Raw genomic sequence first — 72089 nt, 5'->3', positions numbered from 1 at the left:
ACGAGGGGAGGGCACGGCTTATAAAAACATTGTGATTCTAACAGTGTAAGACAGTGTTTACTTGATAATCAGGATTGTTTCTGATGTTTAACACTTCCAAAATCCATGAACTTGGAGAGGTCAAGAGTCGACGTAATTGCCAGAAACATAAAGATGTACAAAAGTCTGCACATAGTGATGCAGCAGTGTTGCAACAACCAAGACAGAATGCACCAAGAACATGTTGAAAAAATAGGAATAAATAAATACATTTGTGGTTTTGGTTCTTTCCTTTAGTTCCGCGTCAGATGAACCACGATAATATCGGATATCCTTTCCTGCACAGCCTCAGATAACCTCAAGTGCTTGGAGCGCAAGCATTTTTGAGGTATGCATGTTGACTGTGTCTGTGCATCCAAGCAATGATATTTATACATATCTTCGCTGACATGACAGCTTATTTATACGTGTAATGATTAAATACAGATGCGTGAGATGGAAGAATGACAACACTAATGTAAATACTTATATCTTGTAAATGTGATGTCAAACAGCAGAGTAAACGAGGACCAATTAAATTGTTTTTTAAGTCAGATTTAAGCTGAGTTGGGAGACATTGATCAGCCACATGATGCATCGAATTCAAATGTTTTTTTGAGCGCAAAGGTGACGAGTTCATCTATCAGAGATGCAAAGTATTTTTACCTTCAGTCTGTGCTACCTTATTAAAGTTTAGCTTCCCATATCATTTGTATTAATTGAAGGCAAAGACAGCTAACCTGATTGGGATTAGAGTTTTAGCTTGTAATCAGCTAAAAAATCCTTTCACTAATCATCTTCTTTGGAAATAATGTCATTTTATAGTCAATAGTCAACCTATGAGCAATACAGATTCTCAGCTGAAGGATTACGTTATGCCACTGAACAAAGCTGTGCAGTTACAGCACAGCAAACTGTATGGATCTCACTGCCATGGGAAAGTTCTTGGACTCAGTTGGCGATGAGGAAAATCCAAGCAAGAATAGGCCTACTGTTAAATATTATTTGCCTCGCTCTGTTGAACTTGCTTCGTGGTACACCCCTCATTTTCTGGTAAAACCACTTGCCTGGAGGCGATATAGTTTGTTTGTGATTTTAGAAAATCAGGAATCTAACTTTTACTCTCTTGTTGCTGATATTTCAGATATTAACAAGCTCCATTTCCGAGAAGCTACATTTATATGGAACTAAAGTGTTTTCCCAGCCGTGTTGTGGTGACAAACGTGCTACATTTAGCTGCCACTGGAGTGACGGGGAGATGGTCGGGGGGGGGATGATAGACGTACAAACAGCAGGACTTTGACACCAGAAAACAGAGTTTATATCCTGAGTCCCATCTGTGGTTAGATTTAGGCAACAAAGGACTTTGGTTAAGGTCAAGAAAAGATCGTGGTTTTGGTTAAATGTCGATAATCATGTTGTGTTACGTGATTTGAATCCCTGCAGACATTTTCTGTATTAAACCAAAACCACAATCTGTCCCTAAACTCAACCATGTGTTGGCATCGCCTAAACATAACCATAAAAGCTTTAATAATGCTGTAGTCACTGTTAATGGATTGTGCACTACTAGATCAAATATTTGTGTGGGAAACAAATGAAATATGTTGTCAATGAACATTTCAACATTTTTGCGACGTACCAGATACAGTAGCGCTGCCAAGAGGTGGCCAGAGGGGGGCAGGGCCACCCTGATATGTCTGTTGCCCCCCAAATAATTGAGAATATTTGGAGCCCTCTGTGTGGTGTCTTTTAACTTGAGTACGCTTGTTTCCAGTGTATGTTTTTTTCCTTACAATCAATGTACTCCTTCAAATTTAAGCTGTATATTCATCTATTTTAAAAAAAGGACAACCTGACTGCTTGAAGAACAATAACTCATCTAACACATGTATATGCATAACACATTAAACCAAAAACATTGCTACAAGCAAGTTGTTTAAAAAAAAAAGAGCTGTGAAATCAAGGATTTTAAGGCCACAGCAATCCCTAAAAAAGGCCAAGAAATCCTGGAGGGACTTTTATATCAGTATGTGGTTCCTTTACTCTCATATTGACATAGACGTAACCTAGCCCAGTGGTTCCCAACTGGTGGGTCGGGGTCCAAAAGTGGGTCGCGGTTCCATTCTGAATGGACCGCAAGTGACTCGGGAACATGTTGAGTTTGTAGAGTGAGTGAATGACAGACAGCTACTTCACAGAGACAGCAAACTAGCTCAACAACCTGACACTGAATATATTAAACTGTGTTGACCTTGAACTAATGACTGAGAAGAAATCTGGACCCCGTGGCTGGACCAGTTGGAAACCACTGATCTAACACGTGGACTACAACAGTATAATATTCAGTTACAGCTTTTGGTTTTGGTGTGCCACCCCAAGATTTTCAGTGGCACCATCTGGCCACCCCTATCAAAAATTTCTGGAGGCACTACTGGTCAGATACACAGCATTTCCTCCTTATGTTGATAGCATCGTTTCTTACAAAAAGTATTTGCTGTTGCACATTAGTTGTATTTAAACGTGATTTATAGGAGATGGGGTTTTAATAACAGTGTTAACATTCTGGCATTCAGCCTAAAATGTGAAAAAATTCAGAAACCAACTAAAGGACCTCAGGAAAAAATGACCAAACTGACATAAAAGAACTCTGAGTGAGTACTGCCCTGCGTCCTCAGCTGCGTACCCTGCTTGTGTAGTGAAAAAGAGCCGTGATGGAAAATATTTGAGGAAATGGCAAATGGTTAATGGGCCAGCACTTGATGTTGAATTCCATAGTCTAATGTGTCTCAGTGAGGCATAAGAGCAAGTGTTGTACGCGTGCCAGCAAACAGGCTGGAGGTCACTGAGAGGACCCGTCCAGACTTAGACGGATAGATTCTCACTGGCTGCAGCGAATCGTGGGTGTTTACTGTTTTTCTTTGCACTATTTTTACATCTTTGACACACTGTCTAAATGAATTCTACTTCTCTCTCATTTCATATTCATGCTTCTGCGAGTCAAATCTTCACTCGAGAGCCTCAGTAGATGATTTACAAAACCGTGTCCAACTGTGTCAACCTGGACTGACCTGGAAAGCTTCACACTTTCTGAGCTCCACTCACTAAAACAGCACGGTGCAGTCAAACTCTTAAAACTGTCTTCCAAGCTTCCAAGAATGTCGGCTCAGCTCTCTGTTTCTTAAGTATTAACGGCGATATGTTCAAACATGTATCAGATGTCACTCTCCAGAGTCAGACCCCCTTGTCCCCCTCCCACCTCTTTCACTCCGAGACCCTACTCCCCCTCACCTTCCCAATTTCCCAACATTCCTGGGCCGTGCCCCATCAGTCAAAGGGCCAATTCATGGGGTTAATGCTGCAGCGAGTGCAGACAGGGCTTTGAGACAGGATGTTTGGCTGATACCTTGCTCTGCTTAAGCAAACAAGCCACCAAAATATGATTACTGAGGGCAGAGAGGGAGCAGTCTTCTTGTCTTACTTCAGTGCATCCAGGCCACACCAATGTCCACTAAGTATCATTGCTTTACTTGTTTCCACATGTTCAAAAGCCTGAGCCTAATGACAACACGGAGGACGAATGTTTGACGAATACAATGATGTCACATGATGTAAAAGCTGACAAGGAAAGGAAACCACTAACTCTTTGTGCATTGCCCTTCAAAAATCTCTGTCCCTTAAAATGACAAAGATGATGCTATATAACAATTCTGTCAAAAACATAAATGTTGCACGGTGAAATACTGACGAAAACAAGACTAAAAGTCAACAGCCAGGCGAGCAGCGCCATGAGGCTGTAATGCTCATTACACACCAGAAAACAAAAACAGAGACGAGATTATTATTCTTAGATCCTAACCAAAAATGTAACATTTGGCCTGAGAGTGTGTCAGAGGGAAGTCCAGTGAAATTTGGAGACATACATACGCTGTTGCCTTCTACGCAGAGCACTGGATTGTTTGCCTACTCTGGATGACACACTGCTGTTTTGACATATTCACTCTGACATTACGTCCATAGCTGATTTCTGCTAGAAGGGGCCTTATTATGTTTTGTGCAATAAGTGACACATTTTTCAAGCGGACGTCATTTTCAGTTGTCACAGAAGCTGCAGTAGCGATTGCTACGAGCACTTAATGGGAAATTTCGGTTTATTTCAACCTGTCTCCTACTGTCCTAAATTTGTTTCATGTGACCTGTTAAAACGTAAGTAAACGGGCAACCTTCAAGTGCAAAGTTAGACCACTAAACAAGCTTTTTTCCCACAAAGACCACCTCATATTGTTAGGATAAATGTCAGAGAACATATTGAAAACAACACGTAAACGTGTTGTCTTACCTTACCGGTGTGCTGCCATGTTTGTTTTGAACAAGCAGCGATCTCATATCGTGCCTGAAATCTCGCGAGAACAAGCAGCAACAGCTGGAAGGCAGACCCGGACAGTAGCCTGAAAAGTTCATTCATTTATTTTATGAAAGATTTATAGAATAATGGCTGACTTTTTGCCAGACTTCGACTTCGTGGAGGAGGAATTTGATTTTGCAGAGTGTGATGGCCGCCCTTTTTTATTTGAGCCATAATACACTGATCAAAAACTTCGTGAGGCTGCTGCAAGGCTGCGTAGCTCTGGAGATTGGTGGTGTACCTGTGAATGCTGTGCCCCAGTGCTCACAGAAGAGGAATGCCTCTGTTGCAAGGAATGGGACCGGTTTCAGGCTTATTTTTCAAGGTCTGGATGTGACCGAGGACGAGACACCTCCACCTGGAGTAGTATCCAGCTGGGGTTTATCTAGAGCTGGCGAGATATATTTCGGCCGCGCTTTGGAAAGCAGAGCTAGATGGTAAACAAACATGGCAGCACACCGGTAAGGTAAGACAACACGTTTACATGTCGTTATGAGGCGGTCTTTGTGGAAAAAAAGCTTGTTTAGTGGACTAACTTTGCACTTGAAGTATGCCCATTCACTTAAGTTTTAACAGGTCTGATGCTACTATGCGCCCCGTCTGTATCTAGGCTAACGGCTAACATGCTAACTGTTATTTTTATGTCACTAGTCACTTGAAACAAATTTAGGATGACAGGAGACAGGTTGAAATAAACCGAAATTTCCCTTTATCTTATTGCTTTTCTCAAAAAACAGATTTACAAGTTGTTCTTGCGTAAGTCGACTTACAAGAACCTGTACAGATGCATCAGAGATGTGGGCATAGACTCAGATGTCTGGAGTAATGCCCTTCATGTCAGCAGCTGCATCTGACAGGAATTACTTGTGGAGACGTTTTTGTGTTAAGTTTAAGTTTTGGCCTGCTGGTTGCACACAAAAAAAGAAAAGTCACAATAATCATTAGACTCATAAATATCAGCATCAACGTTAATAACCAAAACCAAACAACTAACAGTGCCAGTACAGCCACACTGTTTGTGTTATGCCAAACACTGGTCTTGATTTTAGGTTTATGTGATGTTGGCAAATCTAATTCCAACTTTTAGTAATTTGTGAATCATCACAGGAAGATAATTATACACAAAAGAAAAGGGACAGTAAAAAAATAGTGCGAACAGTCCAAATAATGGAGAGGAATGCAACACAAGCTTTGTCAAATACAAAAAACAGCAAACATGTAGCTTAAGTTATACATCAAGGTTAAAAAAAAGCAGAACTCTCCTCCAGCTAATGGCGTGATTGGTGAATGTGTTTATACATGTGAGTGTGCATGTGTGTGTGTTTGTCCTGATAGGACCCCTATGTGAGTACTCTGAGACGATCTTATCACTGAGTCAGACAGAAATTCCTCCCTCACTCCCTCCCTGTCACACACAGCCCCACACACACACACACACACACACACTGGCTATAAGCAGCTGAATAACACGTTTTGTTGGAGTCACAGAGGGACGAAGTAGATATAAGCCTACTAAACTTCCAGTAGACATTTACCTTTTCAAAGCATTTGTGTTTGCTGCGGTTTAAAGGGAACGTTAACTGATCGAATGATAAAAGAGGCCAGGGCAAAGGTATGTATGGACCACACCCTGCTGCAGCCTTTTTCCCCTTAAAACTCGGGTACATAGCTGCTTTTAAAGGAATAAAAAAAAAAAAAAAGATGCTAAAGTGCCGGAGTACATGGTCAATGCTTGTATTTGTTCCAAAGAAAACACCACAGGCTTTACATGAGGATCACCTGCACAAAAAAACATTCATTTACACTCTTGAAAGATCTAACCAACATCAAGGGTCTTTTGTTAAAGCTACTGTACATTCAATTCTCTGGTGCATGCTTAATGTTCAGCTTATTTCCTGTTATTATACCAGATGTAGCACAAACGAGGAGTCCTATAACCTGTCAGAGTTAAAGACAAAAGCTACATGCAGATTTCTTGGCTAAGTCTGTTCAGTTTCTTTCCTCCTCGTGCTCTTGGCCTGAGCTCCAGCGCTCGGCTCCAGCATTCTGGTGTGGGGGGCTGGGGATCAGAGACCACACACACACACACACACACACACACACACACACACACACCTAAACACACCACATCTTGACAGAGAACTGATCTATTTCCACTCATTTCACCAGGAGACAACAGGAGGTATCCTTTCTCACGACGCAGCCTCAAAATCACAACCTAAAACTTGACACTTGTTTGACTCGTGACCTTGACTGAACAGACTTTGGATGATTTTTGAATATAACTTGAACCCACCCTCAGCCCAACCCAGGTCAGACCCTGTTAGCATTTAAAAATGGAAAAAAATAATTTTTTAAATAATCCTAGAACTGGCATTTAGGTCATATACAATCTTAGCTAACGTTCTTGTGTTACTTATTTTGTTTCATTCATACTTATTTTGGTTCCTATTACTTCATATCAGTATGTGACTTTAGTTTAAGAATAATGAGTATATGAAATATATTTAAAATTGCATTCATTTTTTTTTTTACTTGAATGTTGTGATCAAAATTAAAGGAGACCTGTGATAGTCTTTAAGGTGTTGGATATTTCTATTATTTTTGTTGTTGTTTTTTATGTTCTTTTTTAATGTGCCATTGATGAAATAAATCAATCAAAAACAACTTTCACTAACAACACTTTGTCCATGTAAATCAACTTAAAAGTGCTTTAAAACCTAAAAGTGTGCAATGGGGAATACAAATAAAGATAGAATTAGCATGATTAGGCTTTTTGTATTAAAAATACATGTGGATTATTAATCTCAACCTTCTTGTTGATACAAAAACACTAAACACGGCCTTTACGAAGCATTGAATTTGACAACTTTTATGCCAACAAAATTAAAAAATGAATAGAGGCTTCAGCATTTATTCTACAAAACTTTATCCTGACAGTGTGGAATAGGCTTTCAAACAACATTTAGACTTTCATGTTGGGGAATAAAACACCCTCAAAGCCACACTTTATCCCCAAATCAAAAGTACCTTCTCTCGAATATAATGGAACTAGATGGCACTCGGTTCATGGTGCTCAAAGCAGCAAAAACATACATTTGAAAAGCTCAACAGCAATGTCTCTTTCCAGAAATCATGACCTGGTTAATCAAGATAATCCACAGTCCTTGTTGTGAGCAGTTTCATGCAGGAACTGTTTTCTTTCTACTATACTAAAACACCAAATGTATCAACATGCAGAAGGAAGTGTGCATCTACTCATATACGAGAGGTTTGTGCTTGCGACAATGCAAGTTGTACACATCAGTGCCGTCCTCCACAGCTGACGTTAGCTAACTCAGTGTAACTAGGTGAGCTATTATATTTTGGCACCTCAAGCACCACAGGCCAAGTGCCATCTTGTTCTATATGAGAGAAGGCAGAAATCTCTCAGACCGATATCTCCAACACTTGGCAACTAAAACCAAAATAATGTATATCGATTAACAGCACTACAGGTAAGAAAGTTTTCTAAATTTTGGGTGAACTGTCCCTTTAAAGTACAGTCAGGCAATCAAAGCATCTTCTTTTCTTATTTCTGATCAAAATCTCTTGAGAGTGGTGAGCTGTGCATTGGGAGGACTTCAGGTTTTCTAACATGATGTCCCTAAACATGGAGAACACACACAACAACTCACTAAATAATTTCAGTTCTACAGATCAACTTTAACAAAAAGTTAATTCCTGGACACAACAGACAAACAAACCCAGGAAAGTCTCGCTGTGGCACTGCTGATTCTTCAGACAGGTCCGTGATGTCGTGACTACAACACACAGACTTCAGAGGTCCCCATTCACCCTTCAACACCGTCCAAAAGTGAGCGCGGGGAGGCTTGATCGAGTGGGTTTGTGGGTTTCTTCTAATGCTACAAGGACCTCTCCACCCGACCCCAGCACGTAAACAAATAAAGCTCCAGTTTCATCATCTAGAGGGGGCTGTTTCCTGTCCAAACGCAGCCCTCAGCCCCCACCTCTTTCCACATATACACGCACACAAAACTCTACACCTCCGCCTCATCAGAGCCGCTCGGCTCCCCCGCCCCCAAAATGCCAGCCTCTTTCCACTGCTCAATTGCCGAGAGGAATGGAGGGATTTGAGGGAAGAAAGAGGGAAAGAGGGGGATGGGTGGTTCTAGAGGCAAAGGGGATTGGGAGTATGCATGGGGATCTTATTGCAGCTTCATCCCAGTGAAATATTTTGCTGTGGAGAAAGTGCAGGGAGAGAGGGAGACAGAAAGGCTACACTGCTGTGGCATCTAGATAGTGAGAGACCCCAGACCCCCACAGAGCCCCCCATGCCTCTCTGACAATAGGAGCTTTATGCGGTGGAATTTTTGCTTGTCTTAACAGCCTTTGAAAAAAAGGAAGGAAAGCACAACATAATAACACCAGTAAATGTAATTTACCCTTTTATGTAAACATTCAGAGAGGATGCATGCTACGTGTGTCTGCATCTACACACACACACACACACACACACAAACACACACTCGTGCAACTCCAAAACTTTTTCCATTTGTGCTTCCAAACTTATTTGTGGGAAAAGTCTTGCAAAAGAACTTTCAGCATCAGTCCCGCTGAAACAAACATCGTCCTGGTCACAGTGCTCATGCTCTTCTGCAGTAGAAATGCAAGTTACTCACCTGTGTAGTCTCTTGGCGTAATGTGAGGCGGATTGGCGGAGAGGGGGGGCACAGTTTCAGTGTAAGACAGAGTTGAGTCTGGTGAAGGTAGAGAAAAGCACAGACATAAAGCAGAAGAGTGAGATCTGGATTAGAAGTGAGTTTTTGGTGATTAATTGATAATTTAAATCATTTATGAAACAAAAATGCCAAACATTTTTTGATTATCGCTTCTGAAATGTGAGCTGCATTTTTATGTTTTCTATTATTATAAACAGGGCCGCCCATTAGGGGGGAAACAGGGGAAAGCTTTCTGGGGCCCAGCTGAAAAGACCGGCCCACAGAGGCCTGCAACAATCATGTTCATCCTAAATATAACTAATGATAACTGTATTCAATTTTGACCCAAAATATCCACCATTATGTATAAAAACAACTAAATAAATGTGGTATTTATGGTTGCATTAGTAAAAATGTAGCCTGTGTCTGAATGAAAATGGTATGAGACTTGTTTTTGGGCGGTCGGCCACATGACCTGAGAAATTTACTGATATAAACTGTTCACTGGACCTTCTTTCAGGGGCCCAGACATTTCTGTGGGCAGCCCTGATTGTAAATATCTTTGAGGTTTTGGGTTATTGGTAGAAATATGTAAAGACCACATTGTATAGCCTTGAATCTTATGACATCTTACAGAATGAAAAATGAAAATAAGCATTGTTCACAGGCTTAATACAGTCCCTCAAACAGAGCCTCCCTATTATGAACCACTGGCTCATCCAAAGCGAAGACGAGCACAGGTAAAACTCGACCAGCTCCACAAGCAGCTTTTAAAATATAATCTGTGCTTCCAGTCTGAAAATATGATGGTGACGAAATCCTCTGTGTCATTTACTGGTTTGCAATGTGGTCGCCATTTTTCCAAACTCACCCAGTGGCTTGTGTTCGTCTGAACGGGACAGAGAGTACGGGGGAGGAGGTGATTCTGGAAATACAACAAAAGTTAAGGTTAATTTAAAGGCAGTGTGGTTTTAATGTTAAATTATCAACTGAGAAGAAGTATATTATTCATATATAGTGTTAGCTAGGGTTATCATGATACTGGAATTTATAACTTCAATATTATGCCTTGAAAAATATCGATATTCAACATAATTTTTTATACCATGGGGAAAATTTGACATTAAGGGCATACAAGTTATTGATGACTTTTCTTTTCTTGGTTAGCAGCAGAGAACAGCAGAATGACTGTCGTAAACATTAACAATAAGAGAACACACAGCTGTATTGATACTACAGAAAATGGGTGTTGAAGCTGCTGCACGAAATAGAAAAACTGTAGATTTTATGATGTTAGTTAGGTGATATTTTATGTATTGTGTTATTAAAATACAAGACCAGTACACTGGAAACAAATAACTGTCTTCTGTCCCAAACTGTAGAAATAAAATCTGCCATAAAAAAAGGTTTCAAACACAGCTCAAGTTTCTTCTAATCATCCATCAAGATCATGTCAATACAAACAGTAGCCCTTATATCATCATAAAATGACCATTCTCATCTATCTATCTATCTATCTATCTATCTATCTATCTATCTATCTCATGGACTTCATCTCGAGGCTCACCTAAATCACATAAACTGTCTATGAATGCAGCTGCACACACCATAGGCTGTATGCACTGTAGGCCTAGTTGTTCTTCATGAGGTAATATGTTCATCATATAGTTTTGTCCCTTGCATCAACAGACCATCTTTCCTTATATCTATACAGAGCAATTTGCACTGATTGCATTAACATATGTTCTTTTTAATTTCTCATATGTATATACTACACCTGAAAATATGTCATCCCAAACACTGTGCAGCTTTTTCATTCCTATACTATACATACTTGTTATTTTATTGTATATTTCATGTTTTATTGTAAACTTTCTACTCTATATTTGTGTTCTTGACTTTTGTAGTGTTTTGCCTTGATTTTTACTTCCCAAGATGTTTGTTATATGCATGAAACACCAAGGCAAATTCCCTGCAGGATATAAGACAGGACATCAACAGACCATCTTTCTTTATATGTAAAGAACTATTTGTACCGATTGCATAAACATATGTAGTCTTTCTTTTTCATTTCTAATATGTATGATGCAACAGAGCCAATGTGAACCTGAAAATATTTCATCCCGAACACTGTGCAGCTTGTTTTTCAAGCTTAAAACAACTATACTACACATATTTATTGTATTTTACTTTATATTTCATGTATTATAGCAAATTTCAATTCGATATTTGTGTTCTTGGTTTCTGTGGTACTTTGCCTTTATCTTTATTTCCCCAGATGTTTAATATATGCACCAAACACCAAGGCAAATCCCTTGCAGGATAAGAGAAAACCTACTGGGTTATATTTCTGATTCTGATTTACATCATTAGCTTCTTCAGTTGATGACTTTTGTGTGGAAACAGCTCTGTGAACTATAAGCAATGCTCCTGCTGCTGCTGGGATAGTCCCTTCAGTCTAAAGTGGACATGGGTTTGTGGCTGCGGCCCCTTTAAGAGCAGAGCCAGTAATTGCCGGAGTCCTCAGTCAGTCAGATACCCAGCGAGTCAGTCTGGCGCCAGCACTATGCAAACTGTATATTATCGGCACTCCTTCACCTAAATAACAAGAGGAGGACCTCCTTGTCAGAGAAAAAAAGAGCTTAAGTGCAACTTGAGAGCGACCTTCAGTTGGATAATGTGGGAAGCTGCAAAGTTTTTTGCGCAAATTTAAATAAATGTGTAATGTGTTTGGAATGTCGAGAGGAAATCAAAGTAAAGGCTGACAAGAGTAAAAGCTGCAGTTATGGAAATGCTATAAGACTGCAGAGCAGACAGTAAATCATGAGAGGAGCATAAGAGGCATTTATTCTCTGAGGTTTAAGTGTTGCATTTTGTGCTTTAATATCATTACAACTGCAAAATGGCTTCATCTGGAGAGAAAAATACATATATGAGTGCGTTGTTGGACACTTTAATCAACAATAACAACATTCTTCTTCAGCTGCAGGCAAACAGCTCTGACTGACTGACGGCTCTCTCTAATTTCACGCTATCTCTGCATATGGACCATCAATCTTTAGGCTGCGTAAAATCTAATTACATTAATGACGCACTTCACTTTTATGAGACTGAGATGAGTCTCCGCAGGGCCCACCATCACCTGGGTTTGGGCAACCAGAGGGTTTTTGTGTGAGTTCCAGGGGCCCCCATGAGGATGATGCTTACTGTGGTGTTTAATGTAGGGAAGTAACGCACACTGAGGGTTGTAGTGAGGCACAGTAGAGTTTAAGGAAGGAAACAAGTGTCGCCCACTCTGGATCCATATGCGCGCGTGTTCCTCTCTTTTTTGGCCCTCAGGCTCTTTTCAAGATCAACAATCACAGGATTAATGTGGTGTTAACAGGGCAGGATGACAGGAATATTAACTGCTATCTCCTTATACGTTTGATCATTTGCAAGGTTAAAGGTTTTTCCTGATGAGCCCGGGCCGTCTGGTTTAAACCCCCCACCCCGCCCCTCCAATGCTGATGTCCTTACCTGGCCCACATAAGCGGCTGTAGTGATACGGGTTGCAGCACACCTTTGCGCCGTCCACTGCGCCGAAGCTGTGGCAGTGTGACAGCACTTTGAGTCGGGCTGAGAGCGGCAGGTCGCTCCAGCGGTACACCTTACACAGTAGATACTGTGGAGAGATGTGATGAGCACCGAGCCGCAGCTCAGTGCTCGGCACCATGACGCACTCGCTGGGTATCCCTCCTTTGGTCTCCACAGCCTTCACCAAGGCATCCAGAGATCTCTCCTTGAGTCTTTTCAGAAAAGCATGAGCAGTGCTCGCGAGTTCCTCCTCCAGCCCCGCATGCCTCGGTGCGCACTGACAAGAGCCCCCTCCGTCTTTTCTCGGGGCCCAATAGGGGCTCCGAGGTCTCAGATCCCATTCCCCAAACAAACAACACGTCACCGTCCTACTGTCGCTCTCCTGTCCTCGCCGAGAGCCTCTGTGCTCCGGGGCGCACATGGCACCCCGGTCATCGTCAGTCTGCTCCTCTTCCTCCCTCTCCGCGCTCTCCGTCAGGTCTCCAGCCTCCCCCGTGAGTCCCAGAGCCGGGTCAGTGTGTGTCACCGACCGCTGCTCATGTCTGTGAAGCTTTCCCGAGTGTCTGCCACACGGACCGTTCCGTCCTCCCTCACCTCGCCTGCCTCCATCGCTCTCGGTGACCAGACGGCTTCTCCAGAGTCGCCGTACAAGACCTGAGCGTTTCGACTTGAACATACGACAACCTAGACAGTTTTGGATGTGTCCTGTCGGTCCCGTCCGGGACTCGGGAGATGCCACATCGATTTACACTCGTCGCGCAAGACCGGGGGTTTGTGCACGGTGCGCACAACATGCGCAGCCGGTGGTCACCGTTTCCAGGCTCTCCCGCAGCATTAGAAAGCGATATTCAGTCATGCGTTGCGTTAAACATCACCAAACGTCTGAAGAAGGAGAAGGCTCCACACAGTCACTGCTCAGTGACCTGCTGTCGCCAACTCAATTAAGCCACAACTTTTGCCAGCCCTCTCACAAAGCCTTCAACTCCCCAACACTCTGGAGATCCCACACACAATCCACAGACCATAGTTAGTCCAGTCCAGGAGCGGAATCAGTTTACATCAACAAAAACAGCATCAGAAACATTAATCCAAAACTTTTCCAGACTTTCTCCTTCAGCTTCGTGAACCCCCTGAACCGTAAAATCCTTCCTTCACCCCGAAATAAATCCTCACAACACTGAAATCCCGGTGATTTGTGTCGCTGTGGTGGAAGCGGTGATCCCGCTGCAGAGTCCCGGGGCTGAGCAGAGATGGTCGGTGACTCCGGTGCCAAACTCCAGGACGGATTCCGTGCTGAGAAGTTGTTTTAAAGAGAGCTGGAATTACTCCACTCTCCACTCCCCTGCAAGTCTCTTTCGGACGCACACACAGAAACACACACAGCCACACGCACACACGCTCCTGCACACACACTGAGTCAAGCCGGAAAGAATCAAACCAGGCTTATTCGACTGGGATTTTCAAAATAAAATCCACACGGTGAACATGATCTGCAGCTGTTTGTTGATAAAAACGTGTGGCATTAAAATAAGGAATAGTTTATTTGGTGAAGGTAGACCTGAATGAAAAAAAGCGCTTTTCTTCTGTGATCCTAAAAGCCTATACTAATAAGCCTACATTGCATAAAAAGATGCAGATATGAAACTGCAAAATACAACTGCAGTGATTCTGAAAGGAGCTTTATAATACTGTTATCCTAAAAAAGTATTTTTTTAAACAGACTGAAAGACTCAATAGGATACGATAGCAATTAACTGAAGAAGAAGAAGAAGAAGAAGATATACATGATTAATCTCCAAGAGGAAATTAAATTTTTTTTCAGTCGGTTGTCAAATACACACACAAGCCCAAAATATACACACATGCACAAACAAGACCTGTACATGCATTAAATGGAGAGATATCAGAGTAAGGAGGCTACCATTGGGCGCTCCAAGCAATTGGCGGTTCAGTGCCTTGCTCAAGGGCACCTCAGCAGTGCCCAGGAGGCAAACCAGCACCTCTCCAGCCACCAGTCCACAGTCCATACTTGGTCCAGATGGGGACTTTAACTGGCAACCATTCCATTCCCAACCCAAGCCCCTATGGTCTGAGCTACTGTCGTCCATATATAGAATAACAACCTAACTTAAACCCAAGTAAATATTTATTACTACAACTAATCTCAGACTGGGACTGATCTTGAGGTCAACCTCACAGAAGTCCTTGTACATCGTGAAACTAACAGCACCATGGGCGGCTGCAGTTGGGGAAGCTTACTAACACAAAGGCCTGAAGTACACAGACCTAGCAGCTGAGGCAGAACGACGTGGCTGGTGTACTCATGTGCTCTCTGTAAAGGTTAGGTTAGGGTTAGGGTTAGGGTTCTGAAGAGTATGGGGGTTAAACGATAGGCCTTCTGACGAGCCATGAAGTTGCTATGGCTTTGGATGAGGAGGAAGGACACCATCTGGTCTACATGATGTCCAGCATGAGGGGTAAAAGCAGACGGAGGCACACCTGGGATGCCAGGTATCGCCGTTGAGCCCTCTGGAGGTGTCGTCGGCCTATCAGTGAAACACCAATGAAAGAGGGTGCTCACCTGATGACCCCAATGAAGTGATCCGCCCTCTCCCACTCAAGACACCAGGCAAGTGCTGATTATTCTATGGGACTGTAACAAAAAGTCTGATAAGATTAGTTTAATTAATCATTCAGTACTGGAATCTTTCATCATCAAATACGTTTGTTTCCCTGCATGTGGACAATTTCCTATTCTTTTTTCATGTTTAACTGACCTAAGGTAACGGATTAAAAGACTTGGCAGAATAAGATGGCAATGAATTGGCCTATTTCTCTTTATTTAGTTGCATAACTGAAATTTCAGAGAGTTTTCCTGGGGACACAAGGATCTGTTTAACTGCACAGAGACTACTGACAGCAAAGTTAACTTTTTCCAAACATAATGCTTTTATTTTGAAACCCCTAATGCTGGGCTTCCTCTGTAAGTCTGTATAAAGTCTCCCTCTCTGTATCTCCCTCTGTCTCTCTGTCTCTGTCTCTCTCGCTCTCTCTCAGGGCCCCAGAGGAAAGCTCTGGAGCCATTGGTTGATTCCCGCCATCATGTGCCAGTCTAGACACTTTGGCGGCTGCTGGGAGCCGCACTGATTGTTGCGCAAACACGGTTCGGTTTCAAGTTTCTTAACTCTTAAAGACGCAACATCCTGCTCTGCTCTGCTCAAACTGCAGACGTCTTGCAGCTCGGTGGTGATCACACTCAAAATCACACTGATCACGGCTGAATAGATGATTATAGATACATAAATAAAAAATGTACACATGCAATGCAACACAAAGTATGGAGTAAATCTCCCCAAAACTAAATATTAATAACGATATTTATATATAACATCTCTTGGATTATTATTATTCTGAGCTGTGCAGGATTGCTAGATAATGAAATCCCTGTTAATACTTTCATTCACTGTATTGCCCTACCGTCATTAAAAGTGGGTGTATGGTCCCCTTCTTCCATTTGCATAAGTGGAAGAAAGATACTTAAGTTAACCTATCAAAAATGTATTAATCATGCAATGTGACCCATTTAAATTGATATGAATAAATATGTTATTGTTATAGTATTTGACGATGTGATGCTGTTAACTTGTTTTAGCTGTTGAAGCAAATTTTAACTAATTTATATACTACTGAATAGTTTAAACTATCATATTTTATAGTCTGATGTTGTTTTTGATATGTAAAATCTTGATTTTAAGTAGAATAACTACCAAGTACAGCTGTAAAATAAAATAAAGCTACAATATTTCTCTCTGAAATGTAATGGAGTAGAAGTGTAAAGTAGGATTAAATGGAACTACAAAACAGTAAAAGTACTGTATAGGCTACTTAAGCCTTATTAGTATTAGTATTAGTAGCAGAAGTAGTAGTAGTAGTGGTTGTAGTAGTGGCAGAAGCAGCAGTAGTAGTAGTAGTAGTAGTAGTAGCTGTAGCAGCAGCCGAGTATATTAGGTCTTATTATATCATTATTATTTCATCATACTATTATAGCCTATTAAATCTTAAATTTTTTTATTTAATGTTGTTATACTTTCACTGAATCTCAAATCCTGTCAAACCCTTCATGCTACTTTTCTTGATATTTGAGTCTTGAGTATCCATCAACTATCCTGTGTGACCAGAGGTGTGAAGTAACTAAGTACTGTACATTTACTCAAACTTTGTGAGACAATTTTACTTTACAATATCACACTATTTACTCCACTGAATGGAGTTATTAGCTCCTTTGTCAAGTATAAAGTGTTGCATAAATATAGAGTATTTAGATCTTAACTGTACTTTACAATATTTAACAGAAGTTAAAACATGACATTTTTAATGTTATCATTGATCACAATAAGTGCCTCTAATTTTCATTGATAAAGGACTACTTCACCCCCAGTGACCATTTGTATATCAGTTATTCACCCCGTGTTACCTCGAATTTATGAAGAAGACTTTGTTTTTCTCGCATGCCTCTGGTGAAAGAACAGTCTGAAACCAGATGAAATTTTTGATAAATTGAAATAAAAGGGGGCTGTGTTTAACGACAGCCACACTACATCAGAACATCCATGTACAAACCCTCAAACAACTCCTGCCATATGCTCAGTACTTTTCGAACAGACAGTCCCTTCCAATGGGGAACTAAACTAAAAGTGAAACTCAGACTCCATTGACAAAAACAGTAATGTTGCAGAGATGAACACAGGAGCTGCTGGTCCACCACTGCCCCAATCAGTTAGTTTATGTCATTGTGTGACTTTGGTGTTTGAAAGGGTTAGTTCTAGGGTGACCATATTTTGATTTCCAAAAAAGAGGACACTCGGCCGGCCACGACAGCCTACTTAAATGATACTCGCAGTTTACTCAAAGATGCCTTATAATTTTAATATATTTAAAAATTATATGTATGGATAGAAAATTCAGTTATATTACAAAATAATATCTCTCAAAGACAGAAATTCAGATAGGCCCCAATAGGGGACACATACACACACTAGAGTGTGGCGATCCGAGCCCGATGGTACCTGATGGGTCGGGCCGGGTTTGGTCAGAAATGTAGCTATGAATTGTATTCGGGCTCGGGTCGGATTCATTCAGCTTTCAGTGAAAATGTAGTGTAAAAATAAATAAAATCCTATTGTCTGTCCTGTTTATTGCTTGGGCACTGTTATTTATGTGACAACACCTGAACGTAACACACACAGACACACATTGGCTGTTTGTTGTACCTCTCCCCTTGCTGGAAGTCTCAGACCTCCAGCCGCCTGCCTCCGCCTTGATTAAATGCTGAAAATAAAATAAAAGAGGGAGACAGGTTTTTCCTATTTTATCTTATTTTGTTTTATGTCTCCCTCTCCTCTCGCTAGAAGCGGCGGACCTCCCGCCTCCCGCTCCCGTCTCAAACACGGAGGTCTCCCTCTCCGCAGCTGAGCACCCACAGCGCACGCCCGGCCTGTTAAATAGCCTGTAACCACTGTGTGACACAAACTCAGAGCTTTGGTCATTAAATAATGTTGGGCTCGATTCGGGTTCGGAAAGAAATATGCGGCCCATGCCGCGCTCTAACACACACACACACACACACACACACACACACGGAAAACTGGACATTATCATCAGTTTATAAACCCCCCCCCCCGGATGCCCTGGACGGGACGTGAAAAGTGGACATGTCCGGGCAAAAGAGGACGTTTGGTCAGCCTAGTTAGTTCGGATTCAACAAAGTCACATTTTGTTTGATGTTTTATTGCAAATCTTTACTTTTACACAAGAGAATTGTGAAAGACTTTGGCACTAAAGGTGTATTAATTACACCATTACTATGATATTAGTGTCTTAATCAGGAATTTGAAGATCATTTCTATTAGTGGAAGTGTGAGAAAACACAAATAAAGGTATTTTTCTGGAACACTAGTTCCATGCATTGCTAAATGTACTGTATACATGATCTTCAGAGGTTGTGGCCCTGACCACAGAGCTGGAGGTTTGATCCCTGGCTCCTCTTGTCCACATGTCTAAGTGTCCTTGGGCAAGACACCGAAGAGACAAAAAATTTATTGTGTTAGTCCAAATCAAGTCGGACTTTTAAAATACATGTTAACATGTTAATCCAACTGAAATCGTACTAAGACGAGTTTCTCAAAGTTGGACTAACACACCCAGATAATGAGATTGGGAGTTGGATTACTGTTGCATGTACACAGTCGATCGGACCCAAACTGGCCAAGGCATTTGGCGCATGCTCCACAGTGTTCACCACGGAAGCTGAAAGCATTAAATGCGTAACAGAAGAAGAAGCCGGTAACAGCATGGCGAAATCTGCACCCAGAGCCATGCATTTTTGGACTGACGAAATGTACAGAATTGTGAAGTTATCCAACATGGTACCAGTTTGCTGCTAGCTAACCATTGCTAACTTGTTTGGCTATTGTTTGGTCTGTGATGTAATAGGTCAACTGGAAAAAGGTCCAATACTAACAAGTTGAAAGGGGGGATATTGCCATCTATCTATCTATCTATCTATCTATCTATCTATCTATCGCAGTTGAGTCGGACCGACTTTGGTCAATAAATCGATTCCTCTCCCGTGCTTGTATACTGGAACAAGGACAGTAGTCCAATTAAATGGCCTAGTTGAGCGATAACCGTAGCTCAACCTAACTGTCCAAGTAAACATACTGACTGAAGTGCTCCTAGTGGTCAGGACAACACCTTGCATGGTGTGTGCGGGTGAATGGGTAAATGGGAGGCACTTTGGATATATAAATGGAGCCATTTACAAATTAGGGTTAAATACAAACAAACCTCCAAAATATAATCTGTACACACAGTTTAGTATGGAACACCAGGAGCAAACAGCACAGAGGGTAACCTGGGGTAAACAGGGGGTTAGGGTATCCCTCGGTGGCACGGTGCCAGTCCTCCCTCCACCCGTCACTGTGCCAACATGACCGCCTCCACCACTGCTCGAGACTGACATTTTAACAACTCTACAAGCGTTGGTTCAAGTGGATGTTACGACTGTAGGATTAGCACAGTGTTCCTGGTGGGTGACCATTCACACCTCATATCAGAAGAGTTCACCCTGCATATCAGTGGCATGTCCAGTTACAGTGTGTGTGTGTGTGTGTGTATCAGGACCAGTGTGCCCAAACTCTGCTGGGGTATGTGAGGGACGACAGGGCTAGCTGAAGACGTCGGAGTCAAGTTACAATGACAGAAAGAGAGAGTCAAGGAAGAAGAGGAGAGCAGTGTGTGTGTGTGTGTGTGTGTGTGTGTGTGTGTGTGCGTGTGCGTGTGCGTGTGGCTTCAGAGGGGTTCACTGGGCACCTGTTCAAAATGTGTTCCCCTGTGTAACTCAATCAGATGCAGAGATGCAGAGAGGGAAGTGTTTTGGAAGAGCTTCGTCTCCAGTTGAATGTTTCAGTGGCTACATAAACACCACTGAGACTCACGGCCTCGGGAAACATGATTTATTGATCTTTAAAACACTATATGACCATATATAGTATCTCTGTACAAACAGATCTCAGGCTTGTGAGCACTGATTTCTAATTTGCATAGTTTTTTGTAAATTAACACAGAAGAAAAAGAAAAACTCAGGCTGCATGATGTGAGGAAAATATCTGATATGCGACAATACTACCGTTAACCTGAACAATATTCCCTCCATGTCACACCCCTCTCCTCTTTCTCCTCTGGCAACACAATTGCCAGAAAAAAAGTTGGCATTGTCGGTTTCTGCAAACAGCCAATATGTTACATTTGTATGTTTTTATGAAGCGGATGAAACTTTGTGTTTCAACAACGCTGTGGTTAACGTGTGGTTAGGTTTAGGCACAAAAGCCATGAAAAGATCATGGTTTGGCTTAAAATAACCGGTTTTGGTGCTGCTATTATTGCTGGAAAATCGCTGTCTCAGGAAAAAACAAATATTTTTTATGCCACTACACCGCAGGAAAAGTTGCAATATTTTGGCAAAAGACAACTGATTTTTGTGCCACTTTCCAGGCAGGAAATGCAGAGATGTCTCGGTATAATACAACTACTTTACACGTCCCTATGCCGTCAGGACACACAGTGATGTCTTGGCAAAAAACAACAGCTTTACGTGCCACTGTCCCTGCACGAAATGCAGAGATGTTTCAGTAAAGAACAACTGCTTTACGTGGCTTTATCCCTGCTGGAAAAACAACAGGTCCCTACCAAAAAAAAAAAGGTTTATGCCCAAAAAGCAGCTTGATACACAGCAGTGATCCATTTTTGTTGCTTTTTTTGGTCTCAAACAGTGGTCTGTAGCTCTGCAATCAGCTAGCTTAGGTGACACGTGATCCACCATCCCCTCCACCTCCTGATGTCAACTCATACTATGTCACTTTAGAAACATTGATTCATGGTTTGCAGAAGTGTTCAGTGTAAACATTTTCGTCTGGTAACTGGGCTGCCTCTGGCACATCCGATATGCATTCATGAACAAATACAGTTCCCATAGTGTGCAATATAATAACTGTGTGCGTGGTGAGTGGCTAATGTACATAGATATCGAGTGCAATACGTTTAATTATTCCCAGATAGTGCAACAAAACAGTTACATATATAAAGGCAACTGTGCAATCTACTACAGCAGTTTGACATATCCTCCTTTTTATTCGTCTTTGTTGTTAAATTTGATATAGTGTAGTAACTTCCTATTTCATATTGTATATTTTGGCATTATAATATTATTTTCATATCTTTAAGTGGCTTGGCAGCTGATTGGACATCCAACTGTCAGTACACTGGAGTCAATGACTATAAATCTCTCCTAAATGACCTGAATCTTGAATCAATAGTCAGGGAACTGTTGAGACAAACTGGCCGGCTGACCTGAGAGCAACTGGTTATTGGACACTTGACAAAAAAGCAATAGTCTGTGCAGCTGAATCATCATTGAATTACATGTTGGCTCATTATTACTGCTCCGCGTGCATTGATTCCCTCAACAGAAATAGAAGATAAACAATAGAAGAATACAATGAGATGAGAAGCTTTCATTCCAGAAAACAAAGACGTTTTAATGCAATATGTATTCAAGAGGTGATCACAAATGTTCTTTTCTGTTCTTTATGATTATGTTTTTGAACATTTTATGCTTTATTAGAAAGAGAAATCACAGTAAAGAGAGCGATAGGAAACTCATAGCACTCACAGTTTTCTGATAAAAGTCGTACTTGCCAGCTGGCAGTCATATCAGTTTTTAAAATATTGGAACTATTTTCTCTTTGCACAGTTTTTTAAATTCATTTTTTTTAATAATTTAAGTGAACTGACCCTTTAACAGAATCTGTCAGTCCAGCAATTGTTATTGACGCCATGTAAAAGCGTCCTGGCTGCGTGTGTGTTGGTGATAAGGCGTGTGTGTGTGTGCGTGTGTGTGTTGTGAGTGTGGGAAGAGGTGGGTGTTGGTGTACAGAGGTTGGTGGGAGAGCAGACAGGGTGTCCGGCACCAAACCACCTCCCAAAATAAACTCAGTCCCTGCGTCTCGGTGTCTGTCCAGTGGCAGACCAGCGGGCTCCCACAGCTCCAGCTGCAGCAGCGGCAGCAGAGAGGAGTCAGGGGCCCGGCAGCCTGTCACAGGAACAACATGTCATCAGCTTCATCGCTCCCTTAATGGCTCTCCTCTAGACCAGAGACAGTGTGTTGCCCCACCAAGGCGGCAGTTTACTCTGTACACACATACACACACACACGGGTACATAAACATTCATGCACGCACAAACACTCCTGCTGCCCACTCCCAGCCACTTACAGGCCAGCACTGGAGAGACTAGGAGGCCCCCTTATGAAAACATGCAGCGGTGCTGGAGATAATGTCTAGCCAGACCTCTGGACTCACGCCAGGCTGCCCTCTTAATCTGACGTCCATAGGAATCTCTGCACAGAAACACTGCCAAGGGTTAGTAACGTTAGCCAGCTAAAATATTTATCTGTTTGGAGCTGATCCCGAGTTAAAGGAACAGTTCAACAATTTGGGAAATACACTTATTCTCATTCTTGCAGACAGTTAAATGTATAGATCGATACCACTCTCAGATATAAGGACAGTATCAATCTTTCCATCTAAGGCCCTGTCTACACAGAAATTTTGACAATGGATATTTTTCTCTACATTTTGGCCTCTTGTTCACACGCAATCAGTTTTATTTCACTGAAATGGAAATTTTTGTCTGTCATGCAAAGTTTTCAAACCCTGGTTACTTTGTGTTGACACGTTAAACAGAGCATTTGGGAAACATGATGTCATCTCATGCCTGTTGTTGCTTTGTGTAACGAGCATGCATCAGAAACAAAAGCAAACATGGCATTTAAGTTTTGTTAGCACTAGCCTTGTATTGTAGGGTGACGCTAAGCAGCAACTCCTCCTCCTCAACCGTCCACACATATTAGTCATAATTCGATTTTGCCATATCATCTTCAGCTGTGTACCAGACAGATGTTTAATAAAGAGGTAAATATGCATAAATACAGAGATAATTAGTTAGTATTCTTTTTGATGTTTGATTTGTTTATAGCACCAAAGTAAAATAAGCTCACTTCCATGCATGTATAAAGAGAATGGGATACAGTGTTGGAGGCGGTGCCCTCTTCATTCCAACAAATTCTCACTCCGACCTCGTCACATATCGATGTTTGGTCGTGACTTTCCATGTTGAGATACAACGTGCAAGGAATCCTGGGTGTGTTGGTTGCTGACGTCCTTGGCCACCATGTCAAGTTCTGTCTGTTACATGCATTGTCTGTTTTCAAAATACACTTATGGTTTCACAGGAAGTGTAGCATTTGTATACAGTCTCTTTCAAAATAAACGCACTCATATGCATGTCAGTACAAAATTGCACATTGATGGGGGTTTTTTTACCTTTAACAACAAATGCGCATAGTTACATTTTGCCAACCCATGCACATTGGTTGGGTTTAGGAAATAAAAACAAACAGGGTTTGGCTTTACAATCATATGGGAAGCGAACATTGGCCTCCTGGGTTAAGGTTGGTCTACTCTGACTTCCGCCGCCTTTACTTTCATTGTTGTGCCACCGCGTTTCACCGTGACACTGTTGGACGCCATTAAACAATAATGACGTACGGCTGCGTATCATGCTGATGTGAAAAGACAGCTTTTTTTGTCAGGGTCTGACGCCAGAAGTCATCAACCAAGCGCCAGATTGTTTATTCCTATGACAGTTGCTCAGTGGTGCATGAACCCAAAATAGTTTGACTCCACAGATTTAGAATTACCAGAATCTTCTGCATGGAGAGGCCCATAGAGCAGGGAGTCACCTCTGCCGGCCAAGCAGCTGGTTTAGCCCATTGCTAACTTGAATGGTAATGAGGGATAATAGGGATTTAATCATGCATCTCTTTAGACTTTCACAATGTTTTCTGACCAAATATATCAAATTCAGATTGTGGACTTCTTTTTCTTAATTGAAGTCTATGGGGAGAAATCTTTTTGGCCCCATAGCATTACATGATGAACTCTTGTACTTACATGGTTTGGCCAATATGTCAAATTGATGACCATTCCTTTAAATATTAAATTACAGCTAGCAGCAGGTTAGCCTAGCTTAGCATAAAGACTGGAAACAGGGATAACAGCAAGCCTGGCTCTGTTCAAATGTTAAAAAATATGCATGCTAGCACCACTAAGGCTCATTAAAAAGTAATATCTTGTCTGTTTACTTAAACATAACCAAGATGAATTTAAGATAGACCCAAGCTAGCTGTTTCCCTGTTTCTACGTAGTGTTTGTGCTAAGCTAAGCTAACCAACTGCTAGCTTTATATTTTGCTTACAAGATGAAAGAGGTATCAATCTTTTTATCTAACTCTAAGGAGGGAAGCAAATAAGCACATTTCCCAAACTGTTTAAACTATCACTTTATACAACTTGCAAAATTTAAGTTGTGGTTAGCATGTTTGCATTACACACGCAAACAAATTTGACCATGGGAGATTTATTTCTTAGCGTATTTTCTATGGTGCAAAGTTTAATCAATATTCAGTGTGGTTGCAAAATATTCAGCCTGCATGTTTCTTCCAAATCTTGCTGCAATATCTCATCTCAGCCTTCAGCAGCAGAATGAACTTCACGCCTTCAGAGAGCAAAAGACGTCAAGAAGCTGCCTGAACTGCTTTCCTTGTTAACAGGTCTCAGTTCAGCAGCACACACCCATCCCCGTCTGCTGGACTTCTGGCACCAGAGAGGGCGTAATCAAGCCTCGCTCTGCCCTCTCACTCACAGTTCAGCTCTAATGCTCCACCATCCCTTTGAAACTGCACTCAGCTACCCTTTCAATGAATTTCCAAGCACTTTTTTTTTTCACGGCCACATATTTATTTTCTTTCCCTCTCTTTGCGGGTCCGACTCTTCTCACGCTCACCACTGGAGCTAGGCGAGCCGCTGGCTGCACTAGTTAGCTCATTAATCACTCTTCTCCCCCCTCCATTCTGAGAAACAGAGTCACTAATTAATGGAAAGCACTTTATGACAGAACACAGGGGTTTCCTGGAAATTAACCATTAATCTAGACTTCCATTAAAGGTCTAATAGCATGAGGTGGGCGGGGGATGGATGGGTTTGAGACGGTGGAAAAGGGTGATGACAGTAACACTACGCTAGAAACAAGAGCTGTGTAAAAAAACAGTGTGTAAAAGCTCATTAATGTTAATGCAAGCATTAGCCAGGTTAACAACTGTGCAGGTTGATGGATCCTGCGACACCAGCAGTATGTTCAAAGACACATTTCAGATTACTCAGGTGCACTAATGCAGACTCCTGTTGACTATTTTGGGAGAGAAACTAGGATACCATGCAGCACAGGTCCTTTTCTAAACTCACAGAACATTGTATTTACATACCATGTGCCACAGACCATTAGACCATTAATCATTATCACTGGATGCATCATGTTTCCTCATGTCTAACAGAGTCGCCGGAGATTGTTCAGCATAAATTCCCCACCATTTGATATCCCATTTCACTCTGAGGTTTTATAACATCCCTCCTTATCAACCAGTTCATGGGACACACTGTTGCTAGAAAACACACTCGCTTTTAGGGCACAACATTGCACACAAGAATACATTTTGATGTCAGTTTGACAAACGGCTATTTTGGCAGAGTTTAGGACAGCAATGAGCTCAGAATTTAAGACCTCCTGTAAATCTGTTGGTCTAAGATTAAACTCAAAAATGGAAATGTAGCTAGAAGTATGCTCTGTAATATTTGTTCTGACACTGATGTTCCCCAAACCCGATTGCCAGAAGAAACATTGGCATTGTTCACCTCTGCAAACCACGGATATGTTACATTTGTGCATTATTACGTAGTGGAGGTTATGTTTCTTTCTTCATGTTTCAATTTGATGTTGTGACAAGGCTGTGTTTGGTAAGGTCTAAGCACCACTTGGTTATGGTTAAGGAAAGATCATGTTTTGGCTTGAAAACATGGTTTTGGGGGGCACAAGGCCCACTGGAAAAACAGTGGTATAAAACAATTGCTTTTTGTGTCACTATTCCAGCAGGAAACGCAGGGATGTCTCGGTAAAAACCGACTACTTCTGGTAGCCCTGTCACCACTGGAAAAACACAGACGGGTCAACACAAAAAAAAACCACACACGTTTGAAGACAAGAAAAGCCGCTGGAATACAACAAGGAGTCAATTAAACACAACCAGTTTTGTTGTTTGATCAGTACAGTTCAGTTCAGTTCAGTTCAGTTCACACAACTTTATTAGTCCTCAAAGGAGCAATTCAGTTCAAGCAGTCACTGTACAGTACATGAAATAATGACAACAACGACAATGACAACAATAAGCAGACAGACAGGAGTACAATATTATGTCAGAGACAACTGATCAGCACATAGCTAAGGTTACAAAAAGGATTAAAAAGAGAGATAGTCACTGGCACTTACACCAATGCACACCGAATGGTGTGGAGTGGCACAATTGTTGGTCTGGTATAGACGCTTCAATGTAGTTTTGTTCTGAGGTAATTTGTGTCTCTATGAGGTAATTTTGTATCTCTGAGGTAATTTTTTCATTTTACTGATGTACTTTTGTATCTGAGGTAATTTTGTGTCTTTTTTTGTCTCTTTGTAGTCGTTTGTGTCTCGTTGAGGTAATTTTATGTCTCTTTGATCTAATTTGTGTCTTACTAAGGTTATTTTGTGTCTATGAGGTAATTTTGTATCTCTATGAGGTAATTTTGTGTCTCTATGAGGTAGTTTTGCATCTCTTCAAGGTAATTTTGTGTCTACTTGAGGTAATTTTGTGTGTCCTTGAGATAATTTTGTGTCTTACTGAGGTAATTTTATGTCTCCTTGATGTAATTTTGTGTCTCTTTGAAGCAATATTATGTCTTACATAGGTAATTTTGTGTCTGTGAGGTAATTTTGTGTCCTACTGAGGTAATTTGAGTCTCTTGAGATAATTGTGTGTCTCTTTGAGGCAGTTTTGTGTCTTACTAAGATAATTATATGTGTCTTTGGGGTAATTTTGTTGCCTACTAAGGTAATTTTGTCTCTCTGAGATTATTTTGTGTCCTACTATGATAATTTTGTGTCTCTTTAAGATAATTTTGTGTCTTACTAAGATAATTTTGAATTACTTTATGTACGAATCGTACTCTACAAATAAACTTGCCTTGCCTTGCCTAATTTTGAGTGTCTTTGAGGTAATTATATGTCTCTTTGAGATAATTTTGTTGTCTACTAAGGTAACTTTGTCTCTCTGAGATTATTCTGTGTCCTACTATGGTAATTTTGTGTCTCTTTGAGATAATTTTGTGTCTTACTAAGGTAATTTTACAGAAAGAAACAATGCCAACAGATTCTTCAGGCGACTGGGCTGGTTTCCCAATAACTTTTCCTGTTTCCAGTATCTCTGAGGCAAAGGGGCAGGAAACCCACTGTCATCCAGTTATCCTACCATCTCTGTCTTTCTGAATCAGCATGCTCACTTTAATTTTGTAAACAATAAACAAATGCAAAATTGAAACCATGTTCATATGGAGTTCAATTCAGTCCATTCTGTAGCACCCTGGGCAAGTATCAAAATCACACACCAAAACCCTGTCCTGGGATCCTCACAAAACTGGGTCTGGTTTTGGTAAAGGCCAAGGTTGTATGACATGATATTTGCACGTTTGTTTAGTTTCACAGTATTGTATTTTGTTTAGACTTCCACTGGGGGGGAACAGTATCTAAGAAAACGAGGAAGGAAACGGGATGAAAACAAAGGAAGAGGAAGGGAACCCAGTGTGATGGAGCCTGTCCCTCACTGATCCTGGATCAGCCGGAGTCAGGCAGACAGTGGCGCCACCGCTGCAACTAATGGCTGTGGTCGCTCACAGAGGACCTTTTATTTCTTTTTTTAAAATGAAGCACAAACAACCAAACAAAGTTATGCACAGAGGCAGAATTGATGTGGCCTGTTGTAGATGTTATCAAAACTTAAAATCAGTCACTGATACTCAATGAGGTCAAGTGCCCAGGAAGAATATGTAGAGTTTACAGCTGGCGCATTACATCATCGGCTCTTAAAATCAATATCAGCTCCACAGACTTCATTAAACTGTTGTGTGCTTGTTTTTCAAGATTTTTGGAGACATTTAAAGAATGCATTTATTAGAGAGATTACAATAAAGAAATGTCAGGGAATAAGAAGAGACACGGGGGGGGGGGGGGGGGGGGGTGTTTTGTTTTAGAGAAAGCAAACAACAACAACAACAACAACAACAAAAACTTAGGTACTGTGGCCAAAAATCATAGCCTTTAGTGACTCAGATACTGTATGCAGGGGCAAGGGCTTAGTTTAGTTTCAACACTGGGGGGATATAATTGAAATGGGGGGGTTTGGGGGTCCTCCAACATAAAATTTTGAGCATCACACATTTAATTTGTGGTTTACTGATGAATTTTTAGGCACTGATTTGTACCTTTTCTGTATCAGTTTATGGTGTAAATGTCTTAAATTTTGTCAAAATAAATCCCTCTGCTACTTTCATTTTTACATGGGGCAATTGCATATATTCTAAATATTAAGGGGCAGGAGCTTCTGAATCTAAGCTGCAGCTCTTACTTATATTATATATTAATAAAAAATGATCTATCTATCTGTTAAATTGACTTCGTCTTGAGGCCTAAATCACAAAATAATCCAGACACACAAAGTATGTCTTATTAACTAACTTAGTTAACTACTTAACTTTTCTTAAACTCACCGTAACATGTGACGGCCCCTGTGCTCAGTTCCTTTACTGTTGCTGTGTCTGTGCTTTCTCATTTCAGGGCTGCAGACCATGATTGAGTGCAATCAGCTGCATGGGACACACCTGAGTCCGATGTGCCCTATGCACATGAAAGAGAGCAGTAGTCAGACATGGTGGGCACGCCTTCTTACCATACCTTTTTTTCCCCCATGTTTTTACAGGACAACACCCGTACAGCACATTTTCACTCATCCGCTTTCTACACTACTGATTCTACATATTTCACTTATCTATTTGTGTGACTTGTTTTGTTATTGTTTTAGTTAATAAGATAACTTTACGTGTAGATTTTACTTGTGTGTCGCACACTTTTTGCTCAGCCTCAGAGCCAGACTGTGACAAATATTATGACATGTTATTTCATCCAGGTTCTTTTCACAGTAACAGAGTTTATGTTACTTTTCTTTTTTTATTTAACCCTTTTTTCTGTCTGTATTTAGTCATGTAATTAGTGACTTAATTTAACAGCTGACATTGTAATTAGGAGGTGAAGGGGATGGAGGATGGTGTGTCGCTCAGGCTACCAAGCTGCACACCACTGATGGACACCAGCAAACAACAAAACTGGTTAATGTTTTAGGGATTCATTGATATGTTTCCAGCAGCTGTTTAGGCTCCAAACGTGGGTGTGTTTTAGCAACCTGTCTGCAGGGACAGTGTTTTGGATTGTGTTTCAGGATTGTGTCCCCCAAAGGTAGGTATTTTAGGCCAAAACATCATCTTTTCTAACTATAACCCAATAGGGTTTCTGCCAAACCTAACCACACATTAACCACAGCAATGTTGAAACATAGAGTTGCAACATATCGGCTAATTAATAACATGCAAATGTAGCATATCTGTGGTTTGCAGAAATGTTCAATGCCAGCATTTTTTCTGGCAATTGGGCTGCTTGTTTATTTATTTATTTAATTAATTTTTAACACTTTGGGTCACCATATAGCAATCAATAATTCAATTGGACCCTATTTCATTAAACCCTATAAAGCATCCAAACGTTTGCCGTCTGTTATGCTGCGAGTTACACACTGTCCTCTTTATGAAAGGCCATGAAGAGCTGATCCACTTTTACCAATGAACACACAGACATTTGAAGGTTTGTGTTTTGACCCTGAGGATCGATTAAATTAGATATGCTTTAGCGAATGTCTTGACCACATGTAGACTTAGTTTGGAGAGAATTTTGACATGGTGTGAGCAAGTTGTTACAAACTCAGAGTGTGTAAGAATGTAACACGTTCCTAGGTGTACTACAGTGAATTATTTATGATCCATTTAGCTCCACAGCAGAACATTCATCATCAAATTGACATTTCTGCCGGTCTCCTGATTTGTTAGTTTGCCCTCGAATCACCTCGAATTCATGCATCCACAAACAAAGCACCTCATGCAGATGATGTTTCTCAAGTCAAGAATAACGTGAAGCTAGTTTTTTCAGTCTCTGACAGCAAAGTATTTCATCATGATATGGCAGCTGCCTGAGGTTTTTGAAGCCAGAAAATTTAAATGTATAAAACACGACTTTCATGCCTTCAACTTTGTAACCTTCCCAGTGAGGACTTGGCAGAAAACAGTGAGCAACTTAATACAAACGACCTGACAAGGCTGAACTGAGATTGATGAGTGAAACAAACCTTGAGATCCTCGGGATGTTTCAGTCATGATGTTCATGCTTTTAGAGGCCAGGTTGAAATCAAGAGTTTATCTTTGCTGTACTGATGCCGCTCTCTATTTCATATCAGGTCTGCTGGCACAGCCTTTGTTTTTTAGTCTCAACATAAACCCCAAGGACTGACTGACTGACATGTATCTGTTTGTTGTTTGCATGATAGTGCTTTGTCATGTTACTTGATTTATCTGTTATTTGATTGCAGACGGAATGACAGGAAACACTGGACGAGACAGAGAGACGACAGGACGACCTGCAACGAGGGTTACTGGCAGGAGCATTGCATTTATATATCTTAATCATTAGACTTCCCATACACCTTGCTGACCTTGCATGATATTTTAGTTGCACATTTCCTGTTGCATCCTTTCGAGCATATTTTATGTACTGCTCTGACTTTTTGTGGCAAAGTAATATTATTATTGCACATTATTTCCCTTAATGAAGAAAGCATTCTGCACTTGTTTGTGCTACTTAAATCCATTTATTCTCATATTATAATGAATTAATTTGCCATTATGATATCATTTTAAAATGTAAGAGCTTTAAATGAAAGATTACATCCATAACCCAGTAAACCACAAGACTTCCAGGTCTGCTGCATGTTCAGTTGTCAGTAATCATGATTTTTGACATGCCTGATATTGTCATTAGAGTCCACTCCATCCCCTTTCCCACAGCTCAAAAAACCTGCTCACACATCTGGATTTTTAATGTAATAGAAATGGTTTTAATTGGCATTCACACCCAGGTCAAATGGCTCTGCAGTAGTCATGGGTATTTTTTGTCTTCGGCTCCGATTGGCATTGATGGGAACACAAAACCCCAGTGAATGTGTTAACTTATAGTGCATTCACACCAGGATAGTCCGGGGACTTGGTTTAATTGGGCAGGAAATGCCGAAAAATTTCACACCCTCATCTGGTGTGGTTCACTTTCACACTGCACTTTTTAAAGCGGACCAAAGCACCTGGACAACGTCATGCAGTTACAACAGCTGCTTGTTTGGGGCCGTTATTGCCCGAAATGATCACTGACCAGGAAGGAAAAAAAAGAATGAGAAAGACGAAACCCGGCTCATCGACTGGCCAGGACTGAAAACAGAAATCCATCCCCTTCAGCTGGCTTGGTCACCACAAAAACAATGGAGCATCTCCTCACTACTACACGTCTGCCCACGAGATATTTTCCAACTTTTTCTTTATTTACCTCTGCTTCTCCCAGTTCATGCTGTCGGCTTTGTTTTTTTTCAACCCAAAATGCATTGCACTCCACGTCACTTTCTCTCTTTGGTTTACTTCCTCTCTTTGGTTTGCTGGATAGTCCATTTGCATTTTCCACTGTAAGCGAACTGCACCAGGGTTCACTTGCAAGTGAACCGAGACCCCCAATTTTCAAGCGGATCAGGGTTCGCTCGTTTGGCCCGCACCAGAGTCCGAATGAGCGTTCACACCACTTGAAATGAACCGAACTATCCGTGGAAGCGGACCAGGGTTCGTTTAAAGCAGACCAAATAGCGCCAGTGTGAATGCATCCTTAAGCTCCTATTGGCGAGACACAGTAAGACGCCACCACAAAATACCGCCCCTCTCCACCAAAGCAGCGCTCAAACATCGATCCAAAATAGTTTGCACAGAGTTTGAAAGAGAGACTGAAAAAGTTAGAGATATATCAAAAAAAGTAACCACCATGCTCCTCTCTACTGTTTACCTGTTCTCCAGCCTGTCCATGACGTCAAATGTGACACAACAAAGAAAAAACCCACACAGAAAGGCTTACTGATCTGCTATAGAGCCGGAGTCTATAGCCTATTCTTAGTGGGTTTATCAACCCAGTCTCACTCTGAAGTTGTCAAAATCTGGCGTTTGGTTTGTGACTCCTGGCGTCAGACACAGACGAAATAAGGCGTCCTTTCATGTTCCATTATTGTGTAACAGTGCCCAGTGGCGTCAGGGGGAAACGTGGTGAGATAACACTTAAAGTTAAGGTGGCAGAAGTCCAAAGGGACAGTTAACATTAATCAATATTTCAACTAATGTAAATGCACCCAAGTTAGCTGAAAGACTAACTTTGATCAGCAGTGCCTTTGCCTGATGTTATCAGGCATCCTAGAATAATTAAAGATGCAAAATTCTATATGGACAATAGTTAAAAACATACAACACTGTGGTGAAAAGACATATGGGCCTATAATACCATTAAACAACATGAGTGGATAAAATAGAAAATGATACAGGAACAGTACGAGTACGAGTTGAATTTTTTTTCAAATATGTAAAAGTACCCCGCATGACCTGTAAACAAATTTAAATATGTTAAATCAGTGGAGTCACTCAGTAGGTCTCTGGGTTCGGCTGAGGACACAGTTGTCCTCAGCCGAACCCAGAGACCTACTGAGTGACAGTGACAGTTTTGGGATGAAGCTAGTAACAAAGTGATATTATGTAGAATATTTAATTTCTGTCACCTTAGTTTAATATTGACACAAGACCTTCTAAACAAAGTGTGGCCTTACAGTGACGGTAACACTCTGGCAGTAGAGCTACACTTTAACTACAATATAAAGTGCACTGTGTTATTTTTAATTCATGTAACAGGCAGATGACAAGAGAGATCATTCTAGAGAAAGTGTTTATGTGCAGACACTCTTAAAATATGCTGTAGTCCAAAAGCAGAACATGCCCCATAAAAAACTCAGGAGTGTCTCCAAATTCTAATGAAATATCATAAATTAATCTGCTAATAGCTGCGGCACATTAACAGATGAGACGGATGGTTATATTGATTTGTCTTCAGTTTGCAGTCAGTGACAAACAGGAGCAGATGACCAGCTGGCAGTGAGACGTTAGACAGAGGTGACAATCTCTGAGGACGGTGGAGTATTTGTCACCAAGTCCGACACACACACACACACACACACACACACACACACACACACACACACACACACACACACACACACACACACACACACACACAAGACAAATGCAGCAGGAATTCTTGACAGCTTCCTTTTAAGGCTGTGGTGGGAGCTGTGAACGCTGCCTGGTCGGGGTCGTCTTTAAAGGGGCAGTGTTAAGAATTTAGCGGCATCTAGCGGTGAGGACTGCAGATTGTAACCAGCTGAAACTTCTCTTGGTTAGAAAGTCTTATGTTTTTGTTGTTCAGGGGTTTTTTTTACCAGGAGACGAATCATCGACAGAGGTCTCCTTGGTTTTTTTTTATGCTGTCTGTTGCGGAGGGGCTGCTAACCAACACGAACACGTGAATGTTCCTATCTAGAGCCAGTATTTGATTTTTTTCATACTGGCCTACTGAAACATGGCAGTACCACATGGCAGACTCCATGGATGAGGATCCACTTCCTATGTAGATATAAACCGCTTATTCTAAGGTAACGAAAGCATGAGTCTTACTTTCAGGTGATTATACACTACAGAAAACTCCTAATTATGTTATATTTCTGTCAATATATCCCCTTAAATCCTACACACTGGACCTTTAAGCTAAAGGATGGTGCTTGGAATAGTGAGGCTTACTTGCTATTAGCGAGAAACAACATGTGGATCATAAATTAAAAATCTGTGTCTTGTACTAATACCAGCCTCTCCTCCACTGCAATCCAAACTCTGAGCAGTGTTTGGGTCAGTTTAGTTTGAGTCAAAACAAGGTCGAAACAGAGCAGAGATTATAAACTCGGAGCGGACTACACCCACGGCTCTGCCAAACACACTCAGAGAGCTCTGATTCTGTTTATACAGCGGAGGCTAAATGTTCAAGGGAACACACTCGGCATCGCATGTAATTGCTTGTGATTCTCTCTCTTCACTTCAAAGGCAGGGAGCGCTGTAGTTCAAGGGTCAAAGGCTCGACTGTTGCCCAAATGCCCCCCAGTTTCCTGTTTTGTCTGGCTCTGTGAGTGTAAAGGGGTTTAAAAGGCCAATGGAGCCAGTGGAGCCAATGAGACAAAAGGCTCCACTTCAACTGTCTGTCTCACGTTGAATGTTACTTGTTAAATTATAAGTATTTATCTTACTCTTGGGTGATTCTACAACTATTGTATTTGGTAGCCCTGTCAGAAAAAGGAAAAACAAAAGCACATTTCTTATTTTTGCCACACTTACTTAAAACCAAAAGGAATGCAGAAAATTGAAATGATAGATCAATCATTATTTTTATTATATAAAAAGCATCTTCATATGTGCATCTTTTGCTATTTTCTTTGTCCCTAAGACAGATTTTTGACATACAACCCTGCATGATTTTGAATTTAATATTTATCTTATATTAACTTCACATAAACACATAGGCCTAAATATGCATTTTTAATAGCATGTATCTTGTGTTGTAAGACATATTAGTATCTTATGTCTTTTTTCAAAATATAGATTCTTTATTTAACTAAGTAAACGTCTCACTGAGATTAAAAATCTCTTTTTCAAGAGCGACCTGGCCAACAGAGCATCCCTCAGTGCGGTTTGTTCAGGCAGGTGTGAACACAGCAATTGCACTTGGGTGTGCACCAAAACAACCAGACCGAGACCTTCTTGAAGGGGTGGTCTCGGACCGGTTACAAATGACAAATGATCTCTTGAGACGAACCAACTGCAGTCACATGACACATTGTTTGGGTTAAACATGAGCATGTTACAGTCCTGGAGGATTATTAATGTGTACCTCCTCCTGTACTGCCTTAATATGCACATTCAGCACATCCAATGCATCAAAACATTGTTTTCTAGTTGGAGCCGCGCCTCGTTTTCAAACTGTATGGTTTGACTAAAATGAACAATGACAGCAATATAGTCCACGATGAGCAGCGCTAAAATCAACCTGTGTAGTTGTCCCTCCATTGTGACATTAGAAAGTGTCACATTTATCTTGCAAGTGTACTCTTCTTCAACGTTTTGTTTACTTCCTGGGTTTTTCCCACATGGAAATTCTGACCAATCAAGAGCAGCTTTCTCACACAAGGCATTTGATCTGGTCCGCTTGTAAATGCTGCTGTGAGAACACGAACCAACTCTAGGCAATTATGCAGCTTTGTAACAAAATTATTCAGACACGATAGCATGCACTAGGGCCCACTGCAACTACCTTATGCTACTGCACTGACCTGTCCTTCGGGGTCACTGTCATTTCCACCACACTGTACAAAATGCCAATTCAGGAAGAGCACATGGCTGGGGGACAGTTAGCTCCAGAGGGGAACTGAAACAAGAAGAAAACAAGGTTGATTTTTGTAAAATCAAGAATATGATGATTGGCTGTCACTTCCAAACAGCTTATATTTCTTTTGAATCTACAATAAGAAGAAAAACAACATTTCATATTGTGTATTTTGTGAATATTTAATGCTCATGCTAAAACAGACATTAGCAAGCTAACATAAAACTTTATTTTATGTGACAAAATGTCCACATCACTTTTTTTATTTTGATGGAGAAGATAAGGTAATGTAACGACAATGCCAGTGAAATAATACTGAAATGTTTGTATCAATACATTTCTTTAAATATATGTTAGATTTTCTAAAAGTTTCAAGACTATGAGAGACTGTAGTTGAAGAATGACCCTCTTGCGGGTATAATGGGTTTAAACGGCTGAGGTTTTTTTTTTTTTTACACACAAAGCCTGGAAAATGGAATGCAGCTTCAACTCCCTTATTTCATCTTGTCAGGATGAACCCTTTTTTACTGCCATGGTAAACAAGAACCTCTCTCTCCCACTCTTTTCCTTTTTTTCCTCCATCTTAAATCAGCAGCCAAGACAGGGACTCTCACATGCAGCAAGTTATTTTAGGAGATACTTCTCTGTTTTGTGTTGCACCTCAAAGTAAGAGCAGAGACAATGTTGTGTTTGGGGGAAAAGAGAAAGTTTGCATGTGAAAAAGCTTAAACAAAAACCACCATGTGTCCTTTTTCCAGCCACAAGGTACATTGTTTTAAAGCTTTCACATGGGGAGTTTCTGAGTGGACATTTGGTTGAGATAAATATGTAAAATCAACGTTTCTGCACATCTTCCTATGGACAACAACACAGCTAGGAAACACAAAGTACGTATGTGAGTTTTGAGGGGGTGGGGTTACATGCAAGTGAGTGGCCCCAGTGCTAAATTACACTGCAACATGGTCCCTCTCAAAGCCCACATCTGGGATTGGCCCTGACAACTGGATGCCGTGCTGCTCTAATTTTGGTTACTTTGTTTATAACCCTATAATAGAGACAGTACAGGACCACAGGGCAGGAATGAAGGCGGGCAGGACACAAAGTAAAAGCAGTCATTTTGAAAAAGCTTCTGGGGATTTAAGGAAGAGTATAAAGTTCAGTAAATAAAAAAGAGCTGTTTGAATTCCTGTGTGTATTAAATTAAGGCAAACACTGTAAATACCTTGCTGTTTTCTTTCAACTGGATTCACACCATCGTAATGATTCCTCTTCAAACCTGGAGCCTACAGGTTGCAGCTTGTTGAACATGCATGAAACAAAAATAAGAAATCTGTAATTATATTGGGAGCAGATGTGGGCTTTGCCAGCCCACTCACTGTCTTTGGAGTTTGAGCATGAACAAAATCACTAAATACGCTTTGTCAACACTAGATAGAAAATATAAAGTCACTTAGCAGGCTTGATAACAAACAACATTTTTTTCCCTGAGGACGAGGCTCAACTCACCGGATGGAGACAGAGACGTTGAATGTAGCTGCGCACCAAGTGGCTGACATCTCTTCATTATTTGGGGATTAAACTGTCATCTGAGCGCTGAGTTGTTAACTCTAATCTTAAATCTTTAATCTCAAATATGTGAGGAGTTTCAAGAGCCACTGAAAATAAAACAGGTGATGATGTTTGAAATGTTGCAGCCAGTAACTTTAATGTTATGTTCCACTTAATTTGTCTGACATGATTTGAACCTAAACATATTTGAACCTTATAAAGGAGGTAACGTTAGATCTAAATTAGCCAGTCAACATTATTAATAGGTCTAAATGAGCATTCATTAATATGTTTTACTATGTAGCGGTCACTCTGCAGTGGGCTCTTTATGATTATTTGGAACTTTAACTTAGCAGAGTTGGCAGTGAAAGCAAATGAGGCTGTCCACATACTGTTAAATTCTCACTTCACCTCTGAGACTTTTACTTTTTTGGATTTCAAAAAATAGCTAGCCTAGCGAGGAAGATTTAAGAGTCAAAACTCTTGAGGTTTGGCAAAATAGGAGTAATAGGTGCCAGGCCGTGAAAGTTTGAAGCACATTTTTGTCGATGAAATATTTAAACATCTTTTTATTTTTGGTGCATAGGTGCATAATCTGTTTAGGCCTATAAGAATGAGCCACTGGGAGCCACTGGAGAGGGGCTAAAGAGCTGCATGTGGCTCCAGAGCTGCAGGTTGCCTACCCCTGCTCTATTTGGATTGAGAACTTCATCTAAAACACACTGGATTATGGTCATTTAAAACTATAGTAGTGCTGAAGCAATGACTTAATTAGTTAATCAACAGAAAATTAGACAACAGTTATGATAACTATAATCATTTGTTTCAGTCATTTATCAAGAAAAATAAATATATCTGGATGTTGGACAAGCAGCAACATCTGAGGCTGAAGAATAAAGGCAAAAACTGCAGTTCCCTGAATGGCCACGTGAGGCTGGCTCCAGAAGCGAGTCAATCCCCTCCCCTAGACCTCCATAGACCTACAGCCCATTATCTTATACAGTCTATGGCTACAGCCCCAAAATGGCAAAAATGTTAAAAGTTTACACATTCAAGTGTCTTTTTGAATCACGTTGCACACATCTTTACATGGGTAAAAGCATGCAATCATGCCATCACCACTAATCCTGACGGCTCCTCATAAATGAAAGGAAAACTAGGACACTAAATCAATGCATAAACCAGCTCTAACTTCTGCTGAAAAAGTGTACATGTCCATATAGGTGAGTGGACTGTGCTATTGTTGCCAAACCAAAAAGATGGCCCTGACAGCAGTTCTCATAGGATTGTTTACACGTGAATAAAAATGCAAAAGATAAAATGACATAATGATGTAAAAATAGTTAAAGTGGTTAAGAAAACCAAATAATTAACTAAGATCAATAGATCAAGCAACAGAACTTAACTAAGTATCTTTTAAAAACATAACTATGATATGCTACAACTACTTATAGTTGCCTTTAGTGGAAAACAAAAAATTACAAATTACATTATAACTTATAGTAGTATGTAAGACCGAGCCATAAACAATTGTTTCCTATGCTCTAATGATTTAATTAGGACACTAAAGCACATTTTAGCCTCCTTTGGATAAAATGAAAATAATTGCTCAGTATTTTTAAGAAGCTTTGTGCACATCAGAGCCCACAAGTTGTGTGGACACAGATCTCAACATGGAGGAGGCTGAGCTGGTTGCTAACAGGTAAGAGTGCTAACTCCATAAACAGTGCTGACGGAGCTAACAGCATTAACCGAGGGAAACCTAAGGGTGGGTGCTACTCTTCTGCGACAATGCGATCCCGACATCAGCGGTAACCATGATATGAGCAAAAGACAGATCGGTGGTAATGACACACACACACACACAGAGGTAGCGTGATTTCATTCTCTGCTCAAGACATCATTACTCCACTAAATCTTTACATAGCAAATAGTGGTTTGCTGCTAACCTTTGCACAACCTTTAAGTCATGCCTGAATGCCGAACATTAACAAGACTGACACACAGAAAAATCAAACTATTTGAAACACATGATCAACTCCATAAACTGGAGGAAGATTTTTATTGCAAAAACTTATTTTCCTATTAAAACGTCATTTATATCCAGTTGATTTTTATAAGACTCAACAGCTCACAAACAAAATCAGCTCTGTAATGAAGGCTCGCCGACGGATTCTGTTCCATGTGAAACATTTTGGAAAAATAAAATTAGATAAAAAATTAAGACATGCCATGAGAAAAGTGGCACTGACAGAATAAATTCAGCTGGCCATGGTTCTGACTCCGTTACGTCACTGGATCGTGTGGGTTAACAGGGGGGACGTTTGAGGTAAAACTGCAGGGGGCAGTGCCATGAGGTTGTGCAACAGCAAAAAAACTTATATCTCTGCATGAGGCGGACAAATGACATTTGGACCATGACATTATCTAAACATGGAACATTTCATATTTGTGATTTGGGGAGAAAATCGGATTACAGGAGAAAGCAGGAAGAAAACAAACATGGAAAACAAGATTCCACAGTATCAGATTATAATTGAGTTTAATTTAATAACAAAAATTTCTTCCTGAATAACTTATCAGTTCCTCGCTATCTGTATATTAGATTCTATAAAAATACTGCTCCGTCTGCCCTGCAGCATCAGAATCTCTTCATCTGTCTGCGCTCTTGTCTTCTCTGCTTCTTCTCATTCACTTCCTCTGGTGCCGACGGGCTTTCTGCCATAAACCAGGGACCCAGGAAGTTCACCCACAGCAGGTGGAGGGCTCGGGCCGGGGCCTGACATGCACACACAGGAGCAAATTATGAGACGTGAGGAAAGCAGAAAAGGAAAGGAATCAAGCAGAGAAGTAACAGCGATCTCATAGGATTTATCAAAGACACAGAACATCGTCTTACCAGCAGCCAAAGATACCAGAAATAAGAGGAGATTGTGCTGAGGACTTGTACTATGGCTGTGAGCAGGATGACGTCCTTCAGGTGCCTACAACCAGAACACACATGTAATAAATTATCACCAAAAAGTTGCAAGGGTGTAGGTTTAGTTTCAGATGTTTGGGGACAAAATGAATTCAGTGGTTTTTGAACGAGACAAAAAAATAAATAAATATGTTGACTGGTATTTATTTTCATACTTTTAGATTAAAGGGTAACTTCAATTTTTTTTCAACCTGGATCCTATTTTCCCATGGTTTTGAGTCTAAGTGACTAATGAGAGCAAGTATTTTCAAAATTGGTCCAGTATTGAGCAAGACCACTGCAGCCAGGCAGCAGAACAGGCTGCAATGTAATGTTAATGGACAATTGTGCATCCTCACTGTACGTCCACTAAAGTGCTGTTTTTGACACTGACAGGCTCAAATTGTTTTAAGTGTCTGACAACATTATGGAAAGGAGCCCTGCAGAAACAGACCTCTTTGTTAAAGAGTAAGATCCTACTTGTTTAATCAGATACAGCACTGAAATCGCTACGGTCAAACCCACCAGAATAAACAGTTATTTTATCATTGTAAAACATGCTTCATTCAGAGTCGGTGTAAACAAAATAAAATTCACAAAACTGCAACAATCATCAACTCTGGTTTGATTTAGTGATGCACGATTTAGTAAAAATGTGCGATTGCGATTACAATATAATTACAATAAAATGTAATAAATAAATGGTATCATGAGTCTTTTTGGGGCGGCACGGTGGTGTGGTGGTTAGCACTCTCGCCTCACAGCAAGAGGGTTGCCGGTTCGATCCTGGGCGTGGGAGCCCTTCTGTGCGGAGTTTGCATGTTCTCTCTGTGTCAGCGTGGGTTCTCTCCGGGCACTCCGGCTTCCTCCCACAGTCCAAAGACATGCAGATTGGGGACTAGGTTAATTGGTGACTCTAAATTGTCCGTAGGTGTGAATGTGAGCGTGAATGGTTGTTTGTCTTTATGTGTCAGCCCTGCGATAGTCTGGCGACCTGTCCAGGGTGTACCCTGCCTCTCGCCCGATGTCAGCTGGGATAGGCTCCAGCCCCCCCCGCGACCCTCAAGAGGATGAAACGGTTAGAAGATGAATGAATAAATGAGTCTTTTTGCTTGATTCAGTGCTTCCCCTACATTATATCAGGGGGCCCTGACCTGACATAGTTATTGTTATGGACAGACAGTGTGTCAATGACCATCAACAGACTGAGCACAGTCAAACACGCTGCTCACACAGCAGCACAGCATAGAACTGTACACACACAGCGGAGCGAGCCTGTGTTGCATTCAGGCGTTGTCACGTAAATGACAAATTCCAGCGCCATAGCACAACACAGCAGCATGTCAAGTGGGCCAAAACCGAGCAAAATTGCTCAGTTTTTCATTTGTTATGGAGTCCATGATTTCCCTGTGACACTTACAAATGTTTGCTCAACTGTGCTTGGATGTTGTTTTATAAGGCTCTGGCGGCTTTCAGTTGTCTCATTGTCTTTATCGTTACACGGCTCGGCTTTCTCTCGCATGCACACTCTTCCTACTTTTCCCTGTACTGTCTCAAGTGCTGATATAGATTGGTCGTGTTGCTGCGGGACGTGGCGACTTTAACTTTTACACTTAAGCAGCACGTCTTTCTGTTCAACGTCGCCATACCTGAATCCAAAGTATCGCCATGTAACAGACGTTTTTTTTCACCACCAACTCAGCCTGTTCATGGTTGTGCTCATGCTCTTCTTCAGCATCTGTGTTGGTCACTGCTGCACGCCGGCTGCACGCACCAGGATAGTTTGTGGGCGTGATGTCAACAAACTCCACACACTACAGGAGAGTCACGTTCACAGGCACACACGTTAACATTTATTTAGCCTACATTAAAATCGCAAATCGCAGCCTTTTATGCGGTTATGTAATCGCACAGCCTGACATCGCGATTGCGATTAGATTAATCGTGCAGCACTAGTTTGATTTAAAATAAACCTGAATATAAGCCCACATGCATGCCCAAGTTGTTCAACATATTCACACTGTTTTCATAGATGGAGCTTCTCTTCCCAGTATGTAAGAGTTCTGTATAGATGTGAGGCGTAACTTACTCTGCCATTCCCTGCTCCATGTTCAAGTCTATTCCTCCGTCCAGGAGACTTCCATCCTCAGCAAACACTGGCTTGGCCATCGCAGACATGGAGCGGTAACTCCCGACATACACTGCTAGTGCAAACCCAAGCAGCAGCTACAGGAGGCAAACAAGGTGTTAGGTTCGGGTACATTAGAGCTGTGGATGGTGACATTTTAAATAATCTTGATTAAACACACTTACCCATGTCCAAAATGTCGACGAACTGTAGAAAACCATAAGATTTACTGCAGCATATATTGCCTGCGGAGGAAAAGCAGTATATTTGAAATGGGACTGGACGACAAGACAGTATAATAGAGCTACAACAATTAGTCGATTAGTCAATTAACCCATCAACACAAAATTTATTTGTTAATCCATCAGTCATTCAGTCATTTTTCAAGCAAACACGCCAACGTTATTTCATTCCAGCTTCTCAAATGTGGTGATTTGATTAAATGAGTCACTAACTTTTAATAAACTAAACAATTATACAATTACTCGATTAATGGAGAATGTACTGGGCAGATTAATCAGTTATGAAAAGAACTGTTAGTTGCAGCCTTACATTATAATCCATCGTCTATACGATTTTTGTCAAAGTATTAATTTCTTTAATGTCTCTGGTAATATTAGGCCACTGCAAACCAATGAGCAGGACTGCATTATTTTTGTATGATGTGTCTTCATTGTTCAGGAAAAAAACTGTTCACAACTGAATTTTGATAATTTACTGATTAAAAAAACGTATTTATTGTTATCACGATTAAAAATTATTAACAGAACTACACAACCAATACAGTCACGTGCCCTCAGGCTGCAGATAAAGGTCACTCCAACTCAAGACCAAGTCGCCATATCGAGTTTTGTGCCTACTTTTATCAAACTCATTCATCCTTGAACTAACCTGTGAGCTTGTCCCATATTTATTATTCATTTCTGAATATTTTTAGCATTACTAAGGGTGGACATCTTAACCTATTTTAAGCTGCAATCTGCACAGTGTGATGTGAAATAATGTTTTATTGTTTGTCCGGTTGAAGTATGTGTTGTGTATGCACTGATGTTTTTACACACATGCACAACTTTGTAACGGACTAACAAAGTTACTTTGATTTTATGTGATTTTGAATTTAAAAGTAAAACATTAAAACTAGATGTAAGGCATAAAGTAATGCAACACACCTGAATGATCAAGTGTAAAATTGGGTCTCACACACAAACATGACACAATACAGATTTGGGGCACCCAGTAGCTCTGTGGTTAGAGCAGGCGTCTCATATGCAAAGGCAATTTCCTTGCCATAGCAGTTAGTTCGACTCCAGCCTGCAGCCCTTTGCTGCATTTCATACCCCTCTTCTTTTTTCCCCTTTCACACTTAATACTGACCCATCAATTAAAGGTAAAAGCCCCAAAAAAATTCTTAAAAGAAATTAAAAAAAAAAAATATATATATACAGGTTTGAGGAACTGTAGTTTTTAAAACAATAAATAAACTTCCGATCGACGATCCAGTGAGAATACGGTTAAAACAAACACATCAGTGAATGTAAATGTGAATCCATTCATTGGTGATGAGATGGACTGCAGTGTCATTTAAACATTTACTTTGACTGAGACAACACACAAAAAGCCTCGAGGTTCTTACGTTAGCTCCGAGGATGACTCTGGTGTAGAACTTCAGTGTCGCCTCATTCTCCTCGTAGATCTGCTTCTTGCCCTTTGTGCCAACTTTACCTTTGGGCTGTTGGGCGAAACACGGAGACACAGTTCAGCATTATCAGGCATTCATGTGACGGTTTTAGCTCAATAGCAGAAAGTGAGACCACACGTTACCCGCAAACCCGTAGATTTGTGACTTGTATGTGTCCTCACATTTTAGTATTTATTAATAAAAGACTTACAGCACATCAGAAATAAAAACCTATATAATCACATAACACTGAAAATAAAATCAAAGTTGTATGAAGTAGTTGAGAAGTTGGTTCTCCCTTATTTACTTTCAGATCTAAGGTGCTTGAGTGCTAACACATGAACTACCCTGTAAACACTACACAGCTAAATCCCCTCAATAAAGGTTATCGGGTTAGCTCTAAAACAATGCTGCATCTGTTGTGCTCCTGAATCTGCACAGGAAACATTTAGAGTGATGCTCTTCACTTATGGTTTTATTAAACTGTTAGAAGGGAAATGAAAGCAAATATTAACATGATCTCATTTCTTTAAAATGGAAAATTGCACCTAAGTACATCTTGTAACTCTAGATCCACTTTGTTGTTTGAAAAAATGAACTGAATACAGTTTTATATGATTAAGTTTTCCAAATATATTTGAGAATCATAACAACAGTACAACTTTATTTGTCAATCTGTTCCAGTGTATATTTACTGTGCTGCTTAGCTCTGTGCTGTTGGTCCTGTGTATTGTGTTTGCTGGTTGCATATGTCTCATCGTAAATTAAGCTATTCTTCTTAAACCGCTTAACACTAATTCTTAAAAGATAAATGTCCTGGAAGTGATGAAAAGCCTGCTCTCAGATCCTGTAAAATTGGTTCTTCTTCATTTGCTAAGATTCATGTCCTATTACTGCTTGTCACTAACTCAGCTTCTTCTCTGGAGCCTTTGTGCTCCACTGTTTCTCAGGTTCCCTCGAATGGCGGCTGCACCTAGATCGTGGCTCGTGGTTGCTACGCTTGGATCACAGGTCGTGGTTGTGCTGCTGTCGTGGTCCTGCCTGATGCCGACGACTACCGCTGTTATTATTAGTCATACTTCTACTATTATTTTACTCATATGATTATCATTGTCACATACTATCATATATTAATAGATACATGTAACATATATACTACCAAAATACTATTATTATTACAATATTGTACAACACCCACATTTCCCAGCATGCTGGACTGAGTAGATTGTACTTTCTGTTCTATTAGGCAAATGTCATTTTTTGTTATTGTCTATGATGGTGTGTCTGCAACATGATGGTTTATGCTAGTTATTGTCACTTGTGCGTTAATTTATAGTTTGCACCATTAGTGAGTTAGCTATCCCACTTCTGACTTCTATTGTGACAACTTCTACTTGTCCTATGTTAAGCAGAAGTTGTCACAATATTACTAAAATCAGTGTTATTGTAGCTTACTGTTTGCCGTGCATCTCTCCCTGTCTCTCCTTCTCTTAATGTATCATGTTGTCATATGGATTACTGTACATTTATTATATCTTTATTTGTAGAGCACTTTTCGAGCTGAAAGCACAGAGAGATCTGATGTGTTCTGTACGACATCTATTGCACATCTGTCCGTCCTTGAAGAGGGATCCCTCCTCAGTTGCTCTTCCAATGATAAGTTTTTCCTTATCTGCTGCAAGGCTCCAAGGACAGAAGGATGCCATACACTGTAAAGCCATCTGAGGCAAATTATATTTGTGATGTTGGGCTTTATAAATAAAATTTAATGTAACTGTAACTGTAATTCAGCTTTATTAAATATTATGTTTGTAGGGGGAAAAATCAGTATCACAAATCTGGTTTATTGCTGAGTAGACTTTCACATACTGGTGCAAGGGCTTTGCTTTTGGGTATTAGTACATGACAGACACATGTTTGGAGAAAATTAATTAAACTGTAAAAGCAAGTGCTGTGAAAATCAAGGGACATAAACATAGAGGCAAATTAAAGTAGAAAATATTTAAAATACTATTTTAAAAAGTCTGTGAAATATATCGGAATAAAAATGCTGAGCTGTGCAGGTTTTATGAGTCTTAGATGTGTGTAGAAATGACAAAATATTGTCCAAGTTCATAATATTAGATATAAAACAAATGTATGCAGTGTACATAGATAATATAACCACATTACATGTATTTGTAGTTATTTATCCCTACACAGCTCAGTGTTTATCTGTTCTACAGCCAGTGGTGGTCTCACTGTATCTGAGAAGTGACTCAGTGAGTTGTTCCTGTCTCTGTCAGTGTGTCTCTGCTGCATGTGTGTGTTTGTCTCACCGCCATTCTGACCCGCTGCTGTTGTTCTCCTCCTCTGCCGCTTCTCTAACATCGACCTGTGACCCTCCGCCGCTTCTCTGCGTTATTATTTATCACTGCATCAAATGAAGAGACTCACAAGTGTCCCTGCGGCGTCATTTCTTGTAACACATCAGCATTTGGTGCTTTTTCTGTTGGGGGACTCAATATATCCGGCGCACGAATATGACGACATCAACAGCCTCGTGTGGTGGTCGGTTGACAGTAAGCGGCACGTGAGAGTTGGTGACTGAGCACCATCTGCTGGTCAAGGGATGCAACTACCTGCAGTTACAGTTACAGTCTTTACGTGAGACTTTCTTATTGATGCACGATTTAAGATTTTAATATACTATTTAATATTTGTTAAACAGGCATAAGACTTCTGTTGGGGCCTAAAACTTGGCTAAAATAATGTATTTATTTGACTAGATTAGACTCAACTTTATTGTCATTGCACAGCAGGGGTGTAAATATAGACAGTGCAGGCAGTGCGATTGCACTGGGGCCCCTGGGGTGGAGGGGCCTGTAGAGAGAGCAGGCCCTTGCAAGTGAAACTCAAACTCATTTCTCTTTTTTAAAATAGCCAGTAGCTATGTAAAACTAAATTATATGCTTTTTCTGAACTTTCTGAACTTTGAAAACTATAAAATTAAATTTATAATTTCGTACTTTCTTCAGATTTTTGTCATAATGGGTAATTTTCATGTTGGTGTTGTCCAATGTCAATTCTCTATTTGTGTCTAGACAATACATGTACGATAGCGTCTACTGGGGCCCGTCATAATAGTGTGCACTGGGGCCCATTGTAACTTCCTTACACCACAGAGCACAGGTACTGAGAAAATGAAATGTAGTTTAGCATCTGACCAGAGGTGCAAAAAGCAGTATTGTGCAGACTAGTATACAAATTTATAGTGGTAATATAAATAGCCTAATAAAAAATACCTAACAGGTAGCTATGAATATGCTAGTAGGCAGCAAAGGTATATAAATAAGTATTAATAAAAAACAAGTCTAAGCATTAAAGATTAGTCTACTTGTTGGATTATTAGTATTATTTTATTATTAGCCTCGATCAGTTGAAAGAACATCTTTAGGGGGTCTGGATTTAAGAATAACTTAAATTGATGTTTGTCCTCTTCCCATGGATGGATTACTGAATGGGCCTTCTAGGAACACTTCAGAATTTCACTCTAATTACTGTAACATGCACCGACAAGGAAAAGACTCAAAATGACCATCAAGAGATGCAAAGGAACTGCAAAGACACACAAAACAGCCACAAAAAGACAAAATGAGCTCAGAGAGACACAAAAACCACAAAAAGATGCATAATCAAAAGCAAAACAACAACAAAGGAGCAAAAACCACAAAGTCTGTGTCTTGCTCGTGGAGGAGTTGTGGTGGGGCCTTTAACAAATCTGTCCCCAAGGACTTTTTGACTCAGTGTCTGTCTATGCCTCCTCTAGTGTCGTTGCTTTGCCTTTTTAGCTTAAAGTAATCAGAAATGGACAAACTTACTTTTTCACTTGCAGACTTAGTGGGTTATAAAAACATTTTAAACTGATTATCAGCATTTATAACTGCATTTCTTCTGCACTAACTACTTGTGTAGCTTCACAGCTATGCAGTGAAACACACTTCCTTTACAGGCTGAAGACAGCAGTTGGCCTTTGAGATTTTTATTGGGAGTAATCGTGAACCACTTAAAAATATATTGAAGAGCAAAGTGATTACAGAGACGGAAAAAAGATATTATAGCCTACCATAAACAGGAGTCACACCAAACATAATGTAGCCTGTTGAACTGGTACAATAAGGAAATAGGATTCAAAGAAGTTTCATTTTTCTTCTTGTTATTTTTTTTTTAATTCTTTTAGAGCAGTGTCTAGGCCCATTGTCACATTTCTGGTGTGTATGAGTTGATAAAAAAAATACCACCAATGAGAGACTTGATCTCTAAACTTCTCACATGGTTTAAAATAAAATCATTCAATATTGCACAAAAAGTAATAATTACAAAAAAAGTCAATAAAATGAATAGTCTGCAGATTTGTGCAGGATATTTTATTTTATTTTATTTTATTTTATCTATATATGGAGGAGATCTACTTTTTCCACCAATGATTTTTTATTACAGCTCTGATAAAAGAAAAAGAAATGCAGATTAACAGTCATCTTCTTCTAACCCTCTTGAGGGTCAGAGTCTATCCCAGCTGACATCGGGCGAGAGGCAGGGTACACCCTGGACAGGCCGCCAGACTATCGCAGGGCTGACACATAGAGACAGACAACCATTCACGCTCACATTCACACCTATGGACAATTTAGAGTTACCAATTAACCTAATCCCCAATCTGCATGTCTTTGGACTGTGGGAGGAAGCTGGAGTGCCCGGAGAGAACCCACGCTGACACAGGGAGAACATGCAAACTCCGCACAGAAGGGCTCCCACACCCGGGATTGAACCAACAACCCTCTTGCTGTGAGGCGAGAGTGCTAACCACCACACCACCGTGCTGCCCAGATTAACAGTCAATACTATTTTATTTATTTATTTATTTAACTATTATTTAATCAGGAAAAAAAAACTCTTGACATTAGTAAATCTCTTTTTCCAGAGTGTCCCTTACCAAGACAGGCAGCAACATAAAGTTACAGACAGACAACATAGCACAAAAAAACAAACAAAATAAAAATACACAGCTCTAACACAAGCAAAATAAAACACCTAATGAGATCACTTCAAGTACTAGCTGCTAAATGCACTTTATATGTGTTGTGTAAAGAGAGCTGGTAAAGAGACTAACCTATTTTGACCCTTCTCGGCTTCCGTCGCCTGAACGGTTAGCCACTTCCCAAATAACAACATCGGTGGCTGCTGCTCGCTAAGCTTCTCGCCTCAGTGAAACTGTTATCAACGTATCGGTCGGCGAACACCGGCTCCTTTTATAGTTCATCACATGACAGTACAGTGAGGAAGCCAGTCTCACTCTTTAACAGTTTTATGCTGCAAAATGGACTTTCTGCTCCAGGTGAAAATAGGCGCTCTGATCGGTCTGTTGCTCTTAACTCTTCTTTTTGGATTTATCCCTGCTCGAGTGAAATGGTTCAGAGACACAAACGGCACAGGTTGGTAAACATTATAACATACCTAGCTAACGGTAGCATTGGTGTTCTATATATCACTGTTATATGCATATTTTAAAGAAGAGGGGACGTTAAAATCGCCTCCAATCTATGATAAACAATGTGGATCATGGCGAACAAATTCACTGTTTTACCTTCATTGGATGACTTGTTGCTTATTGCACTTATGCCGAACTACAAAGGGAAAGTGACTGATTAATTTCCAGCTTTAATTACTGATACTTGGTGTGAAGCCGTTTGCAGGCAATCAAATCAACCTTAAATTGCCTGAAGGTTTAATGGAGTTTGTTGCAGTGGTCCCGCCGAAGACGAGCGGAAGTTACAGGATCTCAGATAGCGGCTTCAGCAGCCGTCTGTCTCAATGAATCACATGTTTTAGCTGTAAATAGTGTTGTTAAGGCAATTAACGACTGTTGATGTTATCACCTGTGATTTAAATGCCGTTAATTGAGCCATTACAGAGTGTGTGGTGGGTTTTAATCACTGATCATAAATCAAACACAGCCATCATTCTGTGTAAAAAAAAAAAAATGTTTTAATGTTTCTTTTGGTAGACTATTTGCATATGTGATGATCTAACATTGATTACTTATTACCGCCCCATTACATTGTCATTATCATTTATGCAAACCTAAATGTGTAGCATAAGTTCAGTAATCCCCCTTCTCCGTCTTGGAGTCACCTGACGGGGATGGAGCCCCAAAGACTTGTTGGCATGTGGTCACATGGTCACATTTAGTATGTGAAACAGTCAGAACAAAGATGTATGTGTGAAGGACTTTCTTTAACGGAAGTGAAAGTATCCTTTTGTGTGTGTTAGTGCTCTGCTGAGTCATTCAGACGCCATAAGTTCATACTCATGATGTAGCACATGATCCTTCAGCAGTTAGTTTAACCTTGGAAGGATGGCAGTGACTTCATCCATGTCTGAGATGTACCACTAATCACTTGTAGGCCAATTCAGTAATAATGGTTTGTATTTTTGGTTGTAGATAGTAGAAGTTAAATAAAATGTAAAATGGCCCATTACTTCACAGAGAGACTCCTGATTTATAAATAGATTTTCTTCTGAGAAATGCAAGAAAGCAGAGAAAAACATAACTAAGGCTGACACCATTGTGTATAAGTTCATGTTGAGACATAAGAGATGTTTTGTCTTTCCATTTGCAGAAACCCATCGCACAGTCCTGAGTCTGATCAGCTGTTTTGCTGGAGGCGTTTTCTTGGCAGCATGTCTGCTCGACATCATTCCAGATTATCTGTCAGACATCAACGCCGCTCTGGATTCTCAGAAGGTGGAGGTATGTCCACGTCTGGACTGGACTAAAAATGTTGTTGCCATTAGTCACCTTATATTTGAAGTAATTAAGATACTATGAAGTCATATGTCAGCATATTAATGAAAATGTGATATTAAAGAATGCTTAAAAGCTTTATTACAGTAACCAAACAGAAATCTTTTTCTCATACCTCACAGGATTTGAATCTTAAATGCAACTTATTTGCTTTGCCACTGTCTCTAAAATGCATGGGCACACACAAGTAAACACACCAAAGTATATGCAGCGTTGTCTGGTTCCAGTTCTGACTGTAACAGCATAATTTAATTATCACTAGTGCAACAAACATATAAAATATTTAAAAGAAAAATGGTTTTAAAGCCCTGACAAAGACCTGCAGTGGTCGAAATATTGTCTCTTTTAATGATTTAGCCGCTACAGTAAAGGCTTTTTAATATTTCCTTCCTTGTTTTTCTATATTTTTTCGGAGTGCCTGGATTGCCTTCCTGTTGATCATAAAAATATTTATTTTTGGTGTTATTGCTGTTTGCTGTCCCTATTTTTTATATATATTAAAAAGTGGTCCCTCGAAATGGGAGCCAATGGGAACTGTTACTGTTGAGCCCTGTATTTATTGTATTTTTTTTCTAATCTATTAATCATTTAGTGTGTAAAATGTAAGAAAGTAGTAAAAAATGCACATATTAATTTCTTAGAGCCCAAGTTGACCCCTTCAGATGATTCATTTTGTATAACCAGTAGTCCAAAATCCAAAAGTGTTCAATTCACAATTATAGAAAACTGATAAAAAACAAAGCAACACATTTGAGGACCTGGAACCAGTTCAGTGTTTTTACTTGATTGTCCAAAAAAAAGCCAGTCATCGGCAGACACTATAAATCTTTGCAGTAACTGTATTCTTCAAAAATAAAACAGATTACAGTACACTATGCACAGGATCAGTCATCAAAGAGGGGATGTCTAAAAATGTTACATCTAAAGCAAGTGCAGTAACTGTTTACAATCTCTGTGTCCTAATTCTTGACTTTCTTTTGGTGTTGGTCTCGAACAGAGCAATTTTCCCCTCCCAGAATTCATCATGGCTGCCGGCTTCTTCACCGTCCTCATATTGGAGAGGCTTGTCCTGAACTGTCGGGAGAGGGCAGGGTCTCACGAGGAGAGGGCACCCCTCATACAGGACAACAGAAGTGGGCACGGGCATGGACACGGCCATGGCACAAGCCCTGATCTGGAGAGCAGCAGCCACCATGTCCATGTTGACTTTCAGGCTCATTCCCCCTTTCGCTCCTTCATGCTCTTCCTCTCCCTCTCACTCCACTCGGTGTTCGAGGGTCTTGCTATCGGCCTGCAGAGCACTGACTCAAAGGTAAGAGGAGATTTTGCTTTGTGCAACAAAACTACTTTTGAAGCATTTTAAATCCAGCATTGTTGATATCCATATTTTCTCAGAAAAGTGCTGCACAAATAAAGTTGGAATCATATTCACAGCACTCTCATGTTGCCAGAAGAAAGCAGCGTTTCAGTTTATAGCTTCAGGACGCTTTGACAGGAAAGGAATCTCGCTGTCATGAGAGTCAGATCTGTGTCTTCTGGTCACAAGACAGCCTGCAGTCCGAGAAAACTATCAGTGTTCCCTCAGGACTTTTCATCTACATGTAATTGTGTTATGTGTGTGTTCAGCTGGAAAACTTCTCTGTTTAGACTGTGAGTGTATTGGTTGAATATAAAACACTAAGGGGTCAAAGAACAGTAATATAGGTTAGAACAATCAAACAATAAACTATGAATGAGACATAATAAAGCAGACATCACTCAGATAAAACAAGTTGCAACCAAATTGCATATCTCTTTTAAAACATGGGAAGGATGCAATGAGTAATGAAAGAAAAAATGATCAAAAAATTTACCAAGACATTAGAAAAAGAGAAAATTACAAACAAGAAAATTAGTTTAAAAAAAAAAAAAAAAGAAAGAAAGAAAGGAAGAAAGTTAAAAACAAACAATTAAGGAAATGACCAGGAAAGAGTGCTTAAAAATGAGAATAATTCTGGAAAATAATATTAAAATGTAATAATAATATAATAATCTAGAGTATAGTTTTCCCTAGCTTTTCCCCCCATAGTTTTTAAAAATAATTTTATTTGATTTATTTATTTAAAATATTTATTTATTTATTTTATTTTAGTTATTTATTTTTGTTTCTTGGACATTTCTTACCAAGTTGCTTAGACACAGTTATCATGCTATAAACAGCACAGCAAAAATCTTCACATCTATATTATATTGTACAATATATTGTCATATTGCCCTGTCCTATTTAACACAGCCTTTATATTCAAAAACATTAACATTTGATATTATTTGGATTGTGGCGTGATGCGGGCACTATGCTGGATTGTTGTGGTGAAGAGGGAGCTGAGCTGGAAGGCGAAGCTTTCAATTTATTGGTCCATCTACATCCCAGCCCTCACCTATGGTCATGAGCTTTGGGTAGTGGCGGAAAGAATTAGATCGCAGATACAAGCGGCCAAAATGAGTTTCCTCTGTGGGGTGGCTGGGTTCAGTCTTAGAGATAGGGTGAGGAGCTCAAACATCTGGAGGGAGCTCGTAATAGAGCCGCTGCTCTGTCACATCAAAAGGAGTAGCTGAGGTGGTTCGGGCATATGACCAGGATGCCTCCAGGGCGCCTCCCATTAGATGTGTTCTGGGCACGTCCCAGCCTTCTGCCCTCATGACCCGGCCCCAGATAAGTGGGTGAAAATGGATGACTGGATGGATTATTTGTGTTTATATAGAAGCTATTGAAGGAGGCAGAAATAACCATAACACCTCTTTGTCTTCTCCAGGTATTAGAGATCTGCATCGCCATACTTGTCCACAAGAGCATCATAGTGTTCAGCCTGTCGGTAAAGCTGGTCCAGAGCGCAGTTGCTCCACTGTGGGTGGCTGCTTACATCGGAGTGTTCGCCATGATGTCGCCTATAGGCATCGCCATCGGCATCAGTGTGATGGAGGCTCAGCTGGAAGCTGGAGAGCTGGTCCAGGCCATCCTGGAGGGGCTTGCTGCAGGGACGTTTATCTACATCACCTTCCTGGAGATCCTCCCACACGAGCTCAACTCTCCCGGGAAGCAGCTTCTCAAGGTGCTCTTCATTCTGCTGGGCTTCAGCATCATGGCATCTCTGACGTTTATGGGCTGAGGCCGGTCGTCGTTTGTGACCTGGATGCTTTGTGGCAACTACCGCAGCTCACTGAGACTTGACTTTGTACAGAAAGACAATCTTTAACAGATAAGAAGAAGGTTTATTGCCGCACTGTTACACCCAACTCTGGAGTTTTTAATGTCAAAGGGAGCATGACAACGTTTTATTATGCTTCATATACTTTTAAAAAAGGAGGAGTTTGGATGATTTATGTATATGCCATTTCTTTTTAAGAGGATTTTATGTAAACAGGTGCCATTTACTGCTATGCTAACTTTGAAGAATCACAGGGGAAAGAAGTGTCTTATCAATGAGTCCCCTCATTATCACTGAATGTTGTTTTGAAACATGCTCTGGACCTGCAGAAAAAACAAACCAGAGTCACTGACCTTTGACACTATTGAGGAAACCACTGGAAACAAAGGGCCATGTTGTGTGTATATGATGCCCTGTAAGCATGCCAGTGTATCAGTAACTACACATCTTTCATGTTTACATTTTATCTGAAGTCAAATGGGAAGCTTCTCTTTCCAAAAAGCACTCTTTGTCCTTTTGTTGAAGTACTTTATACGGTACCTTCTTTACTACAGGCTCAGCTGCATGGCTGGTATATTTGAATTGTTATTCTTGGTGTTTATTCACTGGCATTTTAGTGCAATGCTTTTAGATGTAGTTTCCGGAATTAGGCTGCTTTTATTTCTCATTATAAACTAGAATATCAACATTTCATTCATTTGTCCAGTAAATTAGTGTAAATGTAAACTGACTTCCTGATGCCTTGAGAAGCTGCATGCTAAAACAAAGAATGGCAATGACGGGAAAAATGTGGAACTTATTTTTACACTGTTTGCACTTTTCCAATCATGAATCAGTGACTGTGTTTACATGCACGCTAATATTTCACTGTTATTCTGAACATGACAGAATTCAGAATATGGTATGGATCATGTAAACAGCATATTCTGTTTGGATGTTTCGAATTACGGCTATTTCTGAATGAAGCATTTTCCGACTTGTATAAGACATGTAATGTGTGTCTCAGTTGGGGTTTTTACTGCAGTTTGCAACACACAGCCTCTTGCCTGTTTATGGTCAGCTCTGTGTGCTTTCATGGATACAGTGAACACAAATCAAAAGTTTGCAGGGCTAGGGTAGAGATGCATGCCCACATTTCAGGTCAGAAGAAGAAACACTCCTACTTTTAAATATTATGAAAGTATTTGATATGAACAGTTTTTTTATATGCACAAATATTGCAACACCTAACTTTTCAAGAAGGTGGTTGGTGGAATGAAAGAGGGAGGCTGTGTTCACACGGTCAACCAGTGGAAAGATGCAAAATAGGACGAGCGACTCTAGCGCTTCCATTTTTTTTCATATTTTGATATGATAAACAGCATGTTGGGGCCATAGACCCTAAAACTGATCGGCGTAGCCTCTATAACGACACCGAGGGTTGAAATTAGCTCCAGCCACCCGCCAAATGATGGTAAAATAGGCAAGTCGCTGCTAGATTTGCCTCATTCACCAGCCAAAAAAAACAACGGTAGTCTACTAAGTGGCTGGTAGAGTGTGGAATCCACCAGCCACAGTGGTAGGTGGAACAAAAAGTTAATTTCAAACCCTGCCGTCGCCCATTAGTCTGTGGACTCCTTTGAGGCTTCAAGGTTTGGCACTTAGGCTGTCGCCATCTTGTTTTTTTTGGAGCCAGAAGTGACCATATTTGGGCAAGAGGCTGGCACTGTGGCGGAGCGAGGGCTGGATCTGACTGAGAGGCTGAGGACACTAGAGGCAGACAGCCTGTCAGTCAAAGCAGCCCGCCCTTAATTATGTGTAACTCTAAGCCTTGATAAAATATAAGCGCGTGAGTTATTAAAAAACATACACTCCCTGTACAGTTGTCATGAATGTTGAAATTTGCTATAGAGACCAAAACCTTTTTTGTACCAGGCTGTAAGCATGTTTATTTCTGCTGTTAAATTGCATTTTAACATGGGAGTCTATGGGGATTAACTCAAGCAGCCATTCAAAAAACTTATGTCGGCTTCATTTTTCAGCCCCAGAGGTTGCCGCTTGGTTATGGCACGTTAATCGAAATATGCACGGCTGCATGTAAACGAGAATATTAGTGGAATATTCATTTTCATTAGCCATGTAACAGCTCAGTAGCTATACTGTGTTTTTCAGAATAAGGGCAAAAAAACTGAATATTTTGTGCATGTAAACACAGTCAGTGATTATCTTCACAAATGGGAATTTGAATTAAACATGGCTTTAAAATGACTTTAAACAACCAACTGTTAAAACAAGCTGATCACTGTTGTTTACATGATGTTGACCTTTGTTCCAGTTTGTTCTGTTTTGACACATTATCTGTACTGCTTCTTTGAAACACTTTCTCCATGTACAGTGCTTTTATTTCTCAGTTTTGATTTCAGACGATACAGAAGCTTTTAATATCAGCACAAAGAGAGGTACAAGATAGAAATCAAACCAAGCAGGAAACCACAGTATGGCACATTGGGTACATTAATTCAGTCTTAAGCTATGGTGCAGGCCGAGAGCCAAAACTTGTATTGTACGTTGTCCATACGTGTTATATATGTAGAGTAAACAAAGCAGGTGTAAACTGAGGAATAAGTAAAAAACAATACATTTCAAACAGTATAGCAGGCAGTTAAAAAGGTCCAGTATCTGTGCTTTCAGCCTGCTTGCACTCCAAGTGAACCAGTATATCGAGTCCATGTATGAAATCATAGTTGTAAATGGTGTCTTGTTCAGTTAGAAGTCAGTCATGTGAAGATCAGATTGTTTCCTCATCACAAGAAATAGGAGGAAGTTGGAAGGTGTGAGTTGGTTGTCAAGAAAAACTTGTGCATGTCAGCAACAACAGTTTTGCCAGTGCCACTTCATCATATTTTGGGCAGATGTGGAAATTATCAACTTTTTTTTTTTTTTGTTAAAAGTCTGACTAAGACTAATGCAACTGATAACTGTTCCCAAAAGGAATGCCACAGCTTTCACTCCAGTGTTGTTAATGCATATTTTTGTTTTTGTTTGTTGTCAGAATACCTCCTGGTGCATTATAATGTGTAAAAAATAATTTGTTCATACGCTACAGAAACATCAACTGTCTTTTTGTATGTAGACCTACATATATTATTTTGTGCCTTATTAATCTCATGGGAGATGACTCTGTTGTTTGTTGTGTAAACTTGATCAGAGTAAAGATAAAAGAGGAATTTTCTGCGTGCTTGTTTGTGTTGTGCAAAAGTTGATTCTACTTGATGGAGCTGTTCTTTAAATACAACTTGAGTTTACTCTAATTACTCTCTCTTTAACAATATATACATATTCAAAGTATTTTAAACCAATATTTCCTGTATAATAACACACAATATAATCATTGGTGTCTATACAATATTAGACCATATAATTTACATGTTAAAACTATCACATTGATTCACTTAATTGCAGGTTATTTGTGTCTCAAAATAGCATGGTTAACTGCACATATCTGTTATATATAGTACACTATGTTTAATACTATGTCAGAAAAACCACACTTTAGGTACATTAATCATGAATTGAAATGTACTAAATACACTAATATGTTCATAAGGGCAGTGTGTAATCACTGGGGATGAAATGTGTGATCAACCTTTATGTGTTGGTGCCAGTTGAACCTGTTGTCAGTGCACCATTTAAATTGATATTTAACAGATTTTACTTCCCTTACTCCACTTTCAAACCAAAATTTAAACTGAATTACAGTATTAACCCGATGCTGAGTGTTTCTGATGAGGGTTTGTGGGGGCTTTGATTTCATGTGGCAGCAGATGACTGAAGCCACTAGGTGGGAGTGTTGATAGTCAGATTAATCGTCTGTCTCAATAAGGACAGTATTTCACAGAGGAAAGATTGGAGGACTAGAGTAATATTTTTAGTGACATATTACAGTTCACAATAACTTTTCAACCCTCACTTAATTTCTTCTTTTTCGGGGAAATTAATTGAGGGTTGTGGCTGACTGGGACATTATTAATGATTCTTTTTCTTTCAATATAAAACATTCTTCTGATTTTAAAGGGATAGTTCACCCAAAAATCAAAAAGACATAAATTTACTCTCACTTGTAGGGCTATTTATCAATCTAGATTGTTTTGTTATGAGTTGCTGAGTGTTGGAGATAGAGATGTCTTCCTTCTGTCTGATATAATGGAACTAGATGGCACTAGATGGCTTGTGGTGCTCAAAGTGTCAAAAAAAATACATTTGAAAAACTTAACAGCAATGTCTCCTTCCAGAAATCATGACCCAGTTACTCAAGATGATCCACAGACCTTGTTGTGAGCTGTTCAATGTAGGAATTTTTTTCTCTCCACCATACTACACCCACCAACCATATCACCACACAGAGAGAAGCGTGCATCGACTGCTAGCTCACCTAGCACTATTGAGTTAGTCTGAAAAATGTCACATGGGACTGAGGGCCCATTTCTCTGACAGCCCGTTATCCCCAAGACAAACACCCATTGCTCTGAAGTCCCGTTTCTGTGAAAATACACACTCCCTGCAGTTAGTTTCAGTCTCCCAGTAACATTTGAGCAAACAGTCCCAGGTGTTTTTCAGCGGTGTTTTTTCCACCCTTTAGTGGTGTTTCTCACTGGCATTAAGCCATCAGTATTGGATATTTTTACCATCCCTTTGCAGCATTTCTTAGCCACATTTGAGCCATCAATCCCAGGTGGTTTTACCAACCTTTTGCAGGTTTTCCCAGTACTGTTTGAGTCACTAAACCCAGGTGTATTTCATTGAACAGTCCCTGCTTTTCCAGCAACTTTGTGCCACCAAACTTGTGTGTTTGAACCCAAAACATTACCATAACCAGGTGCTTTTTTGTGCCCAAACCTAACCACACATTTACCACATTGGTGTTGACAAATGCAAGGTATTTGTGGTTTGATGAAATGTACAATGCAAACTTTTTTTCTGGCAATTGGGCTGTCTAACTGCAGGGAGTGCGTATTTTCAGAGTGATGGGACTCTGGAGCTATGGGTGTTTGTTTTTGGGACAACCAGCTGTCGGAGAAATGCACTTTCAGTCCAGTGGAACATTTTTCGAACTAATGGGGCTTCAGAATTTTGGGCTTACTGAACAATGAGCAGTCCCTGAGGGGGACGCCATTAATGTTTACTTCTGGTGCTGTCACAAGCACGAGCTGCTCGTCCATGAGTAGATGCATACTTACTTCTGCACGGTGATACAGCTGGTGAGCAGTTGGGTATTTGAGTTTTTCAAATGTATTTTTTTGGCGCTTTTAGCACCACAAGCCAAATCTATCTAGTTCCATTATATCTAAGAGAAGGCATACATCTCTGCAACTCACACCAAAACCACCTAGACTGATAAATAGCACTACAGGAAAGAGGAAAAGTTTATATTTTTGATTTAGGGGTGAAGTCCTTACTGTCTTCAGACTTCAGACTTTAGAAAGTCTGACACTAGTGGAAAAACTCAACAGAACTGTTGCAATAACTAAGTTATTTAATTTTTATTTAAATAGTGGTTTAGATTTGTAAATCTTTCTCTATTTCAATGCTGAGTGCTTATCAATCATCTGATGAATAAACCATGTATACTGCACTGATCATTTTTGTATTCATACAGGCCTATTTGTTGGCTTGCAGGGTGACATAACTGGCAGAAATTCCTTCACATCAAAGACCTTAACTGTATACCAGAGGCTTGTATGGCCATGTCTGATGTGATACATGGAGGCATTGTTAACCCCTGTTTGTGTTTGCGAGGGAATAGGAGGTCATTCATGAGCGTTCACTAATGAGAGGTGCTGCTGGAGGAACAATAGCAGCGTACAGTAAGTCTGCCAGCTCTGGATGACAGAGGCCTCAGTGTGTGGAGGAGGGCGACCCAGCAGAGCCTCCAGCTCCAGTGTGGGACGGACGTTTCCTCTGTTCACCCACAGCTCATTAACCTCTTCTATCAGCTCAGTGATGGCACTCAACTGTGTTCTCCCCTTTTGCTCCCTCAGACATGATGCAGATTACGTCCTATGAGACTACATGAACTCTGCTTTTTCATGGCGCACAATGTCAAGAGGGAAGAGAAAAGTATGCGAGCCACGACTGGTCATTAAAAACTTTTCAGTTACATAAATAATACAGCACTCTGTGGAAGACATCTTGAAGGATAAAACAGTATGTCCTGCTGCGTCACTACTTTTAGATAAACCTTGATGATTCAGAATCATCACTGACATCTTGATACATAAAAAGGAAAAGACAGTATACGCATAAATACATTAATAAAAATAAGTTTCTTCCAAGTCTTGTGGCTGCATGTGTTCCTGTAATGTTGTCCTTTTTCCCTCTCCTGTTGCCTTGCCCAGGTGTGCTGCATGGCCTAACGAGGTGCACCTGGCCAGGGGAAGAGATGTTTGAGCGCTCCTGCACGGCTGCAGGAGAGAGGCCTGTGGTGTGGGGACTGCTGGCCTTACTGCCTCTGAGACTGTGATTTTATTGACTTGTTTGCATGTCTTATGCTGATAAACCCATTAGGGGTGACTGTGGCTCAGAGGTAAAGCAGGTTGTCCTCTAATGAGAAGATCAGTGGCTCAACCCCAGCTCCTCTAATCTGCATGCCGATGTATGCATGGGCAAGATACTGAACCCCAAATTGCTCCCGATGGTTACTGAGTAGCAAGTGGCACCATGCACAGTAGCCTCGGCCACTAGTGTGTGAATGGGTGAATGTGACATAACATAAAAGCACTACAGGTGGTTGGATGATTAAAAAGGCATTATACAAGTGCAGTCTATTTACCATTAATTTAAATGTTTTAAAGGTGTCTCCTGTGGTTGATTTGGGTCAATGGTGAAGTGTTGTTTGCCCCATAGGGCCGCCTAAGGGAGGTGTGTAATACTTACCAAAATGTAATGATAAACAAGAATGATCAATTTAAGATTGTGAAATGTCAAAATCTAAATTAATCAAAAGCACAGTGTGGAAATAGACCTATATACAGTACAGGCCAAAGTAAAATTAATCAACAAGTAGGCTACAACACAGAACATATGAATGAACCTTGAAAGTTGACAACCGTTCTAGCAGTTTCACAAAGCACAGTAGTTCTCTGAGCTACATGCTAACATGCTTATAATTAATGCTAAATTGCCAGTGTTTATCAGATAATGTTTACCATGTTCACATCTTAGTTTAGCCTTTTATCATGTTAACATTTGTTATTAGCAAGCTACTAAACACGAAGTAAAGCTGAGGTTGATGGGAATGAGATCAATTGAAAAAATTAAGTTTTTCCCCTGATGATGGCGCTAGACGAAAATTAGGGGGCCGCCAAAGTTGTTGCAATTCATGTTGAGGTGGACATGAATTTCTGTACCAAATTTCATGTCAAACTATCCATTAGTTGTTGAGACATTTCACTTAAAACCAAACATGTGAATCTTCTGGTGACGTTGGGGGAAAAGTCGGGGGATCACAAAAGTCAGAAGGAGTCATCCTCATCCTCAGTTCACCTAAGATTTTATAGATTATCTCAGTTTGGAGGTAGAAGACCAACTGGCCAACTATCACGCCATTGGCATGGCTCAGCCAGGTCTCACTCCCACTGACACCATTCAGTCAATGGTCCTTCGAGTCAGATATGGATGCACAATGCACCCTTTAGCGTCTGTATGAGGCGGACCAGGCTATATCTAGTATAAAGAGCGAATAAGACAACTTAGTGGAGGGGAGGATGAAGCACATGACTTTGAGGCAGCTGTGGCTCAATATCCCTGGGCAAGATACTGACCCCCGAATTGCTCCAGATGGCTGTTCCATCAGCATGTGAGTGTGTGTTAATGGTTACTGAGTAGTAGGTGGCACCTTGCATTGTAGTCTCTGCCACCAGTGTGTGATTAGGAGAATGTGACACGTTGTGTTAGAGCGCTTTGAGTGGTAGGAAGACTAGAAAAGCGCTATACAAGTGCAGCCGTCCATGTACCATTTACCCAGGAGGCAACTGGTGTTTGTGTTTCACATGAAACTTAAAGTCAACGTTATGGCTAAAAATGTACATCTCTGCAAGTAAAGCAAAAATGACATCAAAATTCTTCACTCCTATAACTAACAAAGAGGGAGGTAATGATGCACTAATGTCCAAAAATGAAAAGCAAACTTGATTTGATTCTCCATCACTGTAATTAATGAGTAAAAGAGAGGCATGCTGTTTGATGTTGTGCAATCATGGATGAGTAATCTATAATCTGGGTCCCAAAACAAAGTGTTCCCTCTGATGAGGATTTCAAAGAATGTGCAGAGAGGAATGTGTGATGTGAACGTGTGATTGTTTCACAGGTGGTCGTCTCTCTCATATGACATTTCCACAAGCACAACAGTATCAAGCTCTAATCCCACCTTTCATGTCACATGTGGTGGGTTAACTTCCAGTATGAACAGGTGACAGGAGCAATGTGTTAGAGGCGACAGTGAGAAAAAGAAATTCTCTCATTTCATACAACATGATGTTTCAGAGGTAAATACCTAACCCACCTAACCATGAATAAGAAACACAAAAATCATGAGAATTACAAATCTTCTTGTAGTTTTTTTCTAATTTTGTTGTGTTTTCAGAAATGTCATTGCATTTTCTTTTGCTCTCTGTTTTGCTCATTTGTTAAAAATATTGGTGCAGCCCAGTTGCCAGAGGAGAATGTTGGCACTGTACATTTCTTCAAACCACAGATATGTTCAGCCTGGTCTCATTTTTACATTTACTGGTCTCAGGACCACCGTACGTACGACCAGTGATGGTCCTCACCGACACACCTCTCCTCCTCCATCCCAGCTCCCCCTTCATTTCACAGTTTGCATGGTATAGATTAGCCGCTCATTGTAATCCACTGTGTCATTTTAATCCTACTTTGAGTGACGTTTTCAATAACTCCTCCCCTCCTGATCCTCTGTCCTCTTGTTGTCTCCTCTGCCACTCCGTCTACTCCTCTCACCCCGTCTGCTTAAAGGTAAGTCTGCTCTGCTCTTTAGTCTAAATAAGCCTCAGATAGATCAGGAAATAAAGATGAATGATGAGCACTGTCAGTATTATACACTGTTTAGTCTGATTATTAAAAGATAGTTGATAAACAATAGATGTATTCATTGGATATTGAATGACCTTTGATAACCAGTTTACTCTAATATATGAATGTGTCATAAAGTGTCTAAAATCAGTGTCTATACGTAATATGTTTTGTTTATTGCACTGTTTGATGTACCTGTTCAACGTCTGAACCCCCTCAGTGGTGGATTAACACGGTCACACATTTTGCTGTAGAGGAGCTTCAGAGTCATGATTCATGGTTAAAAGACTTTAAATTAACTAACATCAACATCAGTATTTGGCTTTCTGCCACACAAAATTAATTTTTGTGCCAAATATGTTTTTTAAAATGTTGAATTTTTTTTTAAACTTTCAATGATATACTCAATAACACTGTGTACTTTGTCCAGCAAATGTTTTTAGATAGCAGTTATGAAGAGTACAGCTCGAGTCTGTGCTTCGCATGTATTCAAGTCACAGAAGTAAGCATCTGATTTAAAAAAAAAAAAAAAAAAAAAAAAAACAATACCCAGTAACCCTTTAAAAACTCAGAAGGGTTTAAGGAAAAAAAAAACACTAACTGCTGTACTGAAGATATTTTCAAAATGCTAAAAGTCTACTCAAGCATTTTAGGGCTAAAATATTCAGTTTCTTTATGATAAAGTAGGACCCCTCAAAAACAAGATGACCAATCTCAAAGACCTGTCCTAAATAAATACATTTGCATACTAGTGACAAATAAATAAATAAATAAATAAATAAATGAACAAAGAAATGAAAATAAATAAAAATTAAAAAAAATTAAATAAGAAATAAATGTGTTTTAATTCATTCATTCATAAAAATAAAATAAAAATTACATAAATCTAAAAATAAATGAAAGTATTTTGATGATGATGATTATTATTATTATATTATCATTTTTATTATATAAGTGTAAGTGTTATTTTAATTATTTTATTTTTTAAGCTCTTTTTTTGTACATAAGTTACACCTCTGTTTCCTAATCACATCAAAAATGGCATCAAGAAATTTCAGATTTATATCAATTTGCACATATTATCTGTGCAGTATGTTGTTTTGTGTTTTACAAAATCACAGTCGCACATTTCAAAAACGGGTCAAAACTCTTTTTTACTGTGCAGCAAGCAGATGAGTTTGAGCTGAGTTTGAGTATATTAACATTCATACTCACAGTTAACAATGAAATAGATGCAGAATTTACATTTTTTTTATAAAGTAGAGCTATATCTTTACATGATTATACATACTAAAAAATTATATATAAAAAAATATGTACACACATGCACCAATAAATCATACACTTACATACAACCAAGCATAAATGCAGTAAAAAAAAACAATAAACAACACTGCAATAATATGCAGCAGAAGAACCCCCAAAAACCTGAGCTATCTATCTTTTGTTATATTCAGTTCTGTATTGTACAGTCTGACTGCTGTGGGCAGGGTTGCTGCGCTCCAACTCTTTGTTCTGCACTGGATGGTTAAAGACTCAATCAGATGTTTAACTATATTTTAGGCTTTTCCAAACACCATCAGACATTTATTTTGGAGAAACTGAATGCTTAGCTCCGTGATTCAAATAAAATGGCAACACATGAGGAACAAATTCAGACTAGATTGGGTAATTCAGTTTTATGGGAGAGTGGTGGTGCTGCTCTGTTGCTGTATTGTTTTGGGGTCTTATGTAAGAGGATGTCTGCTCCACTGACGACTAAAGAAACCACTCTTCACGTTCAGTAGCTGCACATCACTGAACCAAAAGAAACCATATTTTCTACCCCCAGTTATGCAGATTTCATAATACACCAATAACTGTAACCAGTAAATATGTCTTCTTCTTAACCAAGTCTGACATGAACAAACTACATGTCTGGACGACTGTGAAAGAAAAGTTTGATGTGTTCATGTTCTGTTTGTGCCAACTCTCCTTTGTTCACAGTGTGTAGTGAAGCTGCTGTGAGACGCTGCAACCATGGCTGCTGTAAGTTTACTTTGCAACAAATTAAGAGAGAAAGAGAGCACTTGAGCGTCACTTTGTCTCCATTTGAGCCACTTTGTCAGAGTGTGGCCTCACCTCAGTGGTTGGTCCTGGGTTACAAGCACCAGGTCTTTGCAGTTTGACTGTCAGCGCATGATGCTGCTTCATACTGTTATTGTGCCGGTAGATGCTGGCTCTGGGACGGATGCTTAAGCTGTTTTTAAGAAGTGGCTTTAGAAGTCCCTTCTGTAATCATGTGAAGCAGATTAAGCAGCCGTCCACTGGTGTGCATCGTTTGGGGTCTGTTCCAGATTGGGTTGTTGGTTCATAATGTAAAAGTCATTGTAGTAAGCTGCCAGTGAAGTACTCAAGCAGTAAAGCATGAAACAGTGATGTAAAAAACAAACTTAAAGGAGGATTTCAGCTAAATTGGTTTGTTGGTTTATTTCTCAAGAGGAAAATCTGATGATTGATAATAACCTGCATACACTGATATGATGTTTTACATTGTAAAAACTTTTCTTATTTATCCAGACTGGATGTTTCCGCATGGTGTCAGAGGAGGAGCAGGCCATGAGGTCTAAACTGGAGCATTTGACAGTGAAGGATCATGGGCCAGTGTTTGGGCCGTGCCACAAACTGCCTGGACACACTGTGCAAAAGGTAAATACACATATATATATATGACGAGTTTAACTAAGAATGGTCTGATACTTTTATCCCTGCAGCATCAACATTTGTCTGATGTGTCCCTGCTCCTGTGATTTTGAAAATGTGTTTCCTCCAGGCGAAGGATGAGCTGACTGAGACGGATGAGAGGCGAGCGTCGTCACTGAAGGACCTGCGAGGCATAATGAAGGAGAGAGCAGCAGAGGGAGACGACCTGGCCAAGCTGGTGCTGGAGCGCTTCGGGGACAAACCGGACTCTCTGCTGCTGCGCTTCCTCAGAGCTCGCAAGTTTGAGGTTGTCAGAGCCCACGACCTCATGAAGGGTCAGTCATAGAAAAGACCATCTATTAGTCCATCCTTGATTTCAGTTTCATTTATACTGTAGAGACAAACTGAGGTATCAAAAGTGATATGATTCAGTTTCTACAGACATTTTCCAGTAGCTGCAGTAATTGAGGGTGAGACCTCTTTTGTGCTCCTGGTTTGCATGAATCCTGCCCATCACTGATACAGGGAGGCATGTGTTCATTAATTGGGGGCTTTGAGATGCTTCTGAGTTTCCCCTGACAAAGCCGTCCTTTGTGTTCCAAATAGGACAGCAAGTTTACTTTACTTGTGAACTCGCAGTGTTCTCCTGGGAACTTCACAGCACATGTGCTGATTGTGTCGGTCTGAGACCAGATTATAAAACAGGCTGGTTTGACATTCCTATGAGAAGACAGACTTGGTTATGACTTGCTTATTGTTCATGTATGTATTTTGGACTTGACATGCTATTGTAAAAAAAACTCTAACTAAATCTCTGGCTCAAAAATAATCTAGACCAACACTGACAGAAATCACTTGGTCAGGTCCAATAAACTTTGCTTTAGTTTAGTTTTTTGCTGAATATTTGGTCATCATAGAGACAGAAGCAAAAGGAAACACACACATTTATGAGTCTATAGAAGCAGAACCTGTGAGTGTGAGAGGGGAATGTGAACTTGTTTCATGGGGTTAATTGCTGCTTGTGAGTAAAAACCCTGAACACACACACATACACACACACACACACACACACACACACACACACACACACACACATACACACACACAAGCTCTCTGGGTTAATTGCTTTGTTGGTATGAAGAGGCTCAGAGCTGCACTGTAGATGCACAGTCGTGTCATTGTGTTTGGGATGTCAACAACCTGCACTGATCACTGGTACGGTACACAAAAGGTTTGTGAGAACCATTAGTGGCCAATAAGAGAATGCAGCTGATCTCTCAGTTGTGTGTGTGTGTGTGTGTGTGTTAGGTTATGTGCGCTTCAGGAAGGAGTATCCCGAGCTGTTTGAGAACCTGACCCCAGAGGCAGTCCGCAGCACCATCGAGGCAGGTTACCCTGTGGTTCTGCCCAGCAGGGACAAATATGGCCGCGTCGTGCTGCTCTTCAACATCGAGAACTGGGACCTGGAGGAGATCACGTTTGATGAGGTAGCTGTGAAAAGACTTCAAAGAGCACAACTGCAAGAGGAAATAATTCAAGTGTTTGTTAAGAACGTGTGTGTGTGTGTGTGTGTGTGTGTGTGTGTGTGTGCGTGTGTGTAACAGATCTTAAGAGCGTACTGTGTGATCCTGGAGAAGCTGCTGGAGAATGAAGAAACCCAGATCAATGGCTTTGTGCTGATTGAGAATTTCAAGGGTTTCACCATGCAGCACGCCTCGGGAATAAAGCCGGCCGAGCTCAAGAAGATGGTGGACATGCTGCAGGTCAGAACTATGGAAGAGTGGTAGGGTCAGACATAAGAAAAATACTAAAGACTGGGAGTGGGAGTAATAGTGCCATCTGGGGGCCCGAGTGGGACCCAGAGGGTTAGATGGATAGAAAAGTAAGAAAGAGCTAAGACAGATAGAAAAGTAAGGAGCACAGGGAAGGCAGAGCCAAAGAGAGACATCTGTGTGGACTGAAGTCTCCCCTGCCGGATCAGGCCATACACTCTACTTCCTCCTACTCTCTCATTTTGATGAGGAAAGAGAGAAGAAACTAACAGGAGAAAAACTGCTGTTGCACATACTTGTGATTGTGGGTTAGAGTTGGAGCCATGCTGGCAGAAATGGGGTGGGGGTTTAGGGAGGGTAAAAGCTTCATTGTGGTCATCAGGTGGGTTCCCTCCTTTACTGGTGTTTTGATGATGGGTCCACGACACCTCGAGAGGGCTCATCGGCAACACCTGGTGTCCCAGGTGCGGCCACCTCTGCTTTTACTCCCACGAACCCTTTGAGAATAAAGTAAAAATGAAAGGTATAAGATAAAATTGAGAGGATGAAAATAAAGTCAAAATATCGAGAATTAAGTCAAAACCTTGAGAATTAGGTTGAAATGTTGGCAATTAGGTAAAAATGTCAAAAATAAGGTCAAAATGACGAGAATGAGGTTGATGCATTGAGAATGTTAATAGTCAGTCGATGGCTGATATGTCAAGAAAGTAAATGTTGAAAATAAAGTTGAAATGTCGAAACATGTTGAAGAAGAATAAAGTCCAAATTGTAAGAGTAAGGTCGAAATGTAAAAAATACAGAGAAAATATCCAGAATAAGGTCCACATGTGGAGAATTTATTTAAAATGTTAAGAATAAGGTTAAAACATCAACAATAAAGTCAAATTGTTGAAAATAAGGCTCAAATGTTGCAAATAAAGTCTACATTTTGAGAATAAGGTCAAAATGCCCCCAAAAAAAGCACAAATATTGGAAATTAAGTTGAAATGTCAAAACTAAAGTTCATTCATTCTTCTAACCGCTTCATCCTCTTGAGGGTCGTGGGGGCGCTGGAGCCTCTCCCAGCTGACATCGGGCGAGAGGCAGGGTACACCCTGGACAGGTCGCCAGACTATCACAGGGCTGACACATAGAGACAGACAACCATTCACGCTCACATTCACACCTATGGACAATTTAGAGTTACCAATTAACCTAGTCCCCAGTCTGCATGTCTTTGGACTGTGGCCGGAGTGCCGGGAGAGAACATGCAAACTCCACACAGAAGGGCTCCCACGCCTGGGATCGAACCGGCAACCCTCTTGCTGTGAGGCGAAAGTGCTAACCACCACACCACCGTGCTGCCCAAAACTAAAGTTGCAACGTCTAAAATAAAGTCAAATATGTTGAAAATAAAGTAAAAATGTTGAGATTAAATGTCAGTAATATCAAACTGTTGATAATGACGTCAAAATGTCAAACTAAAGTCGAAATGTCGAGAATAAAGTCAATAATTTGAGAATAAGGTCAATGTCAAGAATAAAGTCAAAATGTCTAAAACATTTTGCAAATAAGTTAAAATGTCGAGAATAAGGTGTGTATGAATGCAGCCACCTCCTCTAACTTTGTGGGGTTTCAGCACAGTCCCTTCACTTATTATCAGACTGTGTTTATGAGCTAAAAGAGAAATAATGTCCTTGCTACTGAAACCAGTTCTGAAGGACAGTTTCACCACTTCGTGGCATTTTTTAGAGGCAGCCACATGCGCTAACACTGATTGATTTATTGTCAAAAGTCTGACTTTTCAATCTTGAAATGTCAAGTTTATGAACAACATTTTAACTTCATTTTTGAAATCCAGTAAAAAAAAAAAAAATCACCTTATTCCTAATCTTCATTATTTTTTTCCCTTATGTTTGGCCCTAATACTCCTCCATAGAGAACAGATGCAAGAGGCTGAGAATGTTTTGATGTGCAACTACAAAACTGTTTTTCCAAATCCTTTGTGTGTTTGTGTGCAGGACTCTTTCCCTGCCCGCTTCAAGGCGGTCCACGTCACCCACCAGCCCTGGTACTTCACCACCACATACAACGTGGTCAAACCCTTCATGAAGAGCAAGCTGCTGGAGAGGGTACAGACAGAGAACTATCAACCCTTTAATCTAAACCACACATCCAGTTTTGTCCAAGTTGCATCAGTCATCCCCTCTGAATTCTCTTCATACTTCCCCTCAGGTCTTTGTCCACGGCGACGAGCTGGACAACTACTTCAAAGATTTCGACGCAGACATCCTGCCGACAGATTTTGATGGGAAAGCCTCTGTCGCAGACTGCCAGGCCATCGCCACCAAGCTTTTTGGCTCTGAAGACACTGCTCTCTGAAACACCAGTCCTCACATCTCAAACCCAGGAGTTATAGTGTCCTTATCCTAGATGCTTCTTTTGTGATCAGATCAGGTCTATTCTGAAGCTAGGTTGATGTTTTTTACTATTATCCAGGCAGTTCCTATGAGCAAAAAGAAGTATCTAGAGTTAGGAGCATGGGATGGTTTGGAAACAACTTAATATATGATGATATAAATGGAAAGAAAAAGGATGTTTAGATATTACAGAGAGAATAATTGATGGGTAATGTGCACTGATATTCATTGTTACATAACAAGCAGAGGGAAAACAAGAGAGTTGATAATGTGATGATGTTGCTCACATCCAGAGTGACTCAGTTTGGTTTGTTCTTTGCCTTAAAGATGAATTTCACAGCATACAGAGCAGCCTCGTGCCTACGATCCTGTCAGCTGAGTGAGAACAGAAGGGTATCACAGTCTCAGGAGTTTGGGAATATATGAAGAGGGAAAACTGACAATGGATACGCCTGCATTTGATTATTGTTTTAGGAGCAGGAGCCTCCTGATGCAGTGCCATGGAACGAGTCTCAGCAGCCTTGTTTGAGTTGTGACTCTCAGATGCCTCCTGTACCACAAAGATCCACTCTGCAAGTTGCATTGGATTGGGAAATGTTTAAATAAATAGTTTTGTGTGTGTGTGTGTGTGTGTGTGTGTAGTTTTATATGAATTGTCATTTGTTTTCCTGTTATTTTAGCTAACATGACAGGTGTTTCATAAAGATAGATGACCAGTTAAACCAGGCTTACTTGATGAAGTCTGGTTTACTTTAAAACTCTCACACAACTCGTGCAGTATAATCCAAGTCTCATTTATCCAGTCCGATGCTCAGCACTTCCCAAACAGGCATTTTCACTAAAAAAAAGACCTTAGCACTGGAGTTTAACTTCAAAGAGAGCATACACCAACCAGCCACAACATTAAAACCATTGACAGATGAATAACTGATGATCTTGGCTTAGTTGTTCAGAGGTAATCTTATCAGATTTCGCATATTGGATTAAATCGGATCTTGAAAATAGATTGTTCAAAAGTAAAAGGATTCTGAAATTGAATTAGATCACATAACCCAGTCTTGGTTCTTTATCTGGAACAAACAAATAGTATGTGTTGTTCAAAACTTTGTAATAGGATCAGTATTACCTTTGATCCAAAAAATCCTAATCCCACAGAAGGCTGGATTCAGGGTGGTTTTTCGGGAACAAAATATGGAAAAAAAAAAAACAACTTTAATTTGGTTAAATGTTTAAACACTTCTTTAAATTTTGCACTTGATTTGTTTAACAGTTACTGTGATAAAACAGATTTTAAGCTAACTATTAACACAGTGGTTCCCAAATGATCCAGGTTTCTCCTTAATCATTAATTCAAGTCCACACAGGTTAATATATTTGGCATCACACTTGTGTTTGGCCATGTTGTCGAGCTAGTTTGCCATCTCTGTTAAGTAACTGTCCCTTATTCACTCACTCTACAGCAGGAAACGACACTTTAAAATAGAGCTTGTGCCGTAAATTCATTGTACTTCAAAAAAAGTGTGGTTTTTACAAACTTAACACGTTGGCAAGTCACTTACATTCCACTCAGAATGGACCCGTGACCCACTTTTGGACCACGACCCACCAGTTGGGAACCACTATATTAAACCTTTCCGTACAGTGACGTTTAAACAAAAGGATGTTGTCCCCATAAAGAAGTCTCCCAAATAGCTGTCAAAATCAAACAAATATTATGATCTCAAAGATCTCCGTTTTGTTGTATTTGGCAGCACCTATGGCAACAAGTGATAACTGCAGTGTGTTTGATGGCAGACTGCTTACATCATGATATGGAGTCTCATTTAGAGCACTGGTTGATCCAGTCCAATGCTGCTTTGAAAAAACAGTACAAAAGCAAGATTTATTAGCTGATCCTGGACAGCAAAACACAGGAT

The 72089-nt window shown here is 40.3% G+C and overlaps 4 protein-coding genes across 4 annotated transcripts in view; 2 read left to right on the top strand and 2 right to left on the bottom strand.

Annotated features, from left to right (window-relative positions):
- The window catches only part of LOC125880679 (mothers against decapentaplegic homolog 6-like), a 28808-nt gene extending 14677 nt beyond the window's left edge, over window positions 1–14131 (bottom strand). Inside the window, exons 1-3 of the mRNA XM_049563385.1 lie at window positions 12664–14131; window positions 10016–10069; window positions 9106–9183 (exon numbers count right to left, since the gene is read on the bottom strand). Of these exons, the coding sequence (XP_049419342.1) occupies window positions 9106–9183; window positions 10016–10069; window positions 12664–13396 (865 nt within the window). The 5' untranslated portion in view covers window positions 13397–14131. The remainder of the gene's footprint in view (window positions 1–9105; window positions 9184–10015; window positions 10070–12663) is intronic.
- A 25360-nt stretch (window positions 14132–39491) lies between these two features.
- On the bottom strand, window positions 39492–46747 carry tmem208 (transmembrane protein 208). Its single transcript, XM_049563436.1, has 6 exons — window positions 46544–46747; window positions 44181–44276; window positions 42733–42792; window positions 42509–42645; window positions 40360–40444; window positions 39492–40239 (listed from the first exon to the last, which is right to left on the bottom strand). The coding sequence occupies exons 1-6, from the start codon at window positions 46547–46549 to the stop codon at window positions 40102–40104; spliced, it is 522 nt and encodes a 173-aa protein (XP_049419393.1). The 5' UTR covers window positions 46550–46747; the 3' UTR covers window positions 39492–40101.
- Window positions 46748–49425: 2678 nt separating this feature from the next.
- On the top strand, window positions 49426–57471 carry slc39a1 (solute carrier family 39 member 1). The gene is made up of 4 exons (XM_049563423.1): window positions 49426–49696; window positions 50885–51015; window positions 52067–52381; window positions 53862–57471. The coding sequence occupies exons 1-4, from the start codon at window positions 49582–49584 to the stop codon at window positions 54213–54215; spliced, it is 915 nt and encodes a 304-aa protein (XP_049419380.1). The 5' UTR covers window positions 49426–49581; the 3' UTR covers window positions 54216–57471.
- Window positions 57472–63230: 5759 nt separating this feature from the next.
- Window positions 63231–70900, top strand: LOC125880702 (retinaldehyde-binding protein 1-like). The gene is made up of 8 exons (XM_049563412.1): window positions 63231–63263; window positions 65307–65348; window positions 65880–66008; window positions 66133–66337; window positions 67311–67489; window positions 67607–67765; window positions 69775–69885; window positions 69989–70900. The coding sequence occupies exons 2-8, from the start codon at window positions 65340–65342 to the stop codon at window positions 70133–70135; spliced, it is 939 nt and encodes a 312-aa protein (XP_049419369.1). The 5' UTR covers window positions 63231–63263; window positions 65307–65339; the 3' UTR covers window positions 70136–70900.
- Window positions 70901–72089: the final 1189 nt, after the last annotated feature.

Source organism: Epinephelus fuscoguttatus, linkage group LG2, assembly GCF_011397635.1.
Source record: "Epinephelus fuscoguttatus linkage group LG2, E.fuscoguttatus.final_Chr_v1".
Lineage (NCBI taxonomy): Eukaryota > Metazoa > Chordata > Actinopteri > Perciformes > Serranidae > Epinephelus > Epinephelus fuscoguttatus.
The sequence above is the reverse complement of the archived record's forward strand: the minus strand, read 5'-3'. Positions and strand labels throughout refer to the sequence as shown.

Coding starts and splice junctions, on each gene's coding strand:
- tmem208 (XM_049563436.1), bottom strand. Junction 42,793..44,180: donor GAGTCATCCTCGGAGCTAAC/GTAAGAACCTCG, acceptor TTTCCTCCGCAG/GCAATATATGCTGCAGTAAA. Junction 40,445..42,508: donor ATGGAGCAGGGAATGGCAGA/GTAAGTTACGCC, acceptor TTCTGGTTGTAG/GCACCTGAAGGACGTCATCC.
- slc39a1 (XM_049563423.1), top strand. CDS start 49,582: ATGGACTTTCTGCTCCAGGTGAAAATAGGCGCTCTGATCGGTCTGTTG. Junction 49,697..50,884: donor CAGAGACACAAACGGCACAG/GTTGGTAAACAT, acceptor TTCCATTTGCAG/AAACCCATCGCACAGTCCTG. Junction 52,382..53,861: donor TGCAGAGCACTGACTCAAAG/GTAAGAGGAGAT, acceptor TGTCTTCTCCAG/GTATTAGAGATCTGCATCGC.
- LOC125880702 (XM_049563412.1), top strand. Junction 66,009..66,132: donor CTGGACACACTGTGCAAAAG/GTAAATACACAT, acceptor TGTTTCCTCCAG/GCGAAGGATGAGCTGACTGA. Junction 67,766..69,774: donor AGATGGTGGACATGCTGCAG/GTCAGAACTATG, acceptor GTTTGTGTGCAG/GACTCTTTCCCTGCCCGCTT.